This window comes from Setaria viridis, chromosome 3, assembly GCF_005286985.2.
Source record: "Setaria viridis chromosome 3, Setaria_viridis_v4.0, whole genome shotgun sequence".
Lineage (NCBI taxonomy): Eukaryota > Viridiplantae > Streptophyta > Magnoliopsida > Poales > Poaceae > Setaria > Setaria viridis.
In genome coordinates this window covers 19011175-19082088 of record NC_048265.2, presented here as the reverse complement: position 1 = coordinate 19082088, position 70914 = coordinate 19011175, and the positions used below count along the sequence as shown (strand labels likewise).

The 70914-nt window shown below is 44.7% G+C and overlaps 4 protein-coding genes and 3 non-coding genes across 8 annotated transcripts; 6 read left to right on the top strand and 1 right to left on the bottom strand.

Moving 5' to 3' along the window:
- The first annotated feature begins 17897 nt into the window (after positions 1-17897).
- On the top strand, positions 17898-21183 carry LOC117850826 (GDSL esterase/lipase At1g71691). The gene is made up of 3 exons (XM_034732702.2): positions 17898-18320; positions 19930-20547; positions 20665-21183. The coding sequence occupies exons 1-3, from the start codon at positions 18014-18016 to the stop codon at positions 20889-20891; spliced, it is 1152 nt and encodes a 383-aa protein (XP_034588593.1). The 5' UTR covers positions 17898-18013; the 3' UTR covers positions 20892-21183.
- A 1325-nt stretch (positions 21184-22508) lies between these two features.
- TRNAI-UAU (transfer RNA isoleucine (anticodon UAU)) lies at positions 22509-22582 on the top strand. The gene has a single exon. It is a non-coding gene; the product is annotated as a tRNA-Ile (tRNA).
- A 1456-nt stretch (positions 22583-24038) lies between these two features.
- Positions 24039-27066, top strand: LOC117850678 (uncharacterized). Its single transcript, XR_011897797.1, has 3 exons — positions 24039-24347; positions 25170-25315; positions 26181-27066. It is a non-coding gene; the product is annotated as an uncharacterized protein (transcript).
- A 1188-nt stretch (positions 27067-28254) lies between these two features.
- LOC117849116 (ethylene-responsive transcription factor RAP2-1) lies at positions 28255-29774 on the bottom strand. Its single transcript, XM_034730708.2, has one exon. It carries the CDS (start codon positions 29229-29231, stop codon positions 28581-28583), a length of 651 nt encoding a protein of 216 aa, XP_034586599.1. The 5' UTR covers positions 29232-29774; the 3' UTR covers positions 28255-28580.
- Positions 29775-36874: 7100 nt separating this feature from the next.
- Positions 36875-43082, top strand: LOC117847855 (uncharacterized). Of its 2 annotated transcripts, XM_034729149.2 has the most exons (10): positions 36876-37249; positions 38496-38619; positions 38999-39658; positions 39971-41113; positions 41223-41284; positions 41369-41416; positions 41530-41617; positions 42242-42331; positions 42467-42558; positions 42682-43082. In XM_034729149.2, exons 2-10 carry the CDS (start codon positions 38548-38550, stop codon positions 42704-42706), a joined length of 2280 nt encoding a protein of 759 aa, XP_034585040.1. In that variant the 5' UTR covers positions 36876-37249; positions 38496-38547; the 3' UTR covers positions 42707-43082. The 2 variants fall into 2 exon arrangements, with proteins under 2 accessions (XP_034585041.1, XP_034585040.1); XM_034729150.2 differs by lacking the exon at positions 42242-42331 and having other exon boundaries at positions 36875-37249.
- A 586-nt stretch (positions 43083-43668) lies between these two features.
- LOC117847856 (cytochrome c) lies at positions 43669-46057 on the top strand. Its single transcript, XM_034729151.2, has 3 exons — positions 43669-43885; positions 44621-44754; positions 45681-46057. Exons 1-3 carry the CDS (start codon positions 43774-43776, stop codon positions 45771-45773), a joined length of 339 nt encoding a protein of 112 aa, XP_034585042.1. The 5' UTR covers positions 43669-43773; the 3' UTR covers positions 45774-46057.
- Positions 46058-47926: 1869 nt separating this feature from the next.
- On the top strand, positions 47927-48008 carry TRNAS-AGA (transfer RNA serine (anticodon AGA)). Its single transcript has one exon. It is a non-coding gene; the product is annotated as a tRNA-Ser (tRNA).
- The last annotated feature ends 22906 nt before the right edge of the window (positions 48009-70914 follow it).

Genomic DNA, 70914 nt, shown 5'->3' with positions numbered 1-70914 from the left:
TCAACGTGCAAGGTGGAGAAGATCCTGACACCTTGAACCTCCTCGGGTCCGACCTTGCCCGGGATGCAGCGCAGGACAAGAAAGATATGGTCGGACTACGGCAGTCATTGTCAGAGATTTCTGAGTTGTTGATTGTAAGTTTGCCGACCACCCTAGAGGGCTTATATCTAAAATCCAGTTTCTTTGCCGAGCTTTGAATGTTAAGCTATATGTAGGGTCCGGCCGAGCATGCACAGAGGAGGACGGATGCGATCCACCAGGCCGAGCACTATCGCCTGAGGGCGGAGCGACTCGAGGCCGACCTGAAGAAGGCCAGAGAGGACGTCGCAAAGCATGCCGACCAACTCCTACAGAAGGACCTGGACCATGCCTTTGAGAAAGAAGTTATCACTGCATAATTGAATGGTATGTTGCGTTGACCTATTGAATCGATTTTGACCTTGAAGTCTTGGTGCTGACATAAACTTGTTTGAATGAGCAGATGCTGCAGTGAGGGAGCAAAGGCTCAAGCGACACCTCAAGGTGTGCGAGGATGCGAATGCTCTTCTCCAGCAAGAACACAACATGGCGGTCCACCGTGAGTACGCTGTATCGTGGAAGCTGGTTTACGAGGCCGGCGCACGCAAAGATACTGAGCGCTACTTAGAATCTGCACTGCAAAGTCTTCAGCGTGACCAATCGGTGATTGCAAGGTTGAAGGTGGAGCTGGAAGATCTTTGTAAGGCAGTCGGCTATGTGATGGACATGGTCCAGCCACAGGCCGATCCAACCGCGCCAACGCCGCTGCTCGATCATCTGAAATCCGCGCCTGGTCAGTTGAAGGTGCTGCTGAGGGACACTGTAGTGGAGTGCATCAAGAACGTCTTGGCACTAGTGGCGACACACTTCCCACGGATCCCCTTGGAGCGTGCTGCAACAGGAGTCACGGCTGATTTCAATGCGGATGCGCTTCCAGAACTGGCCGACCAGTATCATGATGTAGCAGAAAATATTGTCAACGATCTGGACCTGTAAGATAAAACTTTGTATGTATCAAACCGTATGATGAGACATGTGATGTAATGGACTTGACGTATGCGAGAAGAAAGAAGCTCCATTCCTCCCTTGGTGTATATGATGGGACAGCGTGTAGCCGAGGCTTGTAGCCGCTAAGCACCTAGCCTTGCCTGACCAGCGTCTAAATGGATATTGATCCATCTTTAGGGATTGAAACACCACAAGTGTTGATGGACATGCTTGTCCAATATTATTTGAATATTGGTATACAATATCAATTGAATATTGATCAATTGATATGTATGCATAAGTTGTAAACTTAAGCATAGTTTGGTTTAACCCAAATTTCCATCTCAAATTTTGTCATAAAATGATTGCTTGTTTGTTTGTGTGTTGAGACGATGGAAAATCCAAGTTGGATTTGTTTATGAACACACATGTACTCATAGTGATTGGAGTAATCCTTTTATAAAAGATACTCACCTAGTCAGTTATACCACAATCAACTTGACTATTTCAAGTCATGGAGTGACTTGAATCATACACAATATATGTTGCGATTTCTATTTGGATTTACAAGTCTCTGTTGAGGACTTAAATATCCAAATCTATAGAAGTTATTTGATCTGCCAATGATTAAATATGGTAACATAATTTTCACATATACCACGAGGGTATGTTGCTCGGTCTCTGTATGTAACCATTGCTACAATATGTCATAATCTCACCACCTTGCTTTCATAAATAATGCATTTATGAGAAGATGATATTACTGTGGTAAATACCTGTCACCAGTGAACGAGAGAAATTCTCCATAATTGCCACCTTTGCTTTGACCCAATTTGAGTGTTGATACACTCTGCCTAGGACTTTTGGTCTGGATTCAGTTTGAGGTGTATAGCGATTTTGAGGAGCATATGTCGACAATTTGTAGTATTTGTATAATTGATTCTATGGAACCAATATAGTATCATATCTCATTTCCCACGATGATAGAGTTAGGGTGTTCCAATGACCCAGTGCCTGAATTTATGTGCACATATACTAGACTTTTGAATGCTAAACATTCATAGGTTTTGGATTTTAAATATCCATAAAATGTCTAACAACATGCATGATGTTGATTTGCATTTACTATCTTCGAGGATGTCTCCCCATATTTCCGTTGATTCTTGTAATAAGCTATATCCCTAGTGACCATATTTCTCCCCCTCTTATTTTAATTTGGGAGTTGAGTGATTATGTTAGATATCACTCTTTCTGGCACATTAATTGTAGATATTGGATAAGATGACACTTTTGATAAGCAAATGCATTTGGCAGGCTATTTGTAATGTATTACAAATATAAGATGTTTTGAACTGATGGTTCAGATATTCTTTGTTATGTATGTAGATGTGAGGACTGAATGTGTGTAGCATTCATTTTGGATTCCTAACATTCTATGTGTGGTATTAATCTCGCTCTGATGCCTGGAATTGTTCTCAAAGTGTTATCAACATACAGCCTTATGTGTAAATCCCTACAAGAGATCTAAGATATTATATGAATGACGGATAATAGTACCTTTTGTGTGGGTCTCCAGTGCCCATGATGTATGTTGAGGTGGTGATATTGGTATGTGCAAAACATAACCGACACACAAATGGGAAATATTTTGGTTGTGGCCATGTTTCCACGTACTAACCGCAACGGAGGGGGCATATGATTGCAGTTTTATGAATTTAGTTTTATGCGGTGTGTAAGTCCTCATATTACCAACTTGATGTTGATAAATTGAATTCTATTTGATGATCATGTTAATGAGTTGTCTTGATGAGAGATTCATTTAAGCCATAATTGGTATGAACATAGGGACTTAGTGATTTAGTTCCCAAAAGTATATAATTCCATATTAATGGATTTGATCCAGTGTCCACGAAAATTTGCTCTAAGTTGAAAAATTAGAGCAATAAATTTGGTAAAATTGTGGTGCCTTATGACTAGTAAGGAACACATGTGGGACTATTTGCAAATGCATGCATGAGCACTTTAGAGTGGCTAGATAGTCCATAAATGGTTGAATATGGCCAACTTATCTTGAATGTGTTCAAGAAATTTAGTGGTCCATTATTTGGAATTTTAAGGTAAGATGGCCTTAAAATTAATTCCCTTGTGACACATGCGGTGCACAAAATCTGAGGATTTTGGGAATATATGCTATGACCAATAGAATTGATAATAATAAAATTGATAATAATTTTTCTATTAATCAATGAGTTAGAATGACCAAGGCTATCATGCCAATTCTTGATGTAATCAAGATTGATAATTTATTTTATACGCAACATGTAATATGGTGTCGACCATACATCTATGAGCCCACTGGTAGGTTTGGACAGTCCTACATATGGGGTTGTACACCGAGACATGTCAAACATGGAGACTACAGTGCAGGACGGCGTGGTCTACATGGAGGACAAGGACTAGTCGAGGATTAGGAAACTACTCGTAGCAATTAGAGTAGGACTCTCTCGTCGAATCCGACTAGTACTCTTGTAACACAACCGACATGTAACCCTACCCCCGACAATATAAGGTGAGGTAGGGACCCCCTCCAAACGATGATCAATCAATACAATCCAACCAACACACAGGACGTAGGGTATTACGCAACATAAGCGGCCTGAATCTGTCTAAATCATGTGTTCAAGTTCACCTTTGAGTTACTGATCTTCGGCGAGCCCCACACATAAAACACTACCTCAGGTATCCCCTCGGTAGGTTGCCGGGTCTAAACACTAACAGTTAGCATGCCAGGTAGGGGCCCTCGCCAAAAATCGACTGGAGAACTCGATGGCTCCAGTCATCATCAAGCCCAATGTCGCATTTGAAGAAGGTGTGACATTCGTCTTCAGCTCCTGGGTCTGCATTGTGGACGGCGCTGGAAATTTCCACCACCACATCGCACCGACCCTGGAGAAGAAGCACTACGACATTGATCTCCATCGCCAAGCTTTGGAGGATTTCCTTGAAAAATTCAACAAAATTTCGACCTCTTCCGTGGTTCTAGGGATGAGTCCGAGTACAACTTGACTTCTCCCACCAATTGGACTGGTTCCCACGAGCCGACTCTTAAGCCATCGTGTGAATTGGTCTACGATACAACTCTATTCCCGTTCGGACTCCGGAACATGGGTGTTGTTTTCCAAGCCAGCCTGGCCAAATCCCTATCCAACTCAAATTTGATCGTGGACCTCGACTACTACTCGAACCCGGACGAGGAGATCCCCTTATCAGGTTCGCAACAGGGCCTGGTAATCACATCTACTCCACAAGACAGATTCATCTATTAGCCCATCATGAAGCCATTCGCTCTAGCTAAGGACGACGAGGCACGCCTTGTCGCACACCTTGACAACCACCCATACCAGGAGGGAACACCTCTGTCTTCTATCTATGAAGAAGACGGCCCCATAGAGATCATCACGTCAAGCTTGAGTAGTTTTTCTCCAGAGCGGGAACTACATGCCATCATGACTCCTCAAAATGACGATGGAGTACGACTACCAGAAAGGTATCCACGGTGCAAACGTCACACAGATGATGAATTGGCAGATGAGCTCACCGCCAACATAGTCAGAGGAACCGTCGGCGCACAAGAAACGCAGCATGAGCAGATCGTCGCCGCCACCTTGCATCTCACCTACCCATCATGAACTTGAATCACGCGTTTGAAGTAGTCCAAACCCATCAACATTACACTCCTTTTGCCACCATCGCTTCCATTGACCTACTCACTCCGGTGATGGCGCAAGACAAGTACATCAGGCAACTGGCTCTACTGGCGGAGCACACATACGAAAAACAAGATTAGGAGAGACTGATCAGCTCAGTCCGACACACCTCCTCCCACCATGGCAGCAGCAGTAGTAGGCATCCAAGTCGCCTCGAAGCAGCTAGAAACGAGGTTCCCAGAATTGAGAACCCTAGACTAAGCCTACACATGGCAGAAGGTAGTCGGATGGGACCCTCAGGAGGTTGTGGCCACCGTGGGCCCTGTAAAGAGCCTGAGCAACCTCGCGATCTTTGTCAGCAGCTCAACCAGAACCGCGATGCTCATGACATCATCAAAGGACGCTGCCGCATACAAAATAGATTTGGAAATCCATGGAAAATATATGTCCAAAGGCTCCACGCCTTTTCAAGACCAGTACGCAAGACGGTTATACCCGACAAGTTTAAGCTTCCAAGTATTAACAAGTACGATGGCAAGCAGGACCTAGTCTAGTGGCTGAGGTGCTACTCACTAGCAGTACAAGCAGTGGGAGGGAACGATGATACCAAGGTCATCTACTTCCCCATCTGCATGGAGGCAAGGCCACTCACTTGGCTCGAGTCTCTAGAAAGGAACTCCATCGACACATGGAGTCAACTGAAGGCGGCGTTCACAAATAACTTCGCTAGGGCAATGCAACATCCTGGTAACAGGATTGACTTGTCGCAAATCAAACAGCAACAAGGCGAGACTCTCCGTAGTTATCTACGCCATTTCTTCGACAAGAAGGCCACTGTCGTGGATATCATGGAGAAGGACGCAATAGAGTGCTTCTAGAACGGTCTCTATGACTGCCGAATATTCCAATATTTTGGTAGAAGATGTTCGGAAGACATCAAGTCTCTCAAGACGATGATAAAAGCTTGGGCAGATGAAGAAGACAAGGAGATCAAGCAGTTTGAATCTAGTCATAATAGAGGCCAGAACAAAAACAACCAGAGCAATGGCCAAAGTAACGGCAAGAACCGCAACGATCGCCCCAACGATAATTGTGACAACTACTCGGGTGGTCAAAATCGCAAGAGGAAGCCAGACAACACTATCACGGCGATGTCCCAGTCTTCCAATAAGAGCGGCGGCAATCAAGAAAGGAATCCTTTCAAGGAGCTCCTCAAAAAGCAATGCCCATGGCACCCACACTCCAAACACTTCGTGATGGATAGCCTTCGCAAAGTTATGAAAGATTTGCCGGAACCTTCTAGAGCAAAGGACAAGGGAAAGGCCAAAGAAGACGAAGACGAGGACGATAATGGAAAATTCCAAAACTCGTCCAACACCGTTAAAATGATCTTCGGTGGCACACCAGGTCTTACCGCAAAGCAGTCCCAAAAACTAGCCCTCCGAGAGATCATGTCCATTGAACCAGCAACACCTACGTTCCTCAAGTGGTCCCAAGTGCCAATCATCTTCTCAAGGAAGGACCAATGGACTAACTTCTCAGACCCAGGGCGCTACCTCCTTGTCCTGGATCTAGTAGTCGCAGGCTCTCGGCTCAGCAAGGTCCTCATCAACGGCGGCAGTGGCCTCAATGTGCTCTTTGCCAAGACTTTGAGGAAGATGGGCCTCAACATAATAGATATGCTCACCCCGATGAACTCTCCGTTCTACGGGATTATCCCGGGTAAAGCGGCTGTACCCCGTGGTCAGGTGGTCATGCCAGTTACCTTTGGGACCAAGGATCACTATTGGACCAAGTACATCCGGTTTAAGGTGGCTGATTTCGAGAAATCGTATCACGCTATCCTCAGAAGACCAACACTGGTCAAGTTCATGGCCATCCCGCATTACGTGTACCTAGTACTCAAAATGTCGGGACCCAAGGTAGTACTCTCCCTGCGTGGAGACTTGAAGAGATCATACGACTGTGACACAGAAGCTATGGAGCTGACAGCGACTACTCAGGTGCCAAACTCCATGATGCAAGTCTTCGCCACCTCCAAGAAACTATCCCCAACAGAACTCGAAATCTTAGAGAAGAAGTAAAGGGCAACCAACTTCAAGCTGGCTAGAGAAGTTGATATCAAAGCTATCGACCTCGAGATTGGCGATAGCTCCAAGACAGCCCTGATTGGCTCAGGGCTGGATCCCAAATAGGAAGACGCCCTCGTCAGCTTCCTCCAGACCAACCGAGACATCTTTGCGTGGAAACCATCCAATATGCCAGGGGTGCCCAGGGAGTTGATTGAGCACTCACTGAATGTGGATCCCAAAGCTACGCCAAATGATGACGACTACGTCGGTTCTCCCAAGACAGAAGAGAAGCCATCAAAAAAGAGTTGACCAAACTACCCACGGCTGGCTTCATAAAAGAAGTCTATCATCAAAGTGGCTGGCTAACCCCATCTTGGTGCGGAAGAAGAACAACAACGAGTGGAGGATGTATGTCGACTACACGGACCTCAACAAGCACAATCCAAAGGATCCCTTCGGGCTCCATAGGATTGATCAACTCATCAACTCAACGGCTGGATACGCTCTACTCTGCTTTCTTGATTGCTACTCGGGATATCACCAGATAGCTCTCAAGGAAGAAGACCAGATCAAGATCGTGTTCATCACCCCGTATGGAGCCTTTTGTTACACCACAATGTCCTTTGGGTTGAATAACACAAGCTCCACATACCAACGAGCCATCCAAGAGTGGTTTAAAGAGCAACTATACCGCAACGTAGAGGCATACGTGGATGATGTGGTCATAAAGACTAGAAATCCCGATGACTTCATCGCGGATTTGGAAGAAACTTTCGCAAGCTTGCGAGCATACCGGTGGAAACTAAACCCAACCAAATGCATATTCGGTGTACCCTCCGAAAAACTAGGGTTCATCATCAGTCATCGAGGAATCGAGGCCAATCCCGAGAAGGTTGCTGCCATCACCAGCTTGCAAGCCCCATCGTGCATCAAGGACGTCCAGAAGCTAACTGGATGCATGGTGGCACTCAACAGATTCATCTCAAGACTTGGAGAAAGGGGACTACCCTTCTTCAAGCTACTCAAGCGGCAAGACAAATTCTAGTGGATCGAGGAGGCGGATCAAGCCCTTCAACAATTGAAGGACTTCTTATCAAAGCCACCAGTCCTCACAGTGCCTACTCCCAATGAAGACTTGTTGCTCTATATCATCGCGACTACTAATTTTGTCAGCACGGCGATCATAGTCGAAAGACCAGAACCAGGCCATGTATGCAAAGTATAGAGGCCCGTCTACTTCGTTAGCAAGCTGTTGTCAGACTCCAAAACCAAGTACCCACCAGTACATAAGTTTCTATATGCAATACTACTCACCTCACGGAAGCTACGACATTACTTCTAGGAGCACAATATCTCCGTCATCATAGACTTCCCTTGGGAGACATCCTCTACAACAAAGATGCAACAGGAAGAATATCCAAGTGGGCAGTAGAACTCAGACCCTTGTCCCTGGATTTCAAGCCGATGACTATCATCAAGTCGCAAGCACTAGTCGATTTCATAGCAGAGTGGCGGGAAAATCAAGTACCCACACCGGCAGAACGCCCAGAGCATTGGGTCATGTACTTCGATAGATCACTCAAGCTCGAGGACACCAGCACAGGAGTACTCTTAATCTCTCCCAAAGGCGAACAACTTAAATACGTTCTGCAAACCTTCTGGGAGGTGTCCAATAATGAAGCTGAATACGAAGCGCTTCTACACGGGCTCCACCTGGCAGTTTCGCTAGGAATCAAGCGGTTGTTGGTCTACGATGACTCACTGGTAGTCATCAACCAAGTCAATGACGAGTGGGATCGCCATAAGGACAACATGGATGTGTACAACCTTGAGGTACGCAAACTGGAGAACAAGTCCTCTGGTCTGGAATTCCATCACGTGTCTTGTGACAACAACGTAGCCACAGACGTCTTGTCCGAGCTCGGATCTACTCGTGCCCAAGTCCCAGCTCGGGTCTTCGTCCATGAACTACACAAGCCATCCATACCGGAGCTGGCAACTTTAAAAACCATCGATCGAGGTAATAATGAGCCAGATCGGGAGGTTATGATGATCGACGTAGACTGGCGCGTACCTTTCATTGCCTACATTAAGGAGCATAAGTTGCTTCACGACAAGATAGAAGCAGAGCAAGTCTCCTCACGTGGCAACAACTACGTTCTAGTCGGGGATAAGATCTACAGATAAGGCGCATCATCAGGAGTACTCATGAAGTACGTCTCATGTGAAGATGGCAAGGACATACTGGAAGAGATTCACAAAGGCATATGCGACAACCACGCATCTTCAAGAACGATCGTGGGCAAAACTTTCAGAGTAGGCTTCTATTGGCCTACAGCTCTCAAGGACGCCGAAGAACTAGTCCGCCGGTGCCAAGGTTGTCAATTTTTCGACAAGCAGCAGCACATCCCTGCCTATAAGTTGATCACTATACCGCCCTCCTGGCCCTTCGCATGCTGGGGGCTAGACATGATTGGCCCTCTGCCTACAGTGCCCGGGAGCTTCAACTGAGTACTCGTGATAATCGACAAGTTCACTAAGTGGATCGAGGTGAAGCCAGTAACCTGCCCGAAGGCAGACAGAGTACTCGACTTACTCGATGAGATTGTCCATCGCTATGGCTTCCCCAATCGCATCATCACAGACCTGGGCTCGAATTTCAACAATCATGAGTTCTAGGAGTACTGCGAGAACAGCGGGATCGATGTCCGGTATGTCTCTGTCACTCATCCGCGGGCCAACGGCCAGGTTGAGCGCGCCAACGGGATGGTACTGGAAGCTCTCAAGAAGAGACTACACGACATTGGTAACACCAAAGGAGGCAAGTGGCCCAAGGAGCTACCTAATGTCCTCTAGGGGCTTCGCACACAGCCATGCAAGCCTACAGGGTACTCACCCTACATCCTGGTCTACGGATCGGAAGTCGTCCTCCCCGCTGATGTCATGTGGAAATCTCCAGTAGTCAAGCAGTACGAGGAAGGTGCGGCTGAAGAAACAAGGCGTCTAAACCTAGACAGCCTCGAAGAAGCTCACTGTGCAGCACTCGTCTAGTCAGCAAGATACCTTGAAAGAATCTACCGTTATCACGATCACAACATCAAAGAACGTTCGTTCAACACAGGCGACATGGTCCTCAAGCGTATTCAAGACACCAAGGGGCTGCACAAGCTAAACTCGCCTTGGGAAGGTCCTTTTATCGTCTCCAAGGTCATGGGACCTGGGTCATATAGGCTCCAAACTCTCACTGGCGAAGAAGTCAACAACTCGTGCTGAGGAGCTGCTGGACGTGATCGAACACGACTTGAACATCTTCCGCACCAGTAGTGCACTTGTGGCTCCAAACTCTCACCAGCGAAGAAGTCGACAACTCGTGGAATTCTACCCATAGTCTACATACTCATGTAAATTGACCATTGGTCTTAGTTGTATAATTACAATTCAATAAAGTAGAGTTATTTTTTGTCATAAAAGACTAGTCTCTACCTATTTACAGCTTGCAAAAAAGCATTGTTACCGAGCTATTCAGCTCCTCCGGGTACTATCACCAAACTCGCGGCTTGTATTCACAAGTCTGGACACATATCTTTCGGGTTATTCAAACTCATCTGATAGTAGCAACTTGCACAAAGCAAGCTTGTGCCATGAGCTTGTCAGCTCTTTGGACAAAATTCATCCATCGATGGTCTTCGCAAAAAGAAATCGTCAAGCAACTTGGGAGTCATCTATACTACCCGAGATCTCATCTAGACAAATCTGACCAGTTGCAGCTTGTAATAACAAATCTGCAGTTCAGAGCTTCGGAGCACAACACCCGAACAACCCAAAGAGGTTGCAAAGGTAGGCTCTAGATGGTGAAGTCCTAAAGAGTCTGCTCATCTAAAGACCTTGAATACCTAGATACACGAGTATTGGCACTCCAGAAAAAAGGAGTTACATCCTAAAGATACTCTATGTAGTGTATCTGAAAAGGCTCACAAGAGTAGCCTTGTGCACAGACACTCGCGACTACCACACAAGCAAACATCAGGGTAGTATGTGAGATGCACTAAACCGAAAAGATTCAAACAAGTCGACAAGCAAACAAAATTGTGACAAGACTCCAAATAATTTACATAGACATAACTTGTTTATATTACAACAATTGTTTTTGCAGCTACTCAAGGTCTATTTGTCCGGCTACTTCCTTGGCAACAGGAGCCATCTCCTCCAGATATTGATGGAACTGCTCATCAGAACAATCCTCGGCAATGCCTTCTGCCACAGGATCCAAGTCAGCTTGTGGGTAGAACGACTTCACCATGGCCAGCAACTGTTTGGAGACAGATTCTACCATCTTCTTGATGTATTCGGTGATCTTATCGGGTACTTCCCTGAGTATTACTACTAAGGGGCGCGGCTCTACGCCCTCTTCTGGGGGCTCCACCATTTTAGCAATGGGTTGGGCGGCCTCTGTTAGCTCTTTGAGGGCAAGATCTTTCACCTCCAACTCAGCATGCTGCACCCGGACATTCGTCATCAAGTCAACAAGTTGGAACTCCCCATCGACGCGCAGCTTCTTCTCCTTCTCGAGCTTGTGCTCTAGAGTCTCGTACTTTGAGGTCAGCTTGTCATATTCATCAGTAACTGAGTAGTACGAGTTCTACCAGTCCATGGCGCGACCCTGGAAATCTTTACTCTCCTTGGTGAGCTCTGCAAGAACAAAGGCAAAAGCCAAGTCAGCAACTTCAAGTGCAGAAAGTACTCGTACACAAAAGAGTATAACAACTCACCTTCGCATCGATTCCTTAACCCTTTGTTGAGCTTCTGCTAACGATCTTTTTCCTCCGTGGCTTTCTGCACAGCATTCCGATACTGGGGGGCTTGGTCGTCATACTTCATCACTAGCCGGGAGGAATATTACCGCTCCTCGGCTAGTTTCTTCTCCAGCGTCTCAGCCCTTAGGATGGTGTCCCCATAACCTTGGATATACTCAACTTCTCTTGGGAATGCTGGATCAGTTTCTACGACACAAAGCAAAGTACTCGCATGAGTAGACGAGTACCATATTCAATACAATGACTAAAGAAAGAAATGAGACTTACTTCTATGAATTCGCCTACACGGCGATGCATCTCTATGGCCGTAGCCTCCATCTCAATGGTGGCCAGAGGGTCAGCAATCAACTAGATTTTCTTCAAGTCCACCCCGGGAGCAATCCAGGTCTCATCGTGCTCCTCAGCATCTGGGGCACCGAGAGGGACCAGCACCTATGTAACAACCAGGTGTTAAAAAAAGCTTAAGAATGGCTATTATAAGTTTAATGACAAAACTTTGGATGCTAAGAAGATTTTATGACCAAAGTCAACTTTCAGTCAAATTTTGACCAAAAGTGCCAATTTGAGATTCAATACCGAAGAAATGCGACAAAAATATGAATTCAAGCCTTGAAGGTATTTGGAACTCAAAGACAGCAAGTTTGAAGTCAAATTCAAGTCATGAGTATCTCAAATTTGCTTTCAAAGTGGTTAACTTGATGCTACTATTCATCATCTGAAAATGACCAAGTCTGAAACAGCAACAAATATCCAACTTTGAAATTGAGTTCAGAGGAATTTTTCATCCAAGCTTTGGAAAGCTTGAGTCACAAGTGGACATGTTATTGACCACAGAATTCAAAAGATTCAAATTGTTATGAGAGCTCAAACTTTGAAAGTTCACCCTGTTGGAGCTCTCTATCGAAACTGAATGGCTAATGCCATTGGACTCTGAATCAGTGCTAAATGGCCCACTGTGGATCAAGTTTTTGAAGATTTCTATATGTAGAGGCTGAGCAAGATCATGCACAATGGAATATATAACTTGAGGTTAACCCATTTCAGTGACTTTTGGACAAGGGTGACTTGGTTCAAGTAATTTAAGTGGAGCTCAAAGTAGGAAAGTTGTGCTGTCCATCTGACTGATGAAACTGAATGGCAAAGGGCCATTCAGTTTGAAGAACAGTGAGCTTTAGCAAAGTTGAGCTTGAAGTTTTTAAAGATCTATTATATAAGAGTTGTACTCTAAGTTACAAAATGGAATCCTTAAAAAGTGACTCGTCTTTGGTAGTAGCTGTTGGACAAGGAGCAGTTGAGTTAAGTGTTTTAATTGGAATCCAAAGTTGGGAGGTGCATTGTCAAAATATTGACGAAACTGAATGACAAAAGCCATTCAGTTTTAAAAAATAGTGATATTTGGCAGTTTTTGGCTTGAATTTATGAGAGAATTTGAATCTACAAGTTGGACCTTGGCATGCAAAATGGAACACTGGTTATATGATTAACAAGCTCCACAAGTTGTTGGCCAAGTTTAGCTGAGTTTGAATGGCTGAATTTGAATTCAAAGATGGGTCCATGGACTGTTTTGTGATCTCCGAAGAAACTAAATCAAGTTGGGCGTGATTCAGTTAAGAAGCAGAAAACTAGCCCAACTTTGGAGCTGAAATTCACAAAGAGGAAGCAATTTTTAGCACTTGAGACAAATCAATCAAATGTAGAGTATGGAGTCCTCTACAACTTTTCTTAAAGAATGTCCGAGGCTTTGAATTGAATTTTTGACGCAAATTGGAGCTGAAATCTCATGTTTTTGGGAAGAAAGGAGAGAGGAACAGAGGAGGCACCGGGTGCAGAACAGCTAGGCACCATTATCGTCCAGCGCGGCACCGCCGTGCAACGCACCACAAGGATGAGCTCCACAGACGTAGGCAAGCAGGCAGGACATGGAGAGCAAGAGGCGGTAAAGTTTTGTATAAATCACCGCTCTCGCCGCCGGCTCTATCCTTTTGCTGTGTCACCATATTCATTGTGTCCTCTGCTCTTCTTCTTGCTTCAGTCGCTGCCGCTCTCCGCCGCCGTTCCACCACCACCCAGATAGTTCACCTTGCCAAGAACCGCCACCATGAGCTCTTGAACCCACCCCTACCACCGATGTCCAGCCCCAAGAACCACAGTCACCTTTCCACCGCTTTTCTTCTCCAAGGCCGGCCGCCACTAGTGCTGGTAAGGGTGCCGCCGTAGAAGTGCCTCGTGCTGGAGTTCCAGGCGTCGTCTAGGTGTTTGGGGGTGTCACGCGTGAGCTAGGAAGTGTTGTGGTGGGTCTTGTTGGCTTAGAGTCCAGCCGGCGTGGCTGGAACGCTCGCGCCGCCGTGCGCCACGTGTTGGCTAGGGCCGCCGCCATGGAGGGCCTTGCTCCAGCTGCGGTGAGCTGCTGCTTAGGAGCGCGCTAGGTTGCTAGAGCTAAGGTAGAGCTGCCGGGGTTGCTTGTTGCTTTCGGGTTGCTGCTGGCGAGCTGCTGCGCGCTGCCGTCCGCCTAGCGCTGCCGCACCCCGTCCGCCCTATGCAGTCCTCTGTCATGGTGAAGCGAACCACCACTAGAACACCATCTTTGGATGCGGGAAGTTGTGGCGAGTCGGGTAGAGTGAGCCGCTGTCGCCGCAAGCTTCATCACCGCCGCATGCTGCCAGTCCGCTGCCGCCGCCGCAAGCTGCTGTTCAAACCACCACCCAGGCCAAGAACCCCACCAGTAGGTGCGCGCTGCCCTAGGGAGTCTGCCTAGCTAGGTCCCGTCGCCGGCGAGCTCACCGGCGGCGAGCTAGCGCCGCTACCCATCGGGGGTGTCACGGTCAAGGGTGGAGGAACTGTGCCTTGACCGAGTCCCGCGCGTCAGTGTTTGTGGGTAGGAGGGGGTCGCATGAGAAAAGTTTGGATAAGGGGTTTTTTGGGAAAATGATTTAAGTGTTTTGGAAAATAGATTTAAATTCAGTTTTCTTATTTAATTCATTATAATTTGTAGAAATGTCCAAAAATAGTGAAACCAATTTTGTTAGGTTTTTTATTTTCCTTTATGCATTAAAATTCTTAAACCCTAGTAAAAGATAATTAAAATTTGTTATTTATTTAGTACCTTTATTTGAGGTATTTAAATAAATATTTAATCTTTATAAAATGAATAAAATTCTGAATATTGTTTTATTAATTACAAATAATTATTAATCCATAGGATTTAAGTTTTCCAGATTAGAAATTACTTATAATGCTTTTCTAAATAAAAGAAAATGCTTAAGCTAGATTAGTTAAAGATACTAAAATTATAGGTTAATCTTTATGGGTAGTTTTGTGTTGGCTTGCAACTTTATCATGAAGATGAGTTGCATAGTCTTTGATTGCAAAAAGTTTGCATCTCTAACTCATGCATGCATTCTATCGTAGACATAGAAGCTCCAGAAGTGGATTTCTTGGAATTATCTGAAGAGCCTCAGGAATTCGAAGAGGTGGTAGAATTGATCCCTTGTAAGGGAGGATTTTTTGAAGGAACTAACCTTTTTGTGCATCAAGGCAAGTCCCGGTGCATTTAAGTCTATATAATTCAAGAATTTATTATTCATGAGTCCATCTATTGGTTGTTTTCTTATGAATGCATTAAGTCTAGGAGTTTATTGCAAACCACTCTTGTGCATGATCCTACCTTGTTTAGAGGACATCTTTGCCACCTGTTCAACTAATTAGTAATTATCCTATGCTTATAAAAGCTTAGATACCTTTAAGTAACTTTGGTTACTCAACTCTAAGGTTAATTTTGTCATACATGTTAATTAAGGAAAATAGCTTGGAATTTTGGAAATGTGGACAGAAGCTAGAGATGGTAGTTCTGGCTACTAAGTTAATTTGGTTAAGGCCCGTCCGTTGTCTTAACCTTTGATCAAGTGATTTTACCTAGTTGCTTACTGTGTACGGGACCAGCAAAGCCCGGTAGGTTAGTTGGCTCTCTAATCAAGAATATTTCGTACCCGTGCTTGGCGTGCAGTGGAAAGGCAGGGGCGTAGCCTGAAACTCACATGGAGATCAGGCCATACGTGGGGTCCCATGTGGGGATGCATCCCTAGGTTCAAGTAGTCATATTCCCAATCTTTGTGTATGGCTAATCGAAAGGTTGTTATGTGCAACCCGCGCAGGTGTGCATGGCTAGTAGTCGGGTATCTCCTATAGGATGTAAATCGGTCCGGACTGCCGCAATTCTCGATTATGAATGCACTTGGTCATCGCTTAAACATCATAGTGTAATCAAGTTGAACGTAATGTTTTCTCGAAATTAATATGTTGTATGACTTAGTTCCACCTGGTTGCTCAAAATGTTTTATTCATCTAGACTTGTTAGGTAAAAACTAAACTGAAATAAAAAAGACAAAACTAAGGCCCCACTGATAGTAAGCTTTTTTCGCAAAATGTAAGTCAGGTAGTACACTATGAAGCTATCATGTCGTATTTGAAAGGTCCACACCCTTTCATAAAGTTGGCCCCTTCATGAAAGCTCCACATCCTTTCATGAAATGTCCTCTACAATTATCTCTAATATTAATGGATCATTAATTAAAGCATTTCACAACAGCTTTCAAGGAAAAGGGGAAATGAGCATTCCACAAAAAGAATATTGAACTCCCCTAAAATATCCGAGTATGACTAGTGTTTCTCTAATCTCTGATCCAATCATAAATCTAGTTAGCACAAAAGGGAAGAAATTGAGTGAACTAAGTATAGCTCGGTTGATTAGGTTTCTCATGATGGAACTTATCCTTTCAGTTTAACTACTCGACTCAATACAGACGCTGCTCTCATTTTGTCGATTTATTCCACAAATTAATAGCGTTATTCTTTCAGCTATGGCAACATGTCCGTCAACGTGAGGCACCTGTGGTAGTCTCACCTGTGGTGACTATGTGAATCTCAAGATTTGATGTCACAACCTCTTAAAGATGCTTGTAGATGCAGGGTGTCTGTGTATCTATAGGAATGTACATGCGTGCTTGTAAGCATCGATGCATGTTTTTTAAAAAAAATGACAAAAAAGAGCGGATTGAAAGCAAAAGTCTCGTACCGTCTCAATGTCGGACGTAATGATGAGATTAGAAGTATGTTTGTAGCGTGTAATGGGTTGGACAACCGAAACGACAGCATTGCTAACGGAATTATCTATACGCTCGATTTTGTTCGGCTATCAAATCAACATCTGACACCTCTCCTTCATCTTCAACCTCCTAATATTTTATTCTTCCCGGAGCTCCTTCTCCTCCCACAAGCTCCATTGCCATTGCCGCCACCCTACTTGCCTCCACCCCGCTGCAGAGGGCTAGAGTTTTGCTAGAGCTCCGCACCACCCACATTAATCTTCTACCGCGTGGTGTTTTCTTCTCCCAAAGCTCCTCCTCTTCCCACGAGCTCCCTTGCCCTCCTGCGGCGTGCTAGGGTCTCGCCAGAGATTCACGCCGACCACTGATCCAGAGCTCCGACAAGACCCTAGTTCGCTTGCGGCGATCTCCTCCCCGCTTCCCCACTGATGTCACCACATTAGTACACCACCGCTCTGCACTACTCTAGTGCCCAGCATCTCCCTCTAATCCCGGGGAATGTTGGAGCTCACCGGACCCCAAATTGAAACCCCAATTCCCCCAACCTCGAATTCTAATTTATCACCTCAGACATTCCCCAGTGGTATGATATGATACCTCCGTTCCTGTTTATAAGGTATGGATCGTGTGGTAGGATATGATACAGTCTCCCAAATTAGATTTTAACCATTAATTTATCTTATATTATGTTTATGATTATAAACTTATATTGTTACAAATCCAACCCTATCAAATTTAAAAATAAAAAATAAAAAAAAATGTTGGTACACATGTACGGAACTGTGGGAGCAGTTTTAAAAAATCGAGTGGTGGAGGAGCTCAAATCTCTCGACTCGAGAACGTTAGTTTTCTGGGCCTGTTCACTTCAGCTTATCAGCCGGCTTATCAGCAACCGAACAGTATTTTTCTCTCACACCAAATCAACCGTTTCAGCTTTTCAGCCGGCTTATAAGTTCAACCGGGCCGTTTCGTGACCGGCCCACGACTGACAAGCGCAAAATCATCCACTTCGCTGTGCCGCGTCAAGACCGCGCCATGGCCGCTGCAGTAGCGTGCACGCTCCCCCAAGAGCAGAGCTCTGTGCTCCCATTTACTCCGCCATGCCAGCAATGGCAGCAGGAGCCCGGTGCCGCATTTACTCCCTCCCCCATCCACCCACCAACCAACCCAAAACCCCTCTCCCTCCTCTATATACACACGCCACAGGCCACACCGCAGCCTGCACGCACTCTCACTGACCACCACCGCTGCTCAGCCTCTGCTCCGGAAGCTACGCCCTCCGGCGAGCCACCGGCCCACACCCCATCCGTCAAATGGCGGCAGCCGCGGCCCTCCTGCTGCTCTTGTCCCTCGGCGGCACGGCGGCGCAGGTGTTCCCGCCGTGGAACGGGACGTTCCCCGGGTTCGGAGCCGGGAGCGGCGGCGGGGGCGGGGGCGCGGCCGCGGGGACGGCGACGGGCGTGCCGGCGATGTTCGTGTTCGGGGACTCGCTGACGGACAACGGCAACAACAACGACCTGCAATCGCTTGCCAAGGCCAACTACCCGCCCTACGGCATCGACTTCGCCGGCGGGCCCACCGGCCGCTTCTCCAACGGCTACACCATGGTCGACGAGATCGGTACGTGCCTCCGCCGGAGCATGCATGCATGCTACTACCATTTTCCACTACTTCCTAGCTCTCTGATCTCTCTGGTCTCAAGCCTGTGTGCAGTGCGCTCAAGCTACCCAGAAGCTATAGTGCACTGTGTAGAGAGTAGATACCTTGAACATCTTTAATTTCAACTGCAAAGTATAGTTCAGAAGAATTTTGCACAATGCTTACTGGCAACTGAATTAAAAAAAAACTAAGGATCAAATGCACAATGCTTGGGAAAGGGATAAGGCAACACATCTTGCAGTTCCCTTGACATACGCAACATTATAGTTGTTCTCAGGACTAAGCAGGAGGTCAAGAAAAGTAGTATATAATACATACACATTTTAGTCGAAATGCCAGTTCCAGTACATCTTAAAGTATCTCCTCTCTCAATAGAAGTAACAGACTTCAGTACAATATATATAATGAGCACTGTTCAGAGTTGAGTTACTCAAGGAAGAAACATAAGTTAGAAATTATTTTTTATCACTGAATTGACGGTTCATGGATTATGACACGCAAGGCTCAATTTTTTGCAATTGGGTAGCATATGCAGATCAGTATAAGCTATTTTGTGATGGCAAAACAGAAATCTAGTAAAGTTATGTCAGAAGATTTCTCCAATTCAATTCACTAGACACCATCCTCCCCTGAGCCCATTATCTGTTGTAGAACTAGAACCTATAGTCTGCTAGAATTTTAGTATGGTACCTCTGAAGCAAATTTCCTCAAAAGCAGGTATTCGAGGTTAAGATTGTTTGGGTATACACACATATTTTCAGGAAACCAGCTACAGAGGTACATCAATTCCACAAGTATCTAACTTTTGGCAACTATACCATGGATATACCAGATACGTCCATTGCCCCAAATGTTAGGCCCTCTCGGTATACTCGAAGAAGCAATAGTGCAACTGATATACTATAACAGTAACGGAATGCCACACTGAAGCCTACATTTGTTTAGGCCGGCCCTTTGCTGTAGCTTAATTTAAGCATGGAGATCCAGTGTAGCGGTGGTTTGTACATGGTCCACACTGATCTGAATTGATTCATCAGCGAGGTCACTCTAGGTAGACACTCCACGACACACCTAGTGCTTGCCGCAGTAAATTGCCGCCACCGACCTCTTTTGCCTGTCGCAGTGGTACGTAGGCTCATATTTTTTCCCGGGCGACGTAACGCTGTTGCCCCACTCGCTATTGACTCCACTCTCACGCGCTAGACACGGTAGCTTGAATTCAGCGGGTCATTCTGGTCCACCCGCCGTGCATGGCATCAATGTTCCCATGTGACCCTAGGCATACGACGGCACGCAGTGAATGCGTACTATATGTGTCTGTGCTAGAACATGGGGCCCTGAACGATTCGTACCCTCACCAAGAATCTACCAGCAACAGGGCTCTTACACAAGATCATATCACTGCAATGAGGAGCCATATCTCCGTAATCCGTAGTTGTGTGCACGTACCCAGTAATCAACTGATCCAATGAATTAGCAGTTTTCTACACAATGATCCAAGAAATTTTCTGACTAAGAACGATCGAAGCTCATGTTGATTCCATGCTTAACTCTTATCCATCGCCTTCAGCTCAACTCCTGGGCCTGCCGCTGCTGCCGTCCCACCCGTCGGCCTCCTCGGCGGACGCGGCCCTCCACGGCGTGAACTTCGCGTCGGCGGCGGCGGGGATCCTGGACAACACGGGGCAGAACTTCGTGGGCCGCATCCCCTTCAACCAGCAGATCAAGAACTTCGAGCAGACGCTGGACCAGCTGAGCCGGAAGCTGGGCGGCGCGGGCAAGCTGGCGCCGTCGCTGGCGCGGAGCATCTTCTACGTCGGGATGGGCAGCAACGACTACCTCAACAACTACCTGATGCCCAACTACAACACCCGCAACGAGTACGACGGCGACCAGTACTCCACGCTGCTGGTGCAGCAGTACGCCAAGCAGCTCGGCGCGCTCTACAAACTGGGCGCCCGCAAGTTCGTCATCGCCGGGGTCGGGTCCATGGCGTGCATCCCCAACATGCGCGCGCGGAGCCCCCGGAACGTGTGCTCGCCGGACGTCGACGACCTCATCATCCCCTTCAACAACAAGGTGAAGGCCATGGTGAACAGCCTCAACGCCAACCGGCCCAACGCCAAGTTCATCTACGTCGACAACTACGCCATGATCTCCGAGGTCCTCCGCAACCCGTGGTCCTACGGTACGTGTACCATCGATCGATCGGCAGCGGCAGCCACTGCACATTATTCGTTCATGGAATGATCATGCATTATGGGCCTCAACTTGTTGTGCTCTGTCGTCGTCTGCGAGTGTGCAGGGTTCAGCGTGGTCGACCGCGGGTGCTGCGGCATCGGGAGGAACCGGGGCATGATCACCTGCCTGCCGTTCCTGCGGCCGTGCCTCAACCGGAACACCTACATCTTCTGGGACGCCTTCCACCCGACGGAAAGGGTGAACGTGCTGCTCGGCAGGGCGGCGTTCAACGGCGGCACCGACGTCGTCTACCCCATGAACATCCAGCAGCTCGCCGCATGGCAGCCGTAGTAGAACGGCGAGGACGTACGGCCTGTGTCAAAGTTGTCGTCGATTAATGCATGATTTTGAAGCACTTAGTGTGTACAAGATGTATGGTGGTCATGAGTAGGAGGGAGCTGAACCCAGTTGTGAGCGTGTCCAGTGTCCTGTTTTTGGTCCATTGGTGTTCTCTTAATTAGTAGTACTACTACCTGTGTACTGAATCAAGGAGATCAGTGTGGAGTTATTTTGTTGGTTGGTGTGGTTATCTCCATATGTTCGCCAGTTTAATGATATGGAGCTGTACTACGTTTTTACAGTATTTTTTCTCATTTTTATTTATATACCTCTCTGTCCCAAAGTAAATGGTGCTTTTTAGAGTTTAAAGTTTATCACGTAAAAGAGTACGTTTTAGACCACCTTGAGAGAAACTCACGCATTAACTTTTATCACCCCTCACAAGTACGGAGTAACAAGAGATTCTTCAATTCGGAAGGGGTTGCTTACCGAATCATATGCATACACAATTAAATGGCTCCAGAAAAATCCATAAACCAGCTCCGCTATCAAAGCCAACTAAATAAATTGATTAGAGGGCATATAAGACATTTCACATGCTCATTGTTTTGTTTGAAATTTTGTAAAAGAGCACTTATTAGAACAAAGGGATTAGTTCTCTGCATATGTAACATAAAGGTAGAGAGTACACGGCTCCTATTTGTCGGGCGAAAAAAATTTCATGCAGTGTAGAGAGTACACACTTGTGGTCTTTAAACTTGTTCTGATCAATTCTATTAAAAATGCACATTAGATCCCATGCATTCAACTTTTTACCACTCTTATAGATGGCGCAAATCGTGAGCCACTGACGAGCATGGCCAGCTGAGTCACTGACAGGCAAATGGGCATACAAAAAGTTAATTATGTTCTACATTCATGATTTGGACTTGTGGTTATACAATTAATAAGTTTACAGAAAAGAACGTGAATTGTAATGTCATAGATACCTATACAAGTTATGGACCAACCGTATATTTTATTTTGTCCTATAGTTTTAGTGGACAACAGCCAATGATCTTTAGCAGGTGAGGTTATGATTTTGGCGATAAGATGGTTAGTGAGGTGGCAAGTTGGGTAAAGCACCTAGACATCATGAGCGAATGGCAGAGAAACTCGAGAGTCCACATGAGAAGAGTTAGGATGGTGCCATGGTGGTGACAACGTTATCCATCAATGTTGCAAGGGATGGAACCGAGCGTGTTTCTTTAGATAAACCTGGAACGATTTAAAAAACAACAATAGATGTAGGTTTTTTAAAAACAACAATAGATGTAGGTTTTTTAAAAACAACAATAGATGTAGGTTTTTTAAAAACAACAATAGATGTAGGTTCACAGCAATTTTTTCTAGATGAGCATGCACAAAAGCAAAAAGTTGTTGGACCGTGGCTTACTATCATGGATTTCGACCATCGAACAAAGCATAAAAATACTTGCAGCTGTAGAGCATCAACCACAATTTTTTGACAAAATCTCTTTAGAAATGGTTTGAATGGAGCACGACAGCGACACAACTTACCTAATCTGTTAGATTGGTGGTCCTTGTAGATATATACAATTAAAGTTATTATGTATGAACGACACAGGAGCTCCCGTAGCTCAGTTGGTTAGAGCGTTGGTCTTATGAGCCGAAGGTCGCGGGTTCGAGCCCCGCCGGGAGCATTTTTTGTTCCCATTTTTATTTTTTTTCTGTGTGCCTTTTTTTTTTGAGCGAGCTGTTGCCTTGTTTTTTTTTTTCTGTGTGGCACGGGCACTGTTTGCCTTGTTGGTCGGTTGTGAATATTGATGGCACTACTTTTTATGAGGACCTTCTTTTTTATGTATCCTGCATGACGCTGTTGGTCAGTGTGTTGTTGTAGGCAACCTGTACTGTGCAGTGGATATGTAATAATAAAAAATACTAAAAAGTCAAATGCATCGACAATTGAAATGCATATAAAATCCACACAAATATAGGGGAAAAGACTATTTATGCATTATCTAGCACATACACTAGTTTCTACACAAATCATTGCACAAAAACTTATTTTAGAGATATATTTAAGATGGCAAAGTATTTATGAGAAGAGAGAAAAAATGAATTTCATCTAGATAAAACTTAGGTCCTGTTTGATCCTTGGAATTGAATTCCATTCTAATAATCATAATTTAGATATAAATTAATTAAGCTAATATAACTTAGTTATACGTGGAATATATTTGTATATTATTGTTTTGGTCATATGAGAGATATTTATGTACTGCACTTCTGCTACAGGAAGGTGAGTTGAAGAGCGTGCTATAAGTTGCATATTAGAAACATAACACGAGGATTTATAGAATCAATTTTCATCTCCCCGTGAATTTAAGATAGGCTTATATCTAAACTTTGGAAAGTTGTGGAATGCCACGTTCTAAGACAATAGCCTACTCCATTAAGCAGATTCCAATTCCTTCAAAATAAAGGGATCCAAACGGGGTCTTAGTGTAAATCGTTTTCAAAACTAAGGAATGTGTTCAGATATGCACCAAGCGTTAAAGGTTTTCATTTCATAATCACGTGCTTTGCAATTAAATTCTAACTATAACATGAAACTTTATACTAGAGCCACTGCCCATCGGTGTAAATATCACGGTTTCCATTAACTTATAAACATTATACATCTTATTTCTCTTTTTCTCTAGATCCTCTTCGTAAGTATGTTGACACACCATCTGAGGTAACATTTCTTTAATCAAAGCATATGCTTGGGTGGGACCCTCGATTGCGCGGGGACCAAGTATGCAAAAAAAACATTTCTTATTAAAAACAAAACGACCTTCGGCAATAGTTTGTCCTGCAGCCAATTACCACGAAGAAATAGTATCAAGAAAAAATTACAAATATTGGGTGGAGTCTAGCAGGAAAAACGATAAACTGTTCAGAAGCAAAATTTTCCTTAATTCGAAGTCCAACCTCGTACTACCCTGCATGTGCAACTCTGTCTGTGCAGATGTGCAGTTGCTCCCTGGACTGTTCGACGTCATTGTCGTGCCTTAATCTGGCCTTCATCTCGCTGGAGATCTTTTCGAGAACAAGAAAGGCGCTTTCCACACTCGCCAAATCCGCCTTCATCGCCCAGCCATCCATCACTCGTTAGCCTCCTCCATTTTCCACTCCGACCCGTCGACCCCGAGAGCCCCCGGAGCGGCCGAGGCCTCCCCCATCCCACCGACATGTGGGCCCTCAACAACGCCAAGGCCGGCGGGCCCTGCCTCACGCCGCGGCGCCCGGCGCCGCCCTCCCTCGCGTCGCTGCCGCCGGCGGCGGCGGGGCGGAGGCTCTGGAGGCGCGGCGCCGCTTGGGCGCCGCTGGTGGCGGTGCGCGCGTCGGGGGGAGGGAGGAAGGACGGCCCCGTCGGCGGCGAGGGCAACGGCGAGGAGGCCGAGAGCAAGGCGTCGTCTTCCGGTGAGGCCCCTCTCGTGATGTACCTGATGCGTTCGAATTGCTGCGCTTAGGCTTGGGCAGGTGGGCTGGGGATATTTGGGCGATTAGCATGTGGTATACTCCAGGTCGCGGCTTTTTCGTGGATCCAGTTCGATAGCAGCTGATGAGATTGAGGGTTGGAGCTTGAGATTTCTGTGAGATTGACGAGACAGATGTGGGATATTGCTCAAAATTTGGTGACAAAACCTTGTTGATTGTGTGTGTTTGGATAGATTTTCCCCACTTGCAGTTGTGAATCCTACTTCACGTCCGAATTAGTTGGTATACAATCTATTTTTGTACATGATCCAGTATATTGGAAACAAGTGATCGATCATCGAACTTGATGACCACATTACTTAGAGCACTTACGTGGTGCAGTATCCCCTTACACAAAATTACACTGAAGGTCATCAACTAGAATGCTTACCTGGCTAGAGATGAGATGAGGGAATAAAGGACAATTCTGTAAGAGAAGTTTTGCTTGTAATCTGTGAGGCTTTGTAGCTGTGGTGCTTGGTGCTGCCATGGGCAGTGTCTGGAGCAATGAGCTCTCAGTTGAGGCTATTCTGTAACCATGAGCAGTGTCTGGAGCAATGAGCTCTCAGTTGAGGCTATTCTGTAACCATGAGCAGTGTCTGGAGCAATGAGCTCTCAGTTGAGACTATTCTTTAACCATGAGTGCTAAACCACTGGAACTTTGTTCTTTTGCAATGCAATTGAGCTCGGGCGTGTCCCTGAAATTCTAGAAAAATAGAATGCTTAACTGGCCTTGATTCTGATCAATGAATTTTGCTCATGCAGGACATGATGATGCATCTGCCCCTGAAGGGGATACCTCTGCTGGATTGAACAAACCACACGATGAACCAAAGTCTAGTGATCCGATTAATGTTTCTAGCAGCAGTTACTGGCGAGATGTCAGAGCAAACCTTGTGCGTCGGGAACAGGTGGGCCTAGTCTGTTTTTAGGAGTACAATCTGTAGTTCTGGTAGATTATCTCTAGGTTTTAAACTGGTGGCAAGTGATGCAAATGCATTTATTTCATCGAGGCGTTTGTGATTTCGCTCCCCCCGCCCCAAATTACTATTCGTTTTGGCTTTTCTAAGTACATAGCATTTGTTACGTATCTAGACATAATATATATCTAGATACATAACAAAAGCTATGTATCTAGAAAAGTCAAAACGAATAGTAATTTGGGACGGAGGGAGTATTAGTTAGTCCTCAGTATCTGTCTACAAACTGGCTACTGGCTACAGGATGCCGCTCTGAATATAGCTAGTGTCACCAATTGCATTATTGCTCCAACTTGGGGTGGGTAACTAGATGTAGATATCTGCAGGATATCTGAATGATTTCTCTATGCTTATTTGCTCCATACACCAGTTATCAGTTAAGCACATAGCAGCATAATGGCTTGCATTGTCACATTGCAAGGGATATTACTTCTGTTTCAACAGGGTGTCCTAGAATTAGGATTGCCAATGTTTGCTTCATAGAATGGTGATCAAATGGAACACATCTAACAATCTTCATGGGGGGAAGGAACACTCTAACAGTTGATTTTCATTTCTCACAAAAATTGCTATATCAAGATTGTATCACATAAGCATTTGTTTTGCATCACTACCATTTATTTGTACGTTGGTGTAGGGTAGTTTTCATTGTTTAATAAAATTGCTGCAGAGGATATTTTTTTAATATTATTTTTGGCAATGAGTCAATTGTCACCAGCTGGTCAGGACAACCTTATACCTTCTGGCTTTCGTAGCTTATATTTCCTTTCTGTTTCTGCTTCTGTCTCTGAATCAGGAGCTATTCGAGGATCCAAGTGCTCCCACAGAGTCGAAGGCGTCCTCAGTAGATCCGGTACAGCTTCCTCAAAAGTGGGCTCATGCAATTACAATGCCGGAGGCAGGGTGTGTTTTGGTCGCTACTGAGGCACTTGATGATGACAGCATCTTCGAAAGAACTGTCATCTTCCTTCTCAGACTTGGTTCAAGGGGTACCTTTGATGGCCCATTTGGAATCATCCTGAACCGCCCACTTTACACAAAGATCAAGCACGTTAATCCATCGCTCCGAGACCAGGCAACACCTTTCGGCGACTCCCCTCTCTTCTTTGGAGGCCCTGTCGACATGAGCATGTTCCTGGTGAGGACTAACGACAGCTCGCGTCTCAAGGGATTTGAGGAGGTGATACCAGGTATCTGCTACGGCTTCCGTACTGACCTGGAAAAGGCTGCCGCTCTGATGAAGAGCGGTGCGATCAGGACCCAGGACCTGAGGTTCTACGTCGGGCATGCTGCCTGGGACTATGAGCAGCTGTTAGGTGAGATTAGGGCGGGATACTGGGCAGTGGCTTCCTGCAGCACGGAGCTGATCAGCGATGCGCTGGCGGGTGATCCTTCTTGCCTCTGGACCGAGATACTGCAGCTGATGGGAGGGCAGGGCAGTACTCGGAGCTGAGCCAGAAACCGAAGCAAGACGGCTCGGAGATGTTCTGCTCATCTTTGATGTAATTTTCCATAACAATTGTGGTCAAGTCTGTACATAATTGCAATAGGGTGATTCACCTGTCTCACCGTAGCTTCATCTAGCAACTGTTATGCGATGGTTGTACTGAGATATATATAAAATGGCCGGCTGCTCGTGGATGTCAGCTAGTGGCGAATGTGAAGATAGTGCATTTGATGAATCACATATCATAAGGACGTCTCTAGCTATGCAAAGTGCATTTCGCTGCATTTCATAATATTTGTCGTCAAGGCCATATTAGTCCACTTGTACGAGTACTGATATTCTTCCCTATGATATATTCACCCCCTGCTTTGGTGATGTGAACATGTTAGTCGTTTGAGCTGTGGAGAATTGCCGTTTGACAGAGTCGTGTCGTAGCATGTGGCCATTTCCCACTAACTTTCCATTAGGTGCGACAAACATCGTGAAATGGAGCGAATAGGTAAAGAATTTGGCTAGCATATCGTTCTTTTTGTTTGCGTTAGGTTATTATTAGAATAGAATCATAACTTTCCATTAGATGCTTTTGAATTGGTTCCCAATCCAAACACTGCAGCCTGCAGGGTTGAGGCCGGATTCGACGGCACTGCGTGTGGTGGCCGCAGGCCGCGCCACCACTGACTTGAAAGTTACTCCTTGAAAGCGGTCAAGGCCGCCGGAACCCGTGGGCCGTGGGTGGGTTCTGGAACATTCTGCTCCGTCAAACGGAAGCAGTGGAAGACCGAGCTCGAAAGGCATCGCGCGCTGCCTTTTTGGACAGCTGAACTGGCGGTCCGAACCTGCCCGTGCCAAAACGCACGCATCTGATCTGATTCATGGACCTGCTCGTTCCTGACGACGAGAGGCGACCTAGCCATCTCGGAAAGGTACTAATAACGAGCGACGACCGAAACTCCTTGTGCTGACCGGCGGCGTGAAGAGCCTCCTCTGAGTGCCCTCACAAAGCCATTGAACTTGAACACGTGCTTGTTTACCCCGTCCTCTTCGAGTCAAGGAGTCAAATGGCAAGGCGGGCAGAACCTTCGTTACAGTAAAGTTTGTCGTATCTGGGGTTTTTTCTAAAAACAATCTTATCAAAATTTTGTAAAAATAATCCCTTAAGAAAAAATATGACATTCATCCTCCTTAATAACGGTTTAGCATCCATATAATAACGGTTTAAACCATACAATCATATGACTAATCATTTGTTAACGATGGCATATGCTCTATCGAAAATATAAAGCCTATAAAAAATATTAAGTGAATCATCTAAATTGGCTATCGCAAATTTGTAAGGTGAAATTAATGATATCAATTCGCATTGAACTATTACAACGATCCACTCAACATAAGACGCGGCTAAGCAGTGAATAGCCGGATGATAACATGGTCTAAACCGCTCTTATATGATACTACACCATTGTTAAGCCGAGGTGGAGATAGTAAGTGCACATGTTTAGTTAGTTATTGCACCAAATGAAATATAAAAGGATGAATGTCACACTTTTGCAATACTTGAGAATTTTTTTTCTAATAATAATTCTTTCATTTTTCTTAATTTCATCGAAATGGTACATGTAAACTTGATCAAACCGTGAATTTTTCCGCAACAAAAAATAATCCCCATCCATTTCTCTTAATATCACCAAAGTGGTGCATGCGAAATTCATCAAAATCAATAACTATTTTTTTTCTTGCGCTACTGCCGAATTACATCAGGATTTCTATGTCATCTACGCTTATATCCCCATAAACCAGCAGCTGGTCACTGCCGGCGCTCGAGCTTCTGCTCCCGCCGCCCGCGCTCGGCGTGGACCAATACGTACTGCTACTACCACTACTGCAGTTGCTATACGGCGGCGCCGGCGCATACGCCGCGCCTTGCGCAGTTGCGCCTTCGCCACCTCGCGCGGCGCCAATGCCGACGCTAGCAGCGCCAGCCGTGGTGCCAACGGCGGCCCTGACGGGCCGCGACGGCGACGGCAGAGCGGCCCGCGCGTCGACGAGCTGCGCGTCGGCGGCCATGCCGGCGTCGGATGCCACGCGCTGCACGGAGCGCGGCGACAGGGGCGGCTGCGTCGCGCGACCGCCGCGGTGGGCGGCGTAGCACGCGGCGCGCTCGGGGAAGTTGAGGTGGCCCGCGGCGGCGGCGCCCGCGAGGCCGCGGAGGAGGCACGCGGCGGCGTCGTGCGCGACGGCGGCGGCCTCGGGGGCGGCGTAGGACCCCAGCCACAAGCGCTCCCGCGTCCCCGGCACCCGGATCTCCGACACCCACTTCCCCCACGCCCGCCGCCGCACGCCCCGGTACCGGCACCGCCGCTCCGCCCCTCTCCCGCCGCCGCCGCTCGCCGCACGGCTCATCGTCGTCGTCGATGCTCAGGAAGTCAGGCTGACCAACCGACCACCAGACACCAGTCGCCCTCTTGCCTCCTTTGCTTGGTGTGCCTGGTCCGTGGGGTTTTGGCGGTGTGCACATGACTACACGAGCGACGCGAGTGTATTTATAGGTGTGCCTCTCGGGAAGTCAGCGCGCGGGGGGAGTTGACCTTCCTTCAATTCTCCGGGTCGGATAACAATTAAAATATCGAGGCGAGACCCGGGGGAGGGATGGTAAACCATGCACGTGACTACGTGAGGGCACTAGCTAGGGTAGCCAACGAGCTTCTAGACTGCATGCAGTTGACATTACATGCCATTAATTTGACGCGCTCCATGTTCTTTAATTATGTGTTCGAAAAAATCTTCTTTAATTGCACGGGATTTAAATTAGCAGGGCTCATTTCAATGGAGTTGACATGTGGAAATTTTTCATCACCGGCGTGCTTAGGCGATCAAATCCCGCGAAGAGTAGGGACGGACAGCGGTGATGATGGTTACTAGTTACCAGGAACGCCATCCGGAAGACCTTTTGGGAGCGTGATGAGAGGGGCACGGCAACAACTTGATAGAGCAGTTAGAGCGGCAACAAAAGCACGCACCCAAAATGGTGATGTCGCTCACGGCATAAGCATATCAACATATGGACCTGGTCTAAGAAAGTTTTGTGCTGGCGGGTGCCAATCACGTCCGCCTAAATTTTCTATGCTAGCACAAATCAATTCTGATATAGTGATGTGAATTGGTCGTAACATGCATGACAAAAGATTAGGCACTCACATGTTATACACCACTTATCTTAACTTTAGCGTTTGTATTGATTCTTCTTTTTGAAAAAATGCCACGTTTTCAATTTTCAAGGGACGTGCATCCAGTCGATCAAAGTGTGCTCCTGTGAAGAAGACCAAAGTAGACTACGATAGCGATATATCTCATTCCGCTTTTTATCCTTCGAAAAGAAAGACCATGATGAGGCTCATGCTGGTTTTGACGATCGGAGAGCGTTTGTAGGAGAAAGGACCGGACCAGAGGAACACGGGTTTTGCGGAAGAAGGCACGGAACCATTATTCACATGGCAAATTGATCGGTCCGAGTGGAGCCGCCTGCTGATTGTTGACTCGACGCCGTGCATACCAGAGCCACCTGTACACGCACCCATGACCCATCTGACTATGTTTTCTGGGACACTCCTCCTCTGACTTTCCAAACAGGCAACCCCTGATATTGTTGCACTGGCCGCAAGTCGGCACGAAGACTGAGAGCTGTGATAAATGATATATAACCACCAACAAGGCATGCACTGAATCCTTCAGCACAAGTGCACAACTATTCAAACATTTACTACTGGCAGAGATCAGAGCTACAATTACCATACCATATCTTCTCTCTCAAAAGAAGAAAGAAGAATCCACAATTGCCAAGTAAATGTATGGAACATGTGATCGCGCGCCATGATGCCCTACCATCGCGTTATCCATCATGTTGAGCGAGAAAGATACAGGTACGCGCGAGGCTACCCGAGTAGTAGGATGTCAATTGTCAAAGCTCAGTCTTCGTGCCTCAGCCTTGCTACGAAATGAGGTTGATGGGCGCCCAGGTCGGCTTGGAACTTGTCACACCCAGTTTTAAAACAAAATTAATGCTATCTACATGTATGTTAGGATTTAGTTTCATACATATAGTGACGTTATCAGTGAATAACAGTAACAATATTACGTTAAAAAATATAAATAATGACTTACGAGTCTATCAGAGATGTACAGCTTAATCCTGGAAACGGAAACTCCAAACTTCACAGGCAATCGATTGGGGGTTGTGTACGCCTAGAACTTAGTATCATCTTCAGAAAACTTCACACACCTTCCTCTTCTGAGCAGCAGTAAGTAAGGGTGAGTACACTTATGGTTGATACTCAGCAAGGCCACAAGAAATAAATAACAATTTAAGTCCACCTTCAAGTTTATTAATCATGTGAGGGTCCAGGCCGCTTTTGACCGTGAGCACGACTAATATATCAGTTTTAGACATTCTGCGAGGTTGTACACTTTCACCACAAGTCGCGTAAAAGTTCAGAAGAACTTTAGACCCAACCATGCTGTGCAAAAGTAGGTACTTATTGTCGGCCATACATCTATGGGCCCACCAGTCCTAGATACGGGGCTGTACACCAAGACATGTCAGACATGGAGACTACGGTGCAGGATGACGTAGTCTACGTGGAGGAAAAGAACTAGTCGAGGATTAGGAAACTACTCGTAGCAATTAGAGTAGGACTAGTCGAATCCGACCAGTACTCTCGTAAATAATCGACCTGTAACGCTGCCCCTAGCAATATAAGGTGAGGTAGTGATCCCCTCCAAACAACATCAATCAATACAATCCAACCAACACACAGGACGTAAGGTATTACATGACATAAACGGCCCGAACATGTTTAAATCGTATGTTCGAGTTCACCTTCGAGTTCCTGATCTCGGCGAGCCCCATGCATAAAACACTACCTCGGGTACCCCCTCGGTAGGTTGCCGGGTCTAAACACCGACACTTATCACAGTACTGATGTGTGATTGCATGGGGACGCTACGAGGCCTTTACAGAGATTCCCTAATAAGAAGTAGCATGCTAAGGTTTTTGGATCAGTAGCAGAGCATAAACCTCTCTCAAGACTACGAAGCTACCATAGAGCAGATTAGTCTGAGGGCCGGGTTATACCCCATCTGTCGCCGCTCTTTTGACCTTTCGGCAAGACTGCTTCAAACTAGAGTCTCTAATTAATTAGCCAAGACCAGAGCCATGTAGTTCTTGTGGTTGCACTGTTTTCCTGGGTGGTTCTCCATGTTTCAATTTATGTACGGTATTTTGTAAATAAGCATAGATAGAAGGATGGTTAAGGACACTTGCCTTTCTCCAAAGAAAAGTTATTTTTACTGCTCTTTAGCTCTTGCTCTCTTAATCTTCAAAGCTTTCAAACAATAATCCTTCTACTCGAAGCAATCACCAGCACAAGCATACAAATCAAACAAACACAACTAAGAACAATACACCAATCAAAGAGAAAAGCTTTAAAAGAGCGTACGAAAGGATAGGGCTTGATTCTAGGATCACAAAGGCGCGTGAAACACTAAGAACGATGCTATCGTTGAATACACACGAGAAACTTTAGTTGTAAAGGAAAAGACAAAAGCTATATCCTGCATTTATTTTTATTTAGAAAACACATGTAAAGGATACTTTTAGAAAATACCCTAAGTGAGAGTTAATTCAAATTATATTTGTATCTGAAAAGATGATGTAAAACCTAGCCAACTTTTATTTATAAATATTCATGTAAAAATTATGCCATTTAAACATTTAACTTTAAAAAATAAACTATATGCAATAACATCTGATCGATAATTTTATATGTCGCATTAAACTAAAACATGTTATAATTATGAACTCATTTATGTCGATATTAATCATATTAACACTTGCTTAAAGAATACCGATGTATAAACCTAATTAGCTTTTAATTAGAAAAGATGAGTAAATAAGTATTAATCAAAATTAATATCATATTTATTATCAAAAAACATGAAACATGGTGAAACAACGTTGCTAAACTATACCTTACGATTAGAAGATTAACACAGCAAGAACCGACTAAAATGAAGCTTTGGTTGAGAAGATACACTATCGAAGATTTGGGTTCATAAATGAAAAGAATTATGTGCTTCATATATTTTAAATTTAGAAATCAATATAGATGATACCTCAGATAAATATCCTAGGTTAGAATTAACTCATGTTATATTTATATTTTGAAAACATGAAGCAAAGCTTAGTCAAATTTTAGTTACAATGTTCATGTATAGCTTATACCACTTTGAACAGTTAATTTTGAAAAATTAACATATGTGGGAACATCTAAGAGCATAACTTTAGAACTAACCAAATTAAAAACACATTTATATGTATATACAACCAAATTAAAATTTAATTAAGAAAACTCGAGATATAACTTATGTAACTTTTATTTAGAAAGCAAATTGAACAAACATTAATCAATTGAATATTATTATGAAAAATCGAAGTGTAGCTCTAATTAGATTTTATTAAAAAACTAATTCAATAAGTATTAATCATATGGACATTTAATTAAGAAAAGCGAGGTAAAGATCTTAGTTATCTTTTAATTAGGAAACAAGTGCATAAGCAATTAATCATATTAATATTAAATAAATTTCAAAACACATAACATGATTAAAACATGCTTCTAACATGTAGTTTTAGCATGAATCTAACGCAACAAGAACAAGATTAAACGGATACAAAACACGAGATCTACGTTCATCTAAAGGTTCTAGGGATCTATTCGTGATTAACCATATACTTCAAGGGCTAGTAGAGAAGAAACTCTAGACTCAGTGAATAGTCACTGCGAATAGATGAATCCTTAGGGTTAGATCTGCAAAAGGATAGGGCTAGGTCTCGGTTGCAAGGATCCAAGAGGTTTAGGGGGTTCCCGAGAAACTTGCAAGACACAAAAACTAATCTAATCGTTGCAGCTTTCCTCAGGGGCCTAGATGCAAAAGCTCAGAGGTTTGCTCCCATGGCCGACGGGTGGCTCTGGGTGGCAAAATTGCTGGTGCTCCAGGCAGCGAGAGGCTCAGGCGGGTGGCGCATTGGAGAGAGGAGGTTGACGGGAGTTCGGAGGTGTGCTCACCGGGGTTGGAGGCGGTAGGAGACGACAGATACTGGCGGCGGATGAGGACGATGGTGGCCAGCTCAAGCTTCTCGCGGCGGAGCTCTACCGGTGGTGGAGCAGCAACGAGGAACGGTGGAGATGGTGCGGCTCGACATCACGGATCTCGTGGAGGCGCTGGCTTGCTTCGGCGACGCCCAAGTGCGGTGAAATCGGCCGACGGCAGCTTCGGGCTCCAGCGGATGCGGGCAACAGCGGCGCTTGAGCAAGGACGACGAGGCGGCGTTGGGTGAGGCGAGCATCAGGAGGGCGCAGGGCTCGGCCAGGGTCTTGACTTTTATAGGCGCGCATGCCAAGGAGGCGGCGGCGCTGGCGTGCGTCGAGGCGGTTGCCTAGCCGCTGGGCCCAGATAGGAGAGCTGGGCCACGGGTTGGGCTCGTGGGTGCAAGCTCGGCCCAAAAGGGTAGGTTTAGGTTTTCTTTTATTTTTATTTTCAGAAGTAATTTCCCGTGTAAAGAAAAATCCAGATAAAGCTAATTCATTTAAACCACAAAAAATGCTCTAAAAATCCTAAAAAATCCAGGAGAATTCGTAGAGATAGTCTGGGATACAAGGAGTCCAAATAAGATATTTGGAGCTTGTGAAAAAGAAATTAGAGCCCTCTAATAAACAGATTTAGCTATAGAAAAATGAGAATGAAATCCAGAAAAAGCTGGAAAATCTTAGAAGAACCTGATCGTTGTCTAAGCGCATTTTGAAATCTTTTGCACTCATGAAACACCAAGACGCATCGGCATGAATGCAACACACATAGTACAATCTTATTTAATTTAGAAAAATAACTAATTATTTTCCTATACTAAGTTTACTGTCAAGAAAATAAATGTTAGGAAAATTTTAAAATTATGAGAAAAATCATGTTGAATGTCAACACGTAAGTACGATATGGCGGTGGGTGCCGTCAAGGAAGTCAAACGCGACGACCATGTTGTTGAGATGATGTCCACGTACGTGCATGCGCGGCCAGCCGTCTACGGCGCAGCGTATCTCCGCATGCATACGGCGCACACGTACATCGCCATTGCGGTTACTACCGAGCGACTGTGGCCGTATATGTACGGTAATGCGTCGTTGTTGTCTCGTACATTTATTATTTGTAGGTGACTGGAGTACGTACGTAGTGGTTATTTTGGGCCTCCGGCCCACTGACAATGATGCCTCATGACTGACGACGATGGGATGTGGGTGGACAGGTCAGTGTGCTGCGACGGGCCCAGCCCAACATGCGCTGTTTTCTTTTCTCTGGGAAGCAAACAAATGCGCTGTTTTTCGGGGAAACTAGGTTGTTCAAGCCTTGTTTACTTGGCAATATTGGGAGGGGCCAAATTACTGTTACAGCACTGTAGCACACTGTAGCGTTTCGTTTGTATTTGTGAATTATTATCCAAATATTGACTAATTAGGCTCAAAAGATTCGTCTCGCAAAGTACAATAAAACCGTGCAATTAGTTTTTAATTTCGTCTACATTTAGTACTCCATGCATGTACCGCAAGTTTGATGTGATGGGAAATCTTCTTTTTGCATAGTGTCAAAGTTGGGAGTTGGGGGTGAAGTAAAAAGGAGCAAGTTTATTTATGGTGACCACCAGCGTGCCGCTCTTGTCGATCAGTTTGGCTGGGCCATGCCATGAGCCCATGACCATGAGGCACGAGCTGAGATATCAGATATCACACTTGTCCTCCATGGTATCGATTCCAAGATCATGCTGCATATGGTTCACTGGTTAATCGCCATGCCGTGCATCGTTATGAACTGATGATTGCCCGCCCATTTGCCAAACCATGTGAGCGGCGCCTGTCCCATCCGGCGATATCCGAGCTAGTACCCGGAGCCCTGTACGGTCTCTTAATAAGTGTCAAGCACCGTCACTTTCCCCATCGTTTTTCTCATTGTTATCATTAGCAACAAGGGGCCGGCCCTGTTCAGTTAGTAAAAAACAGGAGAAAAAGAAAAGGAGAAAGCAATGATGCTTTTAATTTGCAACGGCTCGGTCTTTGGGGGCAACCATCATGATGGTGATGCTCTTCATGGTCTCGTTCAGCAACCTACTCCTAGAGATGCTTCTAATGAATTAAACCAATCGTCAGCGTGGCACGTACGGTAGTAGGCTTAGCAAAGGCCATGTGACATGCTAAGAGCATCTCTCGGTCTCTCCCTTTGGCTATTTTTAGAGAACACAGGGGCAAAGCTAACGTCCATCCGGCCCGTCCGTGACCCCCGCGCCGGCCGCCGCACCACCACCGTAGTAGTATAACGCTACGCGCGTGTGCACGTGGGCGTATTCACTGCGCGCGCGGCATGGCCAACCCAGTAGTTAACGTCCTAACGATACGCGGACAGCAGCAGCGGAGCCTGAAATTTGGTACAGGAGCAGATTAGGGCCAAATTACGTCCTCCATCTGTATTCTGTAGTTAGCGTGGTCTTCACTATATGTGGACTGTGGGCGCTCAAGGCTCAAGAGGGCAGGATAGCCTAAATGTCATATATAGTGAAGACCATGCTGTGCAAAGACATAAATGGTTATGGTTTTCAATTGAGAAAAAAAATGCCTCATCGTTTAGAAGAAAGCCTGAATGAATCTCACTAGATGTTGAAAAAGTGCCAAAAAGCGTTTAGAGCAATGTTAAAAGAAGCGCACCAGGAAAAAAGAAAGCTAAAAGCGCTAATTTTAAGTGTAGCGGAGCACACTATTATATCACAGTGCACCCCACATTATCTACATCTATCTATCTATCTATGAATCGAATTTTGAACGGCCAAAACTGCACTGGGATTTGCCTTTTATGCGCACGCCTTTTCTTTAACAAATCAAGAACCAACTATCATTTTTCTCCGAACAAATGTTCTTTTCATCTGCTGTCACGCATTTTAAACCTTTGTTTTCTTCCTCTCCGCCTCCGCGGGGCCAAACTCTGCTCCAGGCTCCAGCCTTTTCTCCCGAGCGTCGTCTCCTGCCGCACCACCCAACCAAAGCGCAGGCAGTGTCTGGCCCACTCTACCAGTAGTAACTTCGCGCTCACACCGCCTCGCCAATCCGCACCTAAATCCGGCGTGCTGGGCGCGAGCAAGGAAGGAATCCCAGTCGCGAGGAAGGAACCACCGGCGGCGGTGGAGAGCTCCACCGGGCTGGGGCTGCAGGAGGCCGCGGGCGGGGCTGTTCTCTGGCTCATGCCCGGATCTGGGGGAGAGGGACGCGCCGCGCCTCACCACGCCGGATCCGATGCGTTGGCGGCCGGGTGGTGACCAGCGGTTCCAGGTATGCTAGTTTGCTTTTGGCCCGTCCGCTCCTGCTTGGTTCTTGGCTGGGTTTGGGAGTGGGGGAAACCGTGCTGTTAGTAGTTTCTTGGTCGGGTTTTTGGGGCAGATTCGTGCGGGAGGTGTCGCCTCGCGAGGTTGGCGGTGGTTAGGCGTTGGCAGCTCTGAGAAATTCCGCAATGCCGCTGGATTTGCTTGTAATTTCATGTGCTCTGCCGCGTTCCTTGAATCCCCTTTCTTGCGGTTCTCTTGCTCTTCCTTACTAGCTTCTCTTTCCTGTGATGTTTTTTTTCGGAAAGATTTATTTCCTAGTTCTGACTATGGTAGTTTCTCATGTTTTTTTATTTCCTTCCTTCCTAATTTTCTTTTGCCACTAATGAAAGAGCAGAATACGGGGCGTGAATTTTGCTATTTGCCGTTTAAAAATTTCTTGTTTTGCAGATATTTTTTTGTTTCCCGATTCCACTAACTCCAAATTACGGAGTATGTAAAGAATACTTGAGAATTTCAGCTCTGTCGCGGTTTGAGTTGTACTAGTTCTTTGCAGATTTTTATTATTTTTATTTCTACTGAGCACCCTTTCAATATATCACTATATCAGACGTTTAGATATCAAGAATTAGCTTGTTTACGGCGACATGATTCATTTCTGATTTTTTTAAGGATGGCGCACTTTTCCTCATTGCATCCTTCCCCTACCTTGCAGTGTTGCTGTCCCATGCTTGTCCTAGTTAGTACTACTGATATTTACTGGTCTAACTGCTTGGCATATGTAGTGCAAGAATACCGTGTTGGTGAAGTGTTGATATCTGAGGGTAGGTGCGGCGAGACTGATGCTAATGGTCCCATGTGTGGTTGGAAATTTGGAATTGATCATGAGCTCCTGACCCCATCACGTATTAGTTTGCTGTGATGCGAAATTATTGATTCCGAAATAGTGTACTGGGGGAGCTTATATCATTGTCAGTGCGTCCTGACAGCATTTATGAATTCTGTTGGTCCTGTTGAAATAGCTACACAAGGATTCCATTTTTCTTTGCGAGACACTGCTTGTTCTTGCTCTTAAAGTCACAAGTTGGGCTCACACCACACACCAGGGTTATAGGTTGCATTCAGAGATTTTCCATTGTTTGACCAAGTATTGCTTAAAATGCTGAACAACCTTTTCCAGTGATGTTCTGCTTTGTTGTCAAAATGTAACCTCAATTGTGGCTCTATACATGAACATGTTTTGTTTAATTTTGCAGGGTTTACAAGTAAAGTTTGCCCAACAATTATGAATTAGCTACACAATATAAGATGGCCACTGAAGTCAATCAAAACTTTTTTGCATGGTCACAGGAGGAAACTTCTGTGCAGGATATTTCGCAGGTGATCTCTCTTTCATTATTTTTTTTTTGCCAAGTATAATGTACAGCCAGTGACTTTACCTGAAGTGACAGAAATTGCTAGAGCTTCTATGGCAATTACTATTAGCCATGTGTCTGCCTGAGGGACCTTATGTCATAAAAATCCATTTAAGGCAATGAATAATAATATTACTGTAGACCTATGTGCCAGTGTATTAGAAGTTGCTAAGACTTCCAGAATCCGTGGTAACTACCATTACCTTGTCTGTACTGGTTTACTAGTAAGTGGTGTTAACCCAAAAAGTCCCTTAGAAGCTGTTATTGCATTTTTTTTCTATGTAATTATATTGTCTGTTGATATTCTCACACTTCCTTAATCCTGGTGCTTTTTCTTCCTTTAGGGAACATCACAAGTGTTTGGTCATGGTTCCATATCATTTGGAAGATTTGACTTGGAATCGTTAGAATGGGAGAAGTGGTCTGTATTTACCAATGACAGGCGTCATGAGGAGTTTGGAAAGTTCAATGGATTAGTTGCTAAGAAGAAAGCATACTTTGAAGAATACTTTAAGAGGATTAGGGAGCTCAAGGCTTTACAGCAACAGAACCAGCAAACTGAACTTCATTTGGAGTACAGTGGTGATGGCAGCAATTCTAGTCAAACAGGAGAATATGAACCAGCTGCAGACCATGGAGCTCCGACTGAATCTGGAACACCTGTTGATGATTCCATGGAGCAGACGACAACTGCAACCACATTTGAGAATGAAATGGAATCCTATGATTATCACGAGAATGAGAGCTTAGTTAATGAAACTCCTGTGTCTACTCATTCTTCACCAGTTGGTGGCTTGCAGCAAATTGGCAAACAAATGAGGGGAGATGTTAGCGGCAAAGATGCTAATTCCAGCCAAGATAATCCTGGAATGGCCCATGAGATTATGATATCTCCTAAGAGAATAACTGAGAAAGACTCTCGGATTGGTCAGGCTTCAAAAATAATTCCAAAGACTATCAAGATGACTTCTAGTAATGTTTCTGATCACACAATTGTTACTAAGGTATTTGCACATTGGCTTTGGTCATATTTTCATCTTGTTCATTGTTGCAATCTGCGCGTGTTTTGTTTTCTAGTAAGTAGACGATTGTACCGGACCCCGTTATAACATCCACCTTAGAGTGCAAGACATTAAAAATTCCCCCCTTTTTTCAATGAGACTATAGGGCTAGAATGCATAAGTTAGACCATCTCTATTTGAATCATCTTCAATTTCCTGCTATCTTTAGGCATACATATATGTTTTGTGTTTATTATGTGGCCTGAAACCTGTACATTTTTCATGAAGTTATAAGCTGTTTTTGAATAATTTCAGGGACTTGGTTCAGGCAAGCCCAGTGTGATAAACCAGATGGCAAAGCCAGAAAGTATCCATTCACTGCGAAGGCCAAGAGAAGCAACCAGCAATTTGATTGGCACCACAGCAAGAAGTGGCATTACAGGTTTAAGAAGACCTTCCTCAGCAGCATCACAACGGCCCTCTACCAGAGATCAGCGTCCTGTCACCAGAGATGCTTCAAGGAAGCCTACTGAAGTTATCACCCCATGCCGGCCTTCTACTTCTGAAAGACGCCCTGCCACCAGAGAATCGGCACTAAAGCATGCCGGCAATGCTACCCCACGTCGACCTTCTACCGCCGACAGGCGTCCTATGACCAAAGAATCAGCACCAAAGCAATGCAACATTGCTACTCCACGCCGACCTTCTACTGCCAACAAGCGCCCTGTCACCAAAGAGTCAACCCCAAAGCTATCAAACACTGCTACCCCACATCGACCTTCTACTGCTGGCAGGCGCCCTATCACCAAAGAGTCAGCTCCAAAGCATTTCAGCGTTGCTAGCCCACATAGACCCTCTACTGGGGCAAGGCACACTAGCAACAGAGATATGGCCACAAAGCATGTTGGTATTTCCACCTCATGTCAGCCATCTGCTGTCAAACAGCACCCTATCACTAGAGAAGGTGCACAGAAGCATGCTGATATTGTCATCCTGTGCCGTCCTTCTACTGCCGAGAGGCGCCCAATTGTTAGAGACATTGCATCAAAGCATGCCACTGTAGCTCCGCCATGCAGGCCTTCTACTGCCGAGAGGCGCCCCATTGCTAGAGATGTTGCACTGAAGCATGGTTCACCATACAGGCCTTCTACTGCTGAGAAGCGGACCGTTGTTAGAGATACTGAACCAAAGCATGCTCCACCGCACAGGCCTTCTACTCCTGAGAGACGCCCTGTTAACAGAGAGACTACACTGAAGCAAACTAATGTTGCCACCTCACGTTGGCCTTTGACTCCAGATAGATGCCTCACTAAAAAAGGTGACATTTCCACCCCGCAGCGCCCTTCTACTGGAGAAAGGCGCCCTATAGCCAACAGAAGTACAATGAAACCAAATCCAAAAACACCTATCGAGTCAAGAGCAATGGCAAGCTATTCAAAGGGTGCTATGGCAAAAGAAGTATGTTCTCTCAATATATTGCATAAATATGTTAATTCTTTTCAGCCATTTCAAAAGACATCAGACTTTGTCATTGTGAATTATTGTTTCCTCTCTGTTTCTCGTGCAGGGTACTCCTGAAAAGGCAATGACTTCCAGCATTGTTAAAAGTAGAAAGCTGGAAAACATAAGGTTGTTGTTACAAACTTTTTCTGGGAAGCTTGATTAAAGAACTTGCATCGAGATTTAATTGCTATTTTTTGTATTGTCTGACAGCTATGCGAAAGAAAGGGTGGAATTTCAAGTGGATTGGACGCAAAAGAGGTGCTAATTCTCAGGGGGCTTTTTTCAGAACAATTGTACTAGGGGTCTGGAGTGCTCTGGTTTTCAAAATTGGATCAATTCAATTTCTCTAACCACTGCATCTTATTTTTCAGCCCTTTTAACTTGCCTACAAGGAAAATGCTGACTTCCAATGTTAGAGATGACCGTGGCCTAGAAAATTCCAGAAAGTCAAACAAGGAGGTGAGAAACTTCTTTTCCTTTTGTGCTGTTGGTCCAACATATACATACATGCGAGTCTGCAGTGTTTAAGTTAACAATATGATCTGTTTTGTCTGTATCCTAAATGCTTCTATATTTCACATACATTACTCTGATAAGCCTGAGTATAACAGTATAGATAACTGATAAGCCCTGGAACAAAAAGGCTGAACTGTTGCCATTACATTATGCAAAGGGTAGGCTCATTCTGAAAACTAGTGTGCACCTAATTCTGGGATATGTAATTGTGGTTTCCAGCTTCTTCTCAGTCTAGAACTTTTCATGAACGGGACCTCGTGCTAGTATTAGCTATGGTTGTGAAATCTGCCACTTCCAGTAACTGACTGGTAAACCTGAAATGGTCCGGTTCTGCCTTTCAAAGCCCTGGCCTTTTCATCCCAAATACAGTAATACTTCCCTAAATGTAATCAACATCGATTGAAATATATAGAATTTTGCATTGAAATAGAAAATCCACAGCCTGACAAGAACTGGGGTCCAAAACTGGTAGCTGGTTAGCGTAAGCAGGTGCATACCTGGAATTATCTTATTGGAGACACTGGCTGTTCACCGGTGTGCTAATTTATGTAGAATATCTTTTTGTAGGGTTTGCGTGAGGGAGTACGCGCTCAAGCATATAAATCAAATAACATGACTCCTTCACCGACTGGAAGTGTAAAGACAAGGGCCCCTGCGGTGCGAGCTTTTATCCTTTTCACTGCATAACAATCACTCGGATTTGCAAAACAATGAAGTATTCATGATTGGACGCACAATTTTGAAGCCTGTAACTTGAAACTGTAATTGACTTTTGCTCACTTGATTTTTCAGCCTCCGCCGCCGCCACCTCCTCCGCGCCGACCATCTTGCTTCGAGAGGAAGCTGAATGCCAGCAATTTGCCTGCTGTTGGAAGAAAGCCAAAGTAAGTGATTGATAATCAGCAACGGATACTGTCTGCAGCAAAACCATGTTCCACTCTGATTTTAATCTTCTCGCGTGCATTTCTATGCATTCCAGCTTACACCATCTCTTTGGTCCAATGCAGGGCCTCAACTCCACACTGGCACTAACCCAGTATCTAGGAATGATCCTGCAGCATAACTCTGAAGCTGTGAAGGGAAAATGAAGCGTCTGACGTGACCTAGAAGCCGCACCCAAGCTAGCAATGGGGAATGTTATCTTTTGTAACTTACCAGTTACCACCACTCTTGTCACCTGTGTTAGAGTAACCGTAGTAGTGTATGTAGGTACGTGTATCATATCCACTAATGTCTAATGGCATCGTAGTTTTTTTACATCCCGGATTTAACTAGAACATTGTACATACCTGGAATAATTGGAGCTTTAGCTGAAGAATATCGACCCGGAAACTATCCCCAGGGTTTGCAGGCAGGTAGCATGCTGGAGCTGCCAATTTATTGATCCTTTGCAGCTTTGCTATCTGTATGCCTGTGCTTACCCTGCACGTTTCTTGCTGAACTGATTGCAAGCCCTTGTTAATAGCGGCGATCCCGTTAGAAGTTGAAATCTGATGAAAAAGCTTTGGGATTTTCCTGGTGTTGTGTCATCCATGAAAGTTGTTTTCCATGAAAAGGTTGGCTGATTCGTGTGGCACGTGGTGCGCTTTTCTAACAGATTTTAATCCGCGAACTGATCTGGACCGTTCGCTTGCCCGTTCCCTTCCCATCGACGGTAGCGATCCTCCCGCCTACCTGGCGAACCACCAACCGCAAACCCCCCCACCAACTGAGGGACGCGGCCCAGGAAGCACCCTGGCACGTACTAGCACCCGGCCGCCGCCACCCGAACGGGGCGTCGGGCGCCCACGCTTCCCGTCCACGCGCCGCCCACGCTTTCCTTTTTCTCCAAGCCACGGAAACCTTCTCGAGCCCTCCCCGTTCCCCAACCTGCCCCTCCTCCGCACGCCCTAGCTCTCCCACGCCTCAGGGGCAGTTCCGTACTTCCGCGCACCCACCGCGGCCTCGCCCGCTCCGCGCCTCCACGCGCTTGGTCTATAGAAAAACCGGGTCCTCGCGATTTCGGCGCAAGTCCAAAGGGCAAACCAGAAGTTGCAGTTGGCCTCCTCTTCCTTCTCTTCTCCGTCGGCTCCAGATCTCTCTGCGTGCGTGCGGCGGCGATGGCGTCGTTCTCGGAGGCTCCCCCCGGCAACCCCAAGGCGGGCGAGAAGATCTTCAAGACCAAGTGCGCGCAGTGCCACACCGTCGAAAAGGGCGCCGGCCACAAGCAAGGTGAGCGTCTCCGCCGCCACTAAGCCGTCAAGGATCTGGATAGCCCGCTCCATCTCGCTGTGATTCGTTTGCGTGCGGGCTGTGGACTGGCGGATCAGATCTGAGCCCGGGTAGCTGTATATGTAGATTCCTTCGCGTGTCCCCTGACCCGTGAGGGAATGGTGCGCGCGGCGCTTAGATCTATTCGATTCGTGCGAGCATGTTGATAGGAACTTGGGTCTGTTCGTTTGGTCGTCTTGTTTTAGCAACAAATGCCTGTGGGCTATGCGGTATGTTGCCCTGTTTTCCTACTTGATTTGGGGATGGATTTGGGGCTGGCACGTAGTGCAACCGATGCTTGTTCAGGCCTCGTGTAGCTTTGGAATGGTCAGGGCTCAGGATTAGGTGGTCAGTTCGTTGAGGTTGCTGGGCGTTACTTGAACACGCTGGTTAGATTGATCCCCCATCTATACATGGCCATGCTGCCTGTTGTGTTGGATTTAGTTGTACCGTTTGATTTCCACAGTTGCTGGCTCATCCTTTTTCATGCAACTAGAACTGGCATATAGAGACGGGATAAGCTCGTGGTGCTGTTCCTCTATTTCACTATTTCATTATGTTTTCCTATTCTGAATATGGCTGTCGCAATCATCACTCTAGTTGGTCTGTACAACTAAATTGATTGCATGTTCTGTCTGACTGGTTACATTGATACCAATTTGTATTTTGTAATATAACCATGTTTGTGAATTGCAGGTCCAAACTTGAATGGTCTCTTTGGGAGGCAGTCTGGTACCACCGCTGGCTACTCCTACTCCGCGGGAAACAAGAACAAGGCTGTGGTCTGGGAGGAGAACACTTTGTACGAGTACCTGCTTAACCCTAAGAAGGTATTGTTACTTTTCTCTTTAGTTACTGAGATGCTTTAGCTAGTCTCTTCAGTGTTTCTTTGTTGGTATGGAAGGTTAAGGGGATGGAAATGATGCTCTGTCACAGTTAACTTTTTGTGAAAAATGATCCCCTTGAATGTCTTAGTGATGTTCTTTTACCAATGAGAAGTATGCCACAGTATCAATGTCAGGAAGTATAGTTACCTTGCAAAACCATGTAGAGTACCTCGAAAGGTATTACAGCTGTATATTTGATTTTCTGATGCTACCTTGATCAATTGGTCCTGTTAAATCTTGATAAGAATTGTCTTGTGAGTTGTGAAGATGGATGGTGCCAAATAACTGGATGAGGCAAAAGTAAAACTTGCAAAAGTGAGTTGTGAACATGGATAGTTCATTATAACCATGCCAGCATGCTGTTTGTTAGTTGATTACACTCAAATAACTGGGCATTTGGAGGTTAGGATGACGTTATTAATTTTAGCTTACTAGTAAGTCTTGTTTGATCTGGTGTTTTGTAGATTAAGCTTTCTTGACTGCCAAGTGCCAGGGTCACATGAGGGATTCTTATTTAGTTATTAGTTGTCCTAGTCTATTACGTTCAGGCATTGAGTTGCTTCCAGTAATTAGGTTATATGCTAGTAACTTCGATGAAATCCCCAGTCCTTTAGACTGTAGGTCACTGCATCATGTGCCACCAGTCTTATGCAACACTATTGAACGCCCCCTGATCTAAGCATGCATCAGTAGCCTAAACAAGTACTGTTGTAGCGGCAGGCCATGGATGGTTGCCGTAACAACTTAACGAGTATCTCCCACCTAAGCCCAATTGCATTTATTTGGCACACTTTGTTTAAATGTGGTTTCTATTTCTGAACTCTTATCAATACTGATAACGTGAACTGTTCTATCTCATTTATATGCAGTACATTCCTGGAACCAAGATGGTCTTCCCTGGGCTGAAGAAGCCTCAGGAGCGTGCCGATCTCATTGCGTACCTGAAGGAAGCCACCGCATAGAAAGATGGCATGCTGAACCATGAGGAGGCAATTCGTTTTACAGTTTAATAAAGAGGTTTAGACAATTTGGGTCACTCTGGTTGAACATGGTGCAGCCACGAGACAATTATTTGAGTATTTTGGTTCTTATTATGGTGTCGGTTTCAAATGTCTAGGTGTTTAGCTGAACAAAAAACAGTCAAACTTTGACATCTCTTGTTTCGACTGCTGGAGGAATCCCAGCGCCCTATTTTTGACCACCGGGTGGTGGAACTGGAAATCTGGAATGCACCCATTTTGAAGGATCTGAGATGTTTAAAAGTTTTTTCCTGTCGTTCCGCCTGCGTGTCAAGTTGTTGTGCGTTGATGTCCGTGCTGTATGTTATTTTTTTCTTAGGGGTGTTTTGATTTATGGACTAAAATAAATACTAATTAGAATAATTAATGTTTAGTTGAGGTGTTAGAATAATTAATGTTTAGTTTAGGCTTTTGTATACTAATTAGAATGATTAGAAGGACTAAAGTGAATTAATTATAAAACTAATTATCTACTAAGTTTAATTAATACATGTACTAATTATCTACTAAGTTTAATTAATACATGTGCAGCGGTGGAGTTAGCTCCACTCCAGAACTCCAGAATAAAATGGGGTGTTTGGCTAGATGGGTGCTCTCAGCTCCAAAAAAATCAATTTTCAATGTGGATTGCCATTGTTACCCCCCAATTTAGGTCCCACTTGTCATTCTCTCCATCCTCATCTCCTTCTTCCTCAGAAAGGCTGCTCGGCAACCACGACACACCGTTCCCTCCTCTTTTTTTCCTTGCCCCGGCGCTCCTGTCGCCTTGCAGGAGCAAGCAAGCAGCTCACCGGCGGATGGGCGAACTGGCGGCCGTCGGAGGGCTTCGGCGGATGGGCGCGAAGGCCGGCGGGGGATCTTCGGCGGCGGGGCGAACTGGCGGCCGGCGGAGGGGCTTCGGCGGACGGGCGCGAATGCCGGCGGCCAGGCCTTCGGCGGAGCGGCGCGAAGGGCGGCGGTGGGGCTCGGCAGGGGGGCGCGAAAGGCGGCGGCGGAGCTCGGCAGGGGGGCGCGAAGGGCGGCGGCGGGGCTCGGCAGGGGGCGCGAAGGCCGGTGACGGGGCTCGACAGGGGGGCGCGAAGGCCGGCGGCAGGGCGCTCCGGCCGCCGACGGGCCTAGGGGCGTCTGGCGGCGGGGTTAGGCGGGCGAGCGGACCGGCGTCGGGCCAAGGGCGCCTGGCGACGGGCTCGGCCGACCTGCGGCGGCGGTGGGGCGCTGGCTCCGGCCGCCGGCAGGGGCTACGGCGGCGGCGAGGCTAGCCGCCGGCGCAACCCTATGCGCCGACGCAGGTACACGCGGGGGCGGGTGAAGTCACGGGAGAATGGAAAGAAACAGAGGAGCACGGGAGAATGGAAAGGAGGCAAACAGATGAAACGTTTTTTTGTGTAATCAGTGGCAGTGGTGGGTAATTACCCACCAACTCCACGAGGAGGTTTAAAAGAGGGGTTTTTGGAGCAGCAAAAGAGGTGCTCCAAAACTCCACCCCCATTTGTACTACAGCTCCATGGAGTTTTGGAGTTGGGGTGTTTGGCTATTTTTTTTCCTGGAGTCGCTGGAGTTGTGGAGTGGAGCTGTGCCAAACAGGGCCTTAGTCGTGACTCTATTAAACTTAATTAATCCATGTGCAGTATCAAATATTAAACTTAATTAATCCATGTGCAGTATCAAATTTTCTAATGCTTATAGATTCGTCTCACGAATTAGACTTTATTTATGCAATTAGATTAGATTTATAGTTTCGTCTCACGAATTAAACTTTATTTATGCAATTTAGTTTTATAGTTATATTAATACTTCCATGGTGCCGTGTTTCTGTTTGTACGCCGAGATGGATTTGTTGGGTACGAGAGAATTGGTGCCTTCTGTATCCATCCAACTGCTTTGGTGATGGACTGATGGTACGTCGTAGGTCCTGTTTGGATCTAGCTTTATATAAAGAGCTTGGTGGTCACGTTTTGGATTCGGATTCTGAGTGGGCAGGATTTATATCGATGATAATATGATATCCGTGCTTTCGTTGATTTAGGCATTCATGAGTCGGCGACAAATAAATTTGTATTAGTATTTATCAAATTATTGGATATTAAATCATGTGAGTGGTCGTGCCGGAGTGGTTATCGGGCATGACTAGAAATCATGTGGGCTTTGCCCGCGCAGGTTCGAATCCTGCCGACCACGCGTTTATTTTATGCTTCCATTTTGCTTCTGTGCATCCGGGTACATTCGTCTCCAAAACCTTTTGTTTGCGAGGACTTAGCAAACCTCTATTCCCACGTTACCCCTATCATGCCGTTGTCTTTTTTCCCCTCTTAACAAATCCACTTCGACATCTCATCTTTTGCCAGTTAAACATCAACAAGTTTTATGTAGCCTTAAGATTCAGTCGCGTGACCCATTTGCAATTTGCTTTGCCCGCGCAGGTTCGAATCCTGCCGACCACGCGTTTATTTTATGCTTCCATTTTACTTCTGTGCATCCGGGTACATTCGTCTCCAAAACCTTTTGTTTGCGAGGACTTAGCAAACCTCTATTCCCACGTTACCCCTATCATGCCGTTGTCTTTTTTCCCCTCTTAACAAATCCACTTCGACATCTCATCTTTTGCCAGTTAAACATCAACAAGTTTTATGTAGCCTTAAGATTCAGTCGCGTGACCCATTTGCAATTTGCTCTTTGAGTGGATTGCACGATGCACGGAGTCTTTTGTGAGGCTCGGTGCAACGATCTGAGTGCACTGAATAAATATATTTTGGCTTTTATTGTGATTCCGTTAACTCGATATCGGATATCTCAAAGCTGAGCTCTATTGGCGTTTTCTTTTGACCTTGTTGTTTTAAAAGTTTGCGCTCCTTGTATATCAGTATAATGAAAAAAAATAACCCATAAACTTGAATAGGAAATGGATATTATAATATTCTACATGTCCCTAGTAATGATAAAGGTTTAAGATTTAGAGAGGACTTGCTTCTTCCTTCCCTTTCATCTCCACCCCTTCTTCCTCTTGTTTTTCTTGTTTTTCCTCTCTTCTTCTCATCTTCCTCCCCTAATGGAGGTCTTGGGCAGTAGGGGGGCTAGAGCCCCCTTAGATCCGCCCCTGGTAATGATATTATGATATGTAGGGTCAAAGGGTTATGAGTACCAATACGATCAATTTCCCTGTCCGTCTTTATGGTTGTGTGCACTTAATCATGTCAATGATATTTATCACGGTCAATTAGCTTGTGGAGTTCTCTGGGTATATAGCGTCGGTGTCAGTATACCGATATATACACCTGCAAACTTTTTCTTTCTTTGGACTGGTACTCCTTTTAATTTAAACCACTATCAACATTCAGCTGCCGTACGGTTCGGAATATAATCAGAGTCGAGTCCATTCAAAATGTACAAGACAATCTCGTTGTCTTTCCCGTGACATCAAGTTCATATCTCCAAGCCTTTATCTTGGAGAAGTATTGTGCCTTTGTCATGTTGCCCTTTCGCAGTGGTTGCAAGTGCAAATCAATATTGGTTAGCTTGGCTCACGCAGGGGACACGAAAGAACTCGTGGATTAGCAAATGTCTCCTCGGTCGCCGCATTTGCAAGAACTTCCTCCTCGAGGGAGTTCAAAACATGTTGTTCTTGAGCAATTCATTTCGCATAGGGTAGGTTGGGGATATCCTTCTCCACCTTGTTTGCATTGGTGATGGTCAACATTTTTGCTAGCGGTGCAACGTGCAATAGATTGAACTCCATCAATTTGTGCGCCATGGAGAGCATGACACACCTACGTTTCTCACAAGTGAATGTTTTCTCTCGTAAGTCGTAATCTTCTTCGAAATGGGAGAGCCAAGCACCGATGACGCAAAAGGAGAGGACGAACTCGCCATTCTTAGATGCATATGAAGTGCTAAGGTGTTACCTCTGTTGACGCAAAATCCTGGCGGTGGTGGACCCTGCATCAGCACATGAGGACCTGGGAGATCTGCTTAACTCCAGTGCAGAATCCAAATCGGCGCGCGTGGTGTGCGCGGGCGTGCCAGTCAGTTTGACCATTCAACTGACAAGGAGATGATAGTTATTGTGAAGTCCGAGGCAACCGGCCGATCAGGCCGATATAATCTTGGCACAGTAGCGATAATGGTGCAACAAAATAAATCATGACAAATATATCGGCTGTGAAGCCGATTCCAGTACCTTGATGAATGTGAGTGATTCATCGGCCATCCAGCCGATTTAATATAATTTACAATAAATATCGGCCAGACGGCCGATAGAAAACAGGATGTTGTTGAGTTGTTGCCCCGCCATAGCTAGAGCCACAAGCCGATGAGATCTAAACTAACATCACCACCAATATCTCTAGGTGAAACCACAGCGATGCGCCCGGTAGTTGCAGTCTAGAAATATTTAGCAGGACATTAATCTGAACCCCGCTAGCCGATGATCCAATCACAACGGAACTTACTCCCAACAACACTCGAAGGATGGCCAAGATCAAGATGCAACAGGCTATTAAAAATAGATCTATCGTCTATTCCGACAGAATTAATAATAATTAATATGTCGTAAACGGCAAGACGATAGAACAGATAAATATCAGCCGATGCAAGCTTAATCAAGGCGGGATAACTGGTGAATACCGTAGATCGAGATAGAAGCGATGCGCCGTAAGTCAAAGATCCAAGATACCCGATAACTGGTAGATGAAACTAGACGAAACCACAGCGATACGCCCGGTGGTTAAAGCCTAGAACACCTGGTGACGGAACTTGCAGCTCGCCGGAGATCGAGGTCGATGCAGCCCAGCTTGCTAGAAGGAACTCGTCGAGAAGCTACATTACTCCTACTCCTAATGCAATGGCGTGAAGCCGAAAAGGTAAATAAAAGATAGATGTGTTGTATATTGATCGTGTGATTATTCTTTACAATGGCCACGTCCCTTTATATTTATAGGGCGGACGTTGGCATCTAGCCACGCACAAGGCAAGTCACGTACACAATCTTTTCTAATAAAAAACTCTATCTCTAACGAACCCAACTCTATCTCTAAAATATTTTATTCTATAAAACAACCTCCCGTACATGCACAGATCGGCCGCATGCATAATTATTCTGGAAGCCTCCCACGCTTGGCATGCAAAGTGCACCAGAATCCATGTTGTATATTCTAATCATTTTTATCCATACGTGCTGGCCTTTCCTTTATATCATCCTTGCCTCTCCTTGCCGATTAATCCAATGAAGCCGATTTGGACTCCGTGCCCATATGCACGCATGCTAGCTTCTTATTGTTGTATGTGACTCCAATTATCTTGTACTCCGAATTTATAGGATTGGTCAAAATCCGGTGTCAACACAGGCCCCCCCAGTTTCGGAGTATGAATGCTTCATGTTCCGAAACTAATTATAGAAGTCTGATACTTGTCTTCAGAGCTAATGACGTCTGATTGCAATATCCAAAGCCACGTCGACTCCTCTTCAAATATAAAGGACACCATCGGCATTGCCGGCAGTAGAAACAACAGATCAGTCTGTTGACACCAAAACTTGGTGCAGTAACCAGCAAGCTTTTGTTGTCAACACAGGCCCCCCAGTTTCGAAGTATGAATATTTCATGCTTCGAAATTAATATCCAATAAATTCTATAAGCAGCCGATACGATTTTTCTTGAACCAATCAGCCGATGCAATTTTTATTTCATCGGACTTGCCATCAGCCAGTAGTACTATCGGCTGAAACAAAAACCCCATTGGCTGAAATACAAATCCATCGGCTACTATGCTTGCCGATACTTGCTTTCTCTTAAAAAAAAATATTGTTACTGATCCTCTTACTCCATCGGCCAAAATATAGCAAGCAACGCCATCGGCTGAGACAAAAACTACGGCTGAAATATATGAAATAGTATTATCGGCTGATGCAATTTTCAATCGCCGACGTAACTTTTTTATTTCTTCTTTCATATATCCTTTGCCCATCGGCTGAAGTTTCTATCGGCCGGTCTTCTTCTCTGTTTTTTTTAATTTATTTGTTGCCCATCGGCGAGACTTCCATCGGCTGGCTTCTCTCTCTGTCCATCGGCCGGAGCTTCTCCTATCGGCTGCTCTCCCTTTTTTTTTTCCATCGGCCCACTGCTTTCACTCGTTCCTTTGCCCATCGGCCGACTGCCTCCTCCTTTTTTTTTTATCTGTTCTTTTCCCAATCGGCTGAACTAATTTTCCATCGGCCGATGCCACGCTTTTTTTTTCCTTTCAATTCCAACTGGCTGACGCTAATCGGCCGATGCCTCTCGCTGTTTTTTTTTTCTTTTAATTCCAACAGGCTGCGATGCCTCTCTCTGTTTTTTTTTCTAATTCCAACTGACTGATGCTAATCGGCCGATGTCTTTCTCTACGATCGGCCGTTGTTTTTTTTTCTTAATCAGCTGATACAACTCCAATCGGCCGATCCCATTTTCCATCAGCCGATGCAATTTCCAATCAGCCGATCCCTTTTAATTCTTCCAATCAGCCGATACAACTGCCGATGCACTTTTTTATTTCTCTCTTGCCCACCCGCTGGAGCTTTTCCAATCGGCTAAAAAAAAAATGTTGCATCAGCTGAAAAATACTTCTATCGGCTGAAAAAAAAGTTCCATTGGCTAAAAAATAATTCCATCGGCCACTATGCTTGCCGATTATATTCCATCGGCCGATGCTTTGTTTCCTTTGGCTGATAAAAAAAAAACAAAACTTCATCAGCTACTATGTGCCCAGCCGATACTTGTTTCCTCTGAACTGGCCGATATATAACATCAGTAAGGAATGATGGTGTCGATGTTGTATCGGTTTCCTCCGTAATTAATCTAGCATCAAATTTATCTATACAATGTGCAGCCGATTAAAATTAAGATCATCTCTCTGTACCATCAGCTCTTCTGGTTGGAATATTATATTGATTTGAATTAACTCCAACACGCCAATGCCGATGAACTTGATACAGCTGCTAAAGATGCTTTTTTATTGAATAAAAATGTGAGCCTTATAACCGTGTCCCACTGGGCGTGCCAAAATGTGTTGACGCAAAATCCTGGCGGTGGTGGACCCTGCATCAGCACATGAGGACCTGGGAGATCTGCTTAACTCCAGTGCAGAATCCAAATCGGCGCGCGTGGTGTGCGCGGGCGTGCCAGTCAGTTTGACCATTCAACTGACAAGGAGATGATAGTTATTGTGAAGTCCGAGGCAACCGGCCGATCAGGCCGATATAATCTTGGCACAGTAGCGATAATGGTGCAACAAAATAAATCATGACAAATATATCGGCTGTGAAGCCGATTCCAGTACCTTGATGAATGTGAGTGATTCATCGGCCATCCAGCCGATTTAATATAATTTACAATAAATATCGGCCAGACGGCCGATAGAAAACAGGATGTTGTTGAGTTGTTGCCCCGCCATAGCTAGAGCCACAAGCCGATGAGATCTAAACTAACATCACCACCAATATCTCTAGGTGAAACCACAGCGATGCGCCCGGTAGTTGCAGTCTAGAAATATTTAGCAGGACATTAATCTGAACCCCGCTAGCCGATGATCCAATCACAACGGAACTTACTCCCAACAACACTCGAAGGATGGCCAAGATCAAGATGCAACAGGCTATTAAAAATAGATCTATCGTCTATTCCGACAGAATTAATAATAATTAATATGTCGTAAACGGCAAGACGATAGAACAGATAAATATCAGCCGATGCAAGCTTAATCAAGGCGGGATAACTGGTGAATACCGTAGATCGAGATAGAAGCGATGCGCCGTAAGTCAAAGATCCAAGATACTCGATAACTGGTAGATGAAACTAGACGAAACCACAGCGATACGCCCGGTGGTTAAAGCCTAGAACACCTGGTGACGGAACTTGCAGCTCGCCGGAGATCGAGGTCGATGCAGCCCAGCTTGCTAGAAGGAACTCGTCGAGAAGCTACATTACTCCTACTCCTAATGCAATGGCGTGAAGCCGAAAAGGTAAATAAAAGATAGATGTGTTGTATATTGATCGTGTGATTATTCTTTAAAATGGCCACGTCCCTTTATATTTATAGGGCGGACGTTGGCATCTAGCCACGCACAAGGCAAGTCACGTACACAATCTTTTCTAATAAAAAACTCTATCTCTAACTAACCCAACTCTATCTCTAAAATATTTTATTCTATAAAACAACCTCCCGTACATGCACAGATCGGCCGCATGCATAATTATTCTGGAAGCCTCCCACGCTTGGCATGCAAAGTGCACCAGAATCCATGTTGTATATTCTAATCATTTTTATCCATACGTGCTGGCCTTTCCTTTATATCATCCTTGCCTCTCCTTGCCGATTAATCCAATGAAGCCGATTTGGACTCCGTGCCCATATGCACGCATGCTAGCTTCTTATTGTTGTATGTGACTCCAATTATCTTGTACTCCGAATTTATAGGATTGGTCGCATTAGTTACAAGTAAATTTCTAAGTTTAACCGAGTCAACTTGATTTCTAAGGAATCTATATACATGTTAAGATAAGGATCGGCCGTAGACTAAAAAGATGTACAACGAGATAGAGGTTACCAAAAGATTTTCCTAACAGAAAAGATGGAACTTAATACTAAGGCACTTAATACTAAGCAATACTTTCGGATCACGCGTGGCTCACCCCATTGTTGTGATCTCGATTTGGTATGCATGCCGTGCTGCTGCCCAAACGAAACAAAATGAGCATGAAAACCACCAAACAAAGTCATTTGAAAAAACTCCCCACCAAATGATAAGTCTCCATGGCCTCGGTCAAACGCGACCAATGCCGGGGAGAGACCCATCGAGTACACACATTAGGGGAGGATCGGAGGAGCTTTAACAGCGGAGGCCAGCCCAAGCCAACCTCTCATGTATAGTGGGTCCCACCCTTCCCCGTAAATCCTTCAACCCCAGCGGAACCCACGTCGCCTCTTTCCTTTGGTTTGAGGACACGGGCACAACTGTTGCTCGGGCATGGGCAACGGTTATTGCCAATGTGAACTTAAGGTGGGATCTTTGTGTCAGATGACTGTAACTCCACAATGCTAAAGGTTTCCTACAGTACAGACGTGGGCACTATTTCAATAAAAAAAAGTCATCCACATTCACCCACAAGTGTGAGAAAAGAAAAGTGTGAAGAGAGAGAAATAGTTTTTTTTTATTTTTTCTTGCCACACCTTAAGCTTAAGGCTAACTTTCGAGCATTAGCATTAAGCAATTGCAGAAATGGAAGGATTAAGGAAATAGCACCCGTCTCTCCCGTGTTCATGAAACAGCACTGGAATTCCGTGATTTCAAAGAACAGCACCGCAACCATGTCACCGAGTCATGAAACAACAGTTCTTCCCAGTTTCCTTATGTTTTATTTGCTTCTCTTCATTTTCACAAAAATAAAAGAACAATTTGCCCCTCACGTTTCGTTCCTCTTCTACAGCATGCTCGAACGTTCTTTCCTCCAGCATTCTCCAAACACCCAAACCCTGAACACACGGCATGGCTGGCAACAGCGGCAGCTAGGCACTTAAACCACCAAAACAAGAACAGGAGCACTACAAGAAATCTTCCGACTAATGACAAATCAAAAAGTATCATAAACGTGTTTTTTTGTCATAAACCATATTTATGACGCGGGAGTGATGAAAACCTTCATCATTAGTCGAGTGTCATAAACCGCGACTAGTGATGTTTTTTATTTCGGTGCGTCACTAAGATAATGACGAATGAAAATTTATCTCGCATGTCCTCATAAAACTGTTTTAGAGGTTGCGCCACTTTGGAGGTGGTCGTCCTCCCATGTTCATATACCCCTTAGCCACCACCAAGAACAATTGGATTTTATTTAGATGAAAGTTTAGCTACTGCTACTTCCTTGTAAACGCGTGTGTCGATTAAACCACCCAATTTGCTTGATTCAGACCCCCAAATTCGAGTGTATCAGATTCATCTCTTGGGCAAGGTCTGTGCACTGTTTGCTTGTCCACTTGTTCTTCGATTTGCTTGTAGGTTCAGGGCTGTTCTTGGCACGGCAGGAACAACAATAAATTGGAGCAGGTGTAATTGTCGCTAAGGCGCAGCACCCCTGTTAGTCATTGTAGTCGGGCAACACAACATCGGATCCACCCCAAATCGAGTTATCCCCCACTCACCAAAAGATCGGGAATAAACCCTAGCGGTTTCATATCACGTGGTAATCAGAGCGAGGTTCTTTGATGAGTGATTTACCCGTTTTACTTTACATATAGTCCAAAAATCCCCAAAAAATAGGTTAGATCTGAAATTCCCAATAACAAGTTTTAGCCTTTGTTGTTCTTCTTAATCTTTGCTTGTTGAGTTTTTGGTTGCATCAATGTGTAGAACTGCTGGTCTTAGTGTCTAATCCTTTAGAGTTTTGAGTTCTATCACATTTTGGTCACCACGAGATCCACCACCACCATATACATCTCTACTGTGGTTTTGCCACCACGGATCCATCCGATGTTCGATTAGGGAGTTTAAATACAATCTGGAAAGCTTATCTTGTGTTCTTTCTAACAGATCTGTCCATGCCCCCAAATTACTTTTGAGCGTTTTGCAACTGCACTGGAGATTTGTGATATGCTGTCTGAAACTAGGGTTGTTAAATTGAATTCAAAGGGGCTGTGTGCAGTAAGGCTTTTGTTTTGATTTGTCTTGATACTGAGCAAAAGAGTTTAGTCCTCCGCAAAAAAAAGAAGGGAATAAAGAAGGAAAGACACAAAAGAAAAGAAGAAGATAAAAAGAAAGAAAAAGAAGACAAGAAGAGAAAGAGAAGAAAAAGGGGGCTGGATCTGTTGTTTTCTTAGTGCTGTACTAACTATTCTTTTTTAGTGACTATCTTTGTGCCTAGGCTCACGTCTCTAGCATGGTTTAGCCTAGGATCAGCATGGTACCGTTGTTGAACGATTATTCAGTTTGCTTTGATTAATGTGGTTCTAGCTGTTCCTTGATTTTACTTGTAGCCACCTGTAGATCCACAGATTATCTACTACATCACAAGGTTGCGCACGTGTCACCATTTGTGCTGTTCTTGCCAGTTGCCAACATCTGTTGCAAGTGTGAAGAATATGTAAGAACTTGAATGGACCGGTTTGAGTGAAAAAATAATCTTCCACCACCTATTTCGTTTAGTTGGTAGGCAACTTCTTTTGAATTTTTTTTGTTGTTCGCTAACAATGGCAGGCCTGATGAGACACGTGGGAGATGGGAGGTTGCACCATGGGTGTTCACGACCTCGACAACACATGGGAGCACACCCACTAGAGGTACATGATGATGTTCTAACTGAGGTTAGTAATGCTCTACCTTCTTTTGAGGGAAATTTTGACCCTCGTGCATACATTAATTGGAAACTTAATGTAGATGTAGAATTTGATAATTATGACTTGTCTGAACATCAAATGATTTTAACTACTGCAAATGCTTTAACGAAATATGCTTTGACTAAATGGAAACATATTTGTAGGCACAACAAAGTTCCACCAACTTGAAAAGATTTTAAAATGATTTTTTGAGATGAAATATTCCCTCATATTATGTTGATCATTTTCTTAGCAAACTGGACAAACTAAAACAAGGTAGTAAGACTGTGAAAGAATACTACCATGATTTTAAGATTTGTATCATGTTTGGTGGATTAGATGAATGCATGGAAGATGTTATGAGTAGGTTCATGAGAGAGCTATTCTGAAATTTGAACCTTGTTAATTAGCAAATCATACATATATATTGGTTAATTGTTTTATCTTGCTCTCAATGCTGAAAAGGAGATTCTATTATCTGTGAATACTTGCTAGAATGATATGACCCATAATGTCCAAAATTTGTCCACTCTGCATGCTAATGAAGAGCAACAAATAGTGAAACCCACTGCTGATTTTCCTTTGTCACAAAATGATTTACTTGTTGTTCCTTGTGATAAAGAGGACTTGTGTGTTGATGATTCTTTTACTCCTATACCACAAGTAGTGAATAAGTGTGATACTTTTGATTTGGAACCATACAATGTGCCGAAGAAAAGCTTTTTCATCCTATTACTGTAACACCTCGGGTGTTTAAATTATAATTAGACTTAATCATCTGCATAAACATGAACATCATGTCATTGCATTAGTTTAAACTTCTTTAAATTGTCATTTATTGTTCAAATGAAACTTTGTGAAGCAGCTCAAAATTTTGCTATGTAATTGTGGCTCCTGCTATTTTATTTGAATAGTACATGCCAAGTGATTTTCAGAAAAATTGCGTGGGCTCGCTTGTCACTCTCTCTTCTCCCTCCTTTCCTCCCTTTGTCCTCAGTCGTGAGTGGCAGGGCAGAGCGCACGCCGCCGCCTGCGTCACGCCCACGCCGTCGGGCCCTCTACCCCATGTTTTCACAGTGAACCGCACGTGTGCCGTCAAACCTGCACGCGTCGTACCGCCACCATTCCATCGCCACCGACTCCGCCGCCCATGCTGCTGACAGCACGACAGCGCCTCCTTGACCATCATTGTCACTGTCGTGCCTGGTCGCGCCACTGCATGCGCCCATCCCCGCCATTGCTGGCCAGAGCATGTCCAAAAACTTTGCCCTTATCCTTGCCCAGCATTCGCCTCATGTCTCCCTCCCCACTCTCTTTTCTTCCCTCGCCTTTCTTCCTTCTCCTTCTCCCCCGAACAGAGCAAGCCGAGTGAGCCATTCCACCCGCCAGCCAAATCAGCGAGCTCTGCCCTACCATTTTCAAATTGTTGCTGCCTCCACCTAGCCAACCCTTCTAGCTACCCTCTCTACCTCACCTTGGCCACCGCCATGGCCCCCATCGCTAGAGGTTGAAGTTCCCGCCGCCGCCAGTGCCGCCACTCGCCACCACCCACCTTACCGTCGACGCCTACCTTCCAGGCCTCCTCTTCTCCAACCAGAAGCTAAAATCAACCTATGGTGAGATCCTGGCCATGATGGGCCCACGTTTTCTTGGATTTAGACTAGCTGCCACACACGATTTCGAGCTCACCGTCAGCTGTGCGCTGTCGCTAGTCAATGGTTAGGCTAGGGTTAGAGTTTTGAGGAGAAAAGAGGGGGAGAATGTGCGCCAGGTCATGGGGAAGGTGAAGGGGTAGTCATCGGGGTGGGGGAATGGGCCACCGCACCAGCGCTGGTGCGCCGCCGCTGCCGGCCGTGAGCTGGCCCGAGGAGGAAGACGGTGGGGGTGTTATGTGTGAGAGCAAAAAAAGTTCCAGGGGGTTTTCCATTAAGTGTTGGGTTTAAGTAAAGGTGGAAAAGTTCAAGGGGCCTAAGTGCTAGATCTAGGGGCTTTAGTGCAAAATAAAGGGCAGATCTGCTAGGATAGTTTTGTTTTGAGGACCTATCTGCGAAAGTAACGTTTTCTTTTTCTAATTTAGTTTTAGTTGAAATGGCTGATACTTTGGAAATCCGTATAAAATCATAAAAAATGGTAAAAATGCAAAATAAATTTTGTTGGCTTCCTTATGCTCATATCTACCTAGTAAAAAACTTGGTCTTGTGAACTATGTGTTTCTGTTGCTTATTAAAATGCAGGTTGTTTAATCTCCTTAATTTGGAATAAATAGTTCTTGTGCTCATAAAATCCTGATAAATTCACAGTAATATATAGTAGTGTTGAAACTATTCTAGAAAGTTTGTAGCACTAAACTGATGATATAACTCTAGTTATAATCCCTTCTTCATATCTGTAGCTTTATCATGTTTGATTTTTAGTAAATTCTGTAGTAATCCAAGAAAGCTAAACTTTTGCAGTAAATTGCTTGTGTAGGGAGAAAGCTCTTGTAAATCATTCATGATCGTTTACTAACAGATACTTCCTGAACACTTATTTGTGTTTAAAGTCAGTTTTTTTAAAGATACTTGGTGCTAGGATTTGTAGGCCCACAAATTAGTCTTATGCTCTCTATTAGTACTATATTCATCTCTGAGAAGTTTACTCGCAAAATCATTACGGTGACTGCATAAGCCTTTTGTTTAGCCTCTAGTGTGTATTGCTATGGTTTTAACCATGTGCATGTTTCTTGTGGAGGTAGCACTATGTCTTGATGCTCTCTTTTGAACTTTTAATCTTGTATGATTGAGTTGTTGCACTCTTTAAAATGGATGTTATGCATGTGTCATCGTCTTTCAATCAACTCATACATATGCATTGTCATATAGATAACCCACTAGTCGACGGTCTTTATGAATTGATCGCCGCGTCTGAGAGTGAGCAGCTCAAAGCCTCCCCAGTTGAAGTCCCACAAGACTTGAACCAAAGTTCAAAAGAGCCCAAGGCTAGTTTGGAAGGCAAGCACCAGAGCATGACTAATAATTTCAGAACTATGCAATGTTACTACTTACATATTACTTTTATGCATTAGGTTCCTAGGAGTTGAATGAAACCTTAGTTGCATGATCCCTAGGACTCCCAAGTCAATACTAGCATATGTGCGTTGATAGAAGTGCCATGCTTAATTAAGAACGGTAGAAGTCGAGTGATTGCCTGTCGCTCACGAGACATAGGACCTTTCGATATTATGGCAAGTTACTTGAGAATGAATCACTGAAGAAAGAAAAGATGGAGACCAGGCGGAGATAGAAATGAAGTTGAAGTTAGTGTTGTTTGTTGCACTCCACCCGTGTTGATTAAGGTCCGTTCGTTGTGGCCCTGCTGATCGAGTATGAACTGTACTATACACATGCTGGAAGTAAGAGGTAGTTGAAACTAGTAAAACCTAGTACCTTATTGCGCGATTGTAGATTAAGTTGATCCTGTTTCCTATTCGTGTGCTAGTCAGTAACTCATGGCTGGCCCGGGAAGGTACCGGTGGGGATTAGCACTCGAGGGTCATAGGAGTTCTCAAATGTCATCGCTCTTTAAGGGAACCGTTTGCCATATGTGGCTTGACGGGGCATGCATATGCCGTGTGTATAGGTCCACCTTGCAAGGTTAATAAATCAAATTGATTCGCCAACACTCTCAATTAAGAGAGCTTTGATCACCGTGTCACATCGTAGTAAGAAGTGGAACGAAAAGAAATGAGAATGATGTTGATGTTGTTACCTAATCAATTGTTTTTCCACGCTGAAAAGTTTTGAAAATGTTTCTCACTTAGAATGGTTAGCTTAACTTTAATTTGGATGCTAAAACTTAAAAATAAGGATCCATTCTTAGTTGCTTTCTAGCAAAACAAACCCCTCAGCCAAAAGCCTTGCATACTAGGAGTTGGCTAAGTATATACCATAGTCGGGTAAATCTTGCTGAGTATTAGTATACTTAGTCTTGCTTTGTTGTTTACTTTCAGGTCTTAGTGAAGAAACAATAGAGTTGGTTGCCGGTCAACCTTGGGATGGCCATCCTTTACGTGAAGGGTGGTTGGTTGAGTGGTCTCTGACCTCGCCTTGAGGTGGTCTCATATTGGATGACATGTTGGCGGGCTACTCATGTCATCATGTATTTTTATTCGCGCTCTATCATTTAGACTTCCGTTGTATTTTATTTAAGAACTCTGGCTTGTAATCTGTTATGAATTTTGAACTCGGTTTGTAAATTAAGATGGGAGCTCTATGTTTGTAAACTGAAATACCATACTGTATCATCTGCGCTCACCTTCGTGTGAGACTTGTTGCATGTTGTTTCGATTGAGGTATTCAGTGGTTGAATCAGGCTCGACCCGATGGACTGTCGGATTACACCGTTTTAAGTGTGTATTGACTGGGTTAACCATTAAGAGGATGGTTAGCGCACTTGAGCCGGTTTAATTTGGGTGGTTCCACCACAATTACTTGTGCACAAGATGAACTAAAATTACTGTCCTCTTTAAATACTTTGGGTTATATTGAATTTGATATTCTGTGTAATCTAAATTGTCTAAAAGAGAAACTTACATTTGATTCTGATTTGCCAAGTTTTAATCATTGTTCGCTTCATGCAATTGGCAAATATGACAGTAAAGGAGAATATATGGTGCATAAAGTTTATATTTTCTCTAATCTGGAATATCCTTTTGGACTACAATACCATGATCAAATAGGAGGCTGTACTAACACTAATAATCTCGTGCAAAGTTTTCCTAGTTTTTCCCTTATGCAACAGGGTAAGTCCGAAGAAGGGGAACATTGCTGGTTGTGGCCGTGCAGCATAGTTGTCGCCCCATGTTCCAACATCAAAGCAAGCACCTTTGAATGCCCCATGTTCCAACATCAAAGCAAGCACCTTTGAATGCCATTGGAGCAAGTCGAGGATGACTTGCAGCCAAGAAGGGGCGAATGATGAGAACATCACTTGCTCGAATAAAATCATATTGGAACTTTTGATTGAAAGGTGAAATAATTTTTTATCATAATTGTATTTAATACATTTAATTGATGCTACACCATGATCTGTGTTCATTATCATTTTCAAAAATACATACGTGGATCAAAAAGAGTGTTAAATACACATGGAAGTCATGGAGGACCAAAGAAGTTGGTTGGGGGCCAAGTCCAAGTATTCCCAACGTCCTCCACTAGACCACCATGTCACTTTTCTGTCCAAGGTGCTGCGTCGACTTATTTTGGCCCAATGGGCCGTGTATCAAGTTGGGTCCATTAGGGATGCATCCTAGGGTTGGTTCACAATCCCAACACCCTGGTCATCCTCCCATGTTCATACACCCCTTAGCCGTCACCAAGAATAGTTGCATTTTGTTTAGATGAAACTTTAGCTACTGCTAGTTCCTTGTAAACGCATATGTTGATTAGACCACCCGATTTGCTTGATTCAGAACCCCAAATTCGAGTGTATTAGATTCATCCATCGGGTAAGGTCTGTGCACTGTTTGCTTGTCCACTTATTCTTGCTTGTTCTTTGATTTGCTTGCAGGTTCAAGGCTGTTCTTGGCACGGCACGAATAGCAACAAATTGGAGCCGGTGTAACTATCGCTAAGGCGCAACACCCCTGTTGGTTGTTATAGTCAGGCAGCACAACGTCGGATCCACCGCAAATCGAGTTATCCCCCACTCACCAAAAGAATCCGATGTGGCAGGGGTGTTATGATGATTTCGGTTCGTTACAAATTGAAGCTCGGTCCATATAAGAGCCTTTATGAGCCCAACTTTGGTGGGCTATTTTTAGCCTATTTTAGGTTTCTGCGCTATTTTTTGAGCCGAAAAATGTTTGTGGCACACCATATTGGGCCATTTTTTTTGGCCCTATCCCATATCACGAATATCCATTTTTGCATTTCGTAATACCATATTGGGCCTTTTTTCTAGGCCCTAGCCCATTATTGCATTTCGCAATGCCATATATTCAAACATTAAAATAGGTCATTTCCAACTTCCATATTGTTGAGATCACAATCAATGAATAGTTCACCAGCAATAATAATGCAACATACAACAAGTTCAGCATCGACAATGCAACATACAATAAAAGTATATCAGCAACAAACAACAAGTTCATACCAACACACTTCAGTTGGGGGGAAGGATTCACCTGGCTATGACTAGTGCAGAAATTTATCAGGCTAGAAATTAGAGAGTGCAACTACTTTGTGGTGTTGTTCAAAGCTTCCAGCTCTTCTATCTGAGAATTTAATGTTGTTTCTTATGTTTCAGCCCTCAATCTCAGTACACCCATCTTTGACTCCTGTTCAGCAATCTTTTGCCGAAGTTGTGCCCCCCTGTTTCTCACTCTCAAGATCAGCTTAGATTTTTTTCTACCTGCAGCACAGAACGAGCCCTAGTCCTTTTCTTCGAGGGTGGGTGAATGCTAACAACCTCCCGAAATGTCCTAGATTGGACAACTTCAGCCACTGCTTTAATAGAAATCTTTGGTTGGTCGTCTCTAGGTTGGGCGACAATTTGCTCCATCCAAGCCTAATAAAAGAAAGAAAATGAATGGTCTTACAAAAGTACTCACAAATGTTTCTAGTGTTGTTTTTGTAAAGAAGAATGGAAAGTAAACAAGTACTTACAATGGCTTCCTATACTAGAGCGGTGTAGCTATTTTTGCTGGAATGGAAGTTCTTAAAAAGATCAATTGGAGTTGGGTCTCCTTCAACTTGCTTCTCCCTCTAATATGATGTGAAAACAAGCATAAACTATTAGCTTGGAACAAGGAGCATGAGCAGGTTCATCAAATAAAGTACAAAGCAAAAACATGACTTGTCCAGTTGCTTACCACAACATGAGCCTGTGTAGCGTAGCTTCTAAATCCTGTGCGCTGAGGATACCTGACCAGTCCACGATTACCGGTGTTTGTACAATAATGAAAACTCGTGTAAGATACATGAATAAGAGAATTATATCAGTACATGCAAATGCGCTAGTGGCAAGTTGAAGTTCTATCATACCCTATGAGGTTAGCTAGACCACATCGTAACTAGTTTGTTCCACTGGTCATCATTCATAGTGGTCACAGGAGTTTTGGTTGGGACTTCATTTGCTGCAAGACCATTGAAGTACTTTTTCTTGAGCCGGTACCTCCTTTATCTTTGTTGCGACTTGAGCATGTCAGTGCATGCCTCTATGACAGGTTGATTGGTGGTGTCAATGTCAAATTTTCCTTATATTAAGCACAACACAAGAGTAGTTAGAAAAATGGATGAAAAGAAAGGAGGCAAAGAACTATGGTAGTAGATGAGTCGATATATACACACCGCCAGTTTGCCAATGTAGTCCTTAAGATATTTTTGATTCTGGGTCTTGTAGTCGTTCCAGCGAGTAAGGATCGGTATATGCCCACGCAATATGATCCCAACCTCTGATGCAAACTTTGCAGCTTGCATTGGATCCTCTAGCCGTTTGAGCCCTTCTCGAACATGGATCGGAAGTTTGGTGTGTAACCCTCTGCTTATCCTGTCCAGATCTCTGCCAAACCTTCTTAAATCCTGTGGCACTTGTACTCTTATGGAAGGGTGTGCATCACCTAACAATTTTGTTACGGTTATACAGGTGTTGTGTGTTAATAATGATTTGGTTGCTAATTGTGACGTTCCAATTTTTTGGCTTTGGGAAAAAGAGATCAAATAACTTGTCTTCACCAGTCAACGATGTCCTCAGTGTGGGTGGTTGTTACTTGGCCTTCGGTTGACAATTCTTGTGAATCAGGAGTCGTCCCATCCGAAACTCCTGCCTGAGTTAAACCCACTCTAGGAGGCATACTGTTAGAGGTATTAGGTGCCCAAATTCTCTTGGACAACCCTCTTCCCCCACTGACAGGTATGCTATCACTGATCTGATTGGAAAAATTGTACAAACAAAAATAATGAGAAGCAATCCTGCATGACTGATACAAGAAATTTGGTAGGCAACAACAAATACCTCGTGTTGGCATGTCTCTAGGTCAGATTCAGGCCATTCCTGAGATGGGTCATACTCCGGATCTGGATCTTCACTTCTTCTTTCATTTCTTGTTTCAGTATCCTTTCTTTGTTCTTTTGTAGCCTCTTTAAGGATGCTTGCGACTTTTCCAACACCAAGGGAAAACAGTACCTTCTTGTTCCTTAAGGTACATGCAGCCCTCTTCTGCTCGTAAGGATGAGCTCCAATTCTTTATGTTAGGAAAAGAAAGAAACTTTTGTAAAATTGTCCAACCACTATAAATGAAACAAACTACTGTACTAGAAACAAACTGTTGCAAAATCTAAAGGTAGAGCGCACCAAAACAAGATCCAATATAGGATGTTCATAGTCAAAACAAGATCCAGGAAAGGATGTTCCTACCTAACCTTATACGAGCCAAAAGGCCAAACTACTGTAAAAGAAATAAATTAATGTAAAATCATAAAGGTACTGCCCTCCAAAACAAGATCCAAGATAGGATGTTCCTACCCAACCTTGTACTAGCCCAAGAGACAAACTAGTGTATACATGGGAACTACCAGATCTGCAAACATACAACAAAGTAAAAGCAGTAACAAAACCAAACAAGGAAACACTTTAATCGCAACACCGGGGACGCTTAACTGGGGAGAAAAACATTGTACCTGGTTGTTGATGTTTCCTTTGTATGAGCTTCCCGCTTGGAGCCATTGCATTGCTGCTGGTCCTATAGAGGGAGATGGGAAATGGACGGCAACTATGAGGGGAAGATTGTGGATGGTGGTGAGCAGGTGAAGAATTGGGATGGTGGCGAGGAGGAGGCAAAGATTTAGGATGGGGGCTAGGAGGAGGTGAAGATTTGGGATGGGGGTGAGGAGGTGAAGGGGAATTGATGGTGGAAAGTTTTTGGATGTGGAACATTTGGGCGGAGGGAGGGAAGGGACGGGGTACTTGGCCAATTGGGTGGATGGCTCTGTCACATTACCAATATACTCTTTTACTATGCTGGTGGATGAAACAGGGTGCTGTTGGGAAAGGGGGGGGAGGAAAATTGACATTTCACATGTACTACACAACCTGGTCCGGGCGTCCGTATATTTGAATAGCACGTCGGAAAGATTTTGGAACTGATCCGTGTCAGGTAATGGCGACCAAAGGATGTTCCACTTAGTAGAATATGCCGGACAAAATTCGAATAGTGGAATGTCTAGTAGTCTATTCATGGACATTTCTTATTCTTGGTACAATCAGCATAACCTGTACCAAAACTTTATTGGTAGAATCAGGAGAATCTGGACCCAGATGCAACAAATTATCTTTTGAAATCTTTAGTATATCATGAGAATACCTTCAAAAAGCTGGATATTCCATTATTTGGTACCACTCCCTCTGTTTATGTACTGCTCCGCTTATATTGAAGTACGTTGTTAGGTACTACTCCATCCTTTTATAAGGCGTATGCACATAAGTGTAATATGGGAGACAATGTCATATCATATCATGTCTTATAAACAAGAACGGAGGGCATATTTAGGATGGAGAAGTACTATATATATTGAGTTTTACATTGGGAAACCAAAAAAACCTCCCGTCTATTCGATGTGCTTACTACGATTGGAAATCCTTGTACCATCCTGGCAACATTGGAAATCCTTGTACCATGCCTTCCATTGGATATGTTTACTACTTAATCATGTGCACATTGAAAATCAAACAACCCTCCCTTTGGTTGCATGTGCTTACTTACATGTCAACATTGGAAACCAAAGAAATCTCCCTTTGATTGGGTGTGCTTACTACTTATTCATGTGCACATGGCAATCAAATATCATTTTTCCCGATTGGATTTGCTAACTACTCAATCATGCGCACATTGGAGATGAAACATCCCTCCCTTTAGTTGCATGTGCTTACTTGCACACATGTTAACATTGGAAACCAAAGAAATCTTCCTTCAATTGGGTGTGCTTACTACTTATTCATGTGCACATTGGCAATCAAACATCATTTTCCCAATTGGATTTGCTAACTACTCAATCATGCGCACATTGGAGATCAAACATCCCTCCCTTTGGTTGCATGTGCTTACTTACACACATGTCAACATTGGAAACCAAAGAAATCTCTCTTTGATTGGGTGTGCTTACTACTTATTCATGTGCACATTGACAATCAAACATCATTTTCCCCGATTGGATTTGCTAACTACTCAATCATGCACACATTGGAGATCAAACATCCCTCCCTCCGATTAAATGACTCCCTTGGATTAAGTAGCTCCAGACATAGTTTTGGGTTACATTAAAAATTACAAACAAAAATACTATGAAGGTAGTTTTGGGTTCCTTGTATCGATAGCATCACTCATTACATGATGGCGAGGACGGAGAAGTCTCCTTTTTGGGTGGCGAAAGACTAGACCCTGCCATGCCTATATTCCTGCATGTATCCATAATCTTAATCCACTCCGTCGACTTAAACACTTGGAAATCCGAGTCTTTCAATGCCCCTAGATCAGTTAGATGATCTAGCTTTCATCCGCAACTTGAAGATGACGTGCCAACCTATATGCTTGGTCATTCTGCATTCCATTGGTACCAGACCAGTTATAAGACTCGTCCGACTTTGGTACAAACTCTGCCAGATCACTAATAGTTAAAACTTGAGCACAAAGCCCTAACAAAAATTATTACAAGGCTCAACGAAATAGTTGGTTCGTACATGACAATGAAACATTTATTGTTCAAATTGAATATACCAATCAATGGCAATGAAAGAATTGTTTAACATTCTACCTCTGTGTCATCGGGGTTCGAAGAAGGTGTCGACGTAGCAGGATAGGTTGATAGAAGAGGTTCATCAGAAGCTAGGGATACATGATTATTTGGAGGAGGAGGAGCAATAATAGCAGGTGCAACAGAGCCTTCCGACGTAGTTGAAGTAGGAGCAGGTGCAGAAGAGCCTTCCGACGTAGTTCGACCAGGAGCACGTGCGGCAGAGCCTTTCGACGTAGCGAGACCAGGAGCAGGTGCAGGAGGGCCTTCCGACGTAGCGAGACCAGGACCAGGAGCCATCGCAGGATCTTCCTGAGCTTGCAAAGTAGTGAGACTAGGATCATCCTTAGCTTGCGAACCAGGATCATCTGGAGTAGCAGCGGTATACACTTCATGATCATTCGGATCTGTAACTGTTTGCACCACAGGATCTTCCTTTGCTGGTGCAAGGTAGCAATATCAGCATGAGTATTGATGCATTTGCTTCCTCACCGTCACCACCCTTCTTTATGGGAACTAGTGTGGAATCCTTTTTCTGTCAGGGTCGTTGTTGATGTCAACAGTTGCGGAATTCTAGCTGAATTGTGATGCGGCACAGGGACTTTAGTGGATTTACCCGGTTCAGTCGGAGGCATGATTAGCAAGGGGGTCTGACCAGCATGTTGGAGTTGAATTTGCGGCGCTAGTAACCTGACCTACTGGTACACCTGATTGAGTGTAGCAGAGAAGGTGGTGATCACATTGTTGATGTTCTGGTCTATCCTGTATGCCACTTTCTCTAGCCATGCAAATTGTCTCTCCTCCTGACGAGCCAGTCTCTTGTCCAACCATTTCTGTAGCTCGGCCAAGCAGAGATTACTTTCTGCTTGTTTTGCCTGACCATCAATATGTCCCTCAAGAATTAAGGCAAGCTCCATCGGCTGACGGGTTGTTGATGGAGTGACCGGTACTGTTTCTCTAGTAGATCGCGATGCACTTGCCTCCTGGTCATGAGTGACTTGGAGACAAGGTACATACATATTTTCCTCCTCACTGTCTTCGCTGTCTGAGCAACAGTTCTCATTTTTGTGCTCATCAGGAGATGGCTCATTCCTATCCCTTAGGCCACGACATCTGTCTCTTGGTCTCGCTAGCTTGTATACCTTGAATTGTGTTTTGGCATTGCTGTACTCATGTTACCAATTTTTGGGTCCGGTTTGCACCTCTCTACCGTTCTCATCTTCTTTAGTAAGATTTCTCAGGATGACGGAGATCCAGTGAGTATATGGCATTTGTCAGGCCACGGTCAACTCATCATGGATAACATCTTGAATCTCACAAAGAATAAAGTCCACGATGTGGAACTCCCAGCCAGTCATGACATGAAGAAGAAGCCATTGCTGAAGACTAGTGATGGACTCTGCATTGCCGATCCGTGGTAACAATGTCTTCCTTATTGCCCGGTGAACCACATTGGCCTCAGGGGTAAGCATGTCAGGCGTGCGATATGCTCAGCTAGAAGGGAATGGCTCCACAAGAAGTTCGGTCATATCCTCATCTGAAGGGAAAGATCCACCAAGCAAACTACTGGGAGGTGGTTCACGATCCCTGTAGATAATATAGTGTAGGGACACGTTACACGTATTGACTCCAAGACTATCAGCAATTTGGTGTCACCAAATTCCATGTGGAGCTCCCTGAAACATGACCTAAATGTACTCTCTGCTCTTAGGAATATACTCCGTAGCATAGAAAACTCGGACCCAATCCTCAATATACTGATGATGCCCTGAGAGCAAATCAGCCAATCCAGGTAGTTGATCGAAGTATCCCTTAATATCCTCTCCTCCCATGGCCATGTTCATATGATTCCAGTTTATAATCATGTGATCAAATAGTTTGGTGGACAGCTTTTTGTAGTTATAGTAAAAATTTTGCTGCATGACATTCCTAAATTTTGGTTCGACCCGTCTGTCATGGGATTTTTCAAACCACACATCCTCAGCCACAAATCTAAGCCTTTTAATATTTGGTAGCTATGCATGCTCAGGTCTATCATCCTTAGCGGCTCTTCTGGTGGAGGGTAAAGAGGCAACTCGTTCTGCTCCCTAGGGTCGGGCGCAGGAAACTCAACAGGGTGGGGCGGCTGACACCACATAGATTCCTGTCACCTAAAAGTCGTCGAGGTTGACCCACCCTGTGTGCGGCAGGAAGGCGCTGAGGTTGACCCACCCCGTGTACAGCGGGAATGGGCAGGGGAAGACTCCAATGTAATGGACCTACCCCTTTGCCGTGTCTAAGCACCAGACGTGCCTGCAGAATTTGCCTGTGTCTTCCTTTGTCACTTCGCCAGAGGTGGGTCAATCACCTTTCAATTTCTCTTGCCACCATCTCAGCCCATCTGCAAGATCTTTCTCGAATCAGCTACCACAATGATCTCAAAAAAAATTATGAATCACCCTTTCAACGATGAATACTTGTGGAATTGGGGCAAGCGGCGGCGGATTGCGGTAGTGGTAGAGCGCGGCCGTGTTAGTGTTTGAATGCAGCGGGTGGCGGCGGTGGCGGCTAAACCCTACCAAGGGCGAGTGCCGCAAGTGACCTTGCAGTAAATGGGGAACGACGGGTCAGTAGGAGTGACATGACGTTGGATAATGTTATAAAGGTATAGTGAGCACCCAGACAAGAAGATAAGTAGGAGTTTCCTACCCAACCTTGGTCTAGCATAAGAATGTTCCGTTGTTTTAGAATACACCGAAACGGATAAACAGCCAGCCAAATAGGTGTTCGAAGATTTTGAAAGTAGGATGTTCCGGTGTTTGAGAATACACTAAACCGAATAAACAGCTAGCCAAATGGGCATTCAAAGATTTTGAAAGTAGGATGTTCTGGTGTTTGACAATACACCGAGCTGGATAAACAGCCAACCAAATGGGCGTTAGAAGATTTTGGAAGGTGTCACAGGATGTTCTGGTGTTTTACAATACAACGAGCCGGATCAATAG

What these genes read in the sequence shown, in the direction of transcription:
- LOC117847856 (XM_034729151.2), top strand. Translation starts at nt 43,774, where the DNA reads ATGGCGTCGTTCTCGGAGGCTCCCCCCGGCAACCCCAAGGCGGGCGAG. An exon ending in GGGCGCCGGCCACAAGCAAG is followed by an intron (nt 43,886 to 44,620) that starts GTGAGCGTCTCC and finishes TGTGAATTGCAG; the next exon opens with GTCCAAACTTGAATGGTCTC. An exon ending in ACCTGCTTAACCCTAAGAAG is followed by an intron (nt 44,755 to 45,680) that starts GTATTGTTACTT and finishes ATTTATATGCAG; the next exon opens with TACATTCCTGGAACCAAGAT.
- LOC117847855 (XM_034729149.2), top strand. Translation starts at nt 38,548, where the DNA reads ATGGCCACTGAAGTCAATCAAAACTTTTTTGCATGGTCACAGGAGGAA. An exon ending in ATCACACAATTGTTACTAAG is followed by an intron (nt 39,659 to 39,970) that starts GTATTTGCACAT and finishes GAATAATTTCAG; the next exon opens with GGACTTGGTTCAGGCAAGCC. An exon ending in GTGGATTGGACGCAAAAGAG is followed by an intron (nt 41,417 to 41,529) that starts GTGCTAATTCTC and finishes CTTATTTTTCAG; the next exon opens with CCCTTTTAACTTGCCTACAA.
- LOC117850826 (XM_034732702.2), top strand. Translation starts at nt 18,014, where the DNA reads ATGGCGGCAGCCGCGGCCCTCCTGCTGCTCTTGTCCCTCGGCGGCACG. An exon ending in CACCATGGTCGACGAGATCG is followed by an intron (nt 18,321 to 19,929) that starts GTACGTGCCTCC and finishes CATCGCCTTCAG; the next exon opens with CTCAACTCCTGGGCCTGCCG. An exon ending in CCGCAACCCGTGGTCCTACG is followed by an intron (nt 20,548 to 20,664) that starts GTACGTGTACCA and finishes GCGAGTGTGCAG; the next exon opens with GGTTCAGCGTGGTCGACCGC.
- LOC117849116 (XM_034730708.2), bottom strand. Translation starts at nt 29,231, where the DNA reads ATGAGCCGTGCGGCGAGCGGCGGCGGCGGGAGAGGGGCGGAGCGGCGG.